This window comes from Vitis riparia, chromosome 9, assembly GCF_004353265.1.
Source record: "Vitis riparia cultivar Riparia Gloire de Montpellier isolate 1030 chromosome 9, EGFV_Vit.rip_1.0, whole genome shotgun sequence".
Taxonomy (NCBI): Eukaryota; Viridiplantae; Streptophyta; class Magnoliopsida; order Vitales; family Vitaceae; genus Vitis; species Vitis riparia.
Genome location: NC_048439.1, coordinates 22,237,161 through 22,307,116, shown reverse-complemented (window position 1 = coordinate 22,307,116; position 69,956 = coordinate 22,237,161). Strand labels below are relative to the sequence as shown.

Here is a 69,956-nt window from a genome sequence, read left to right as displayed (position 1 = left end):
TGGAGTTGGGGTTAAATCCTCTTTACTACCCTCTTGCATGCATGCAGCATATTATAATTCATTCATGCATCCATGCAGCTCTACCAGTATTTATTAATTACTTGCCACCCTTCATGAAAATTAAATCAATTTTGAGATGGTTATTGCTTAATTTGATGCGTGATAATTGATATATGGTTACTTGCTGAGATAATTCATTCGGGTTTGTTGTGTTTAGATTTTTGTTTTTCCGAGTGTTTGAATTCATTTTCTAGCTTTTTATTTTTTATTTTTTTAAATAAAATTTAATGTAAAATATAAAAAAATTTATACAAAAAGTAATATATAGTAAGGTAATAATTTGGGTGGGTTGTTCGGATTGATAATTAATCTGAATTAAAAAATAATTAATCCAAATTCAACCCACTGTGACCTCTAACCCGAAATACTTAATTTAAACTCAACTCAACCTCATTTTTTAAAACTTGGTTTAAATTTGGATTGGTCAAACTAAACTTGGATTGGTCGGGGTAAACTCGAGTTGATCGTGTTAAACTCATATTAGTCTAGTTAATTGGATTACATGATTTAACATCCATTTATAGTAATTTAAAAAAAAAAATTCTACATATTTATACCAAAATTCAAATAGTAAATAACACAAAATTTAATATAACAATGAAAATGTAAAATAAACTTATTTATCTTTTTTGAAAAAATAAAAAAGTATATGTTATAATTTTTTTTCAAATCTAAAAAGAAAATTAATATTATTATGGAGAACAATAAACATTATAAATATCATAAAAACATTAAGTGAGGTGGATGTTATACTCGAGTTGTCCAAATCTTGGCATTAATCCAACCCAAATTGAGTTTAGGTTAAAAATAAAAACTTAATCTAAATTCAACCCGAATATTAAAAATGGTTGTTCAAACCTACCTAAACATTAAATTGGGTCGAACCAACCTACCTAAGTTACACCAGAATACATAATTTGTTACTTGGAAATAGTTTTAAAAAATTTTAAATTTTGAAATGTGTTTTAAGAACACAAGGTAAATGTTCATTTTATATAAAAGTTTCCATTTAAAAAAATAAAAAATAAAAAATCTATATTTAAATATCACCTTATCATATTTTTAATCTTATCCTAATACTAGTGGGGAATATATTTGATAAAAATATTTTACATAGAAAAGTGTTCAAAATTGTTTGGATGAAGCTAGGAAGAATATTCTTTTATTTAAATATGGTAAAGTTGATTTTAAGTATATTTAAATATCACCTTATTATATTTTTTTTTTATCTCATCCTAATACTAATGGGGAATATATTTGAAAAAAAAAAAAAATAATATATATATATATATATATATATATTACATAGAGAAGTGCTTAAAATTGTTTGGATGAAGCTAGGGAAGAATACTCTTTTATTTAAATATGCTAAAGTTGAGAAGGTATTATATCGGATTCAAAATCCAATCCTTTCAATATATGGTTATATTTGGATCGTTGAATAAAAATATAAAAAAAATGAAACCCAAATAAAAATAAAGACGGACATCGATAATTAAATTCAAAGCAATCATTTTATTATAAAAATATAAAAAAATGTTAAGATATCATAGTGGTACCTATCGAAATCTAAATATGAACCATTAAATGTATATGATAAGATTTAAATTATTGAATACTGATACAATTAAACTAATTTTAAATTAAATTATGTATGTACGTGTACTATGTCCTATTTTTTAAAAAAAAATTAATGACTAAAAAGTCAAACAGTTGCATTTAATCTATTGTTATTAATTTTTCAAAATTTTAAAAGCTCTAAGCTTGTAAATGATAATAATTTTAATAATATTAAATGAATAATCAATGTACAAAAAATGTTATCATAAGTTAGCATTAGCCAATAATTAATGAGGTATATGTGTGGCATGGGTGGGTCCGAAAAGATTAAACCTAAACTAGGCATGATGTTGCACAAGAACCCCTTGTTGATTTGGGCAAATTGGAATGCACGTGACTATTCTTAATTCCAATGATAATAAAATCACATAAATAAATGGAGAAATACATAATATTAATTCGATATTATATCCAATTTTTAACTTGAACCGATCATAGATATGATTTAATTTGAATCATTAAATAATAATACAAATATATGATATCGTGGTATAAATAAATGGAATCACAATATAAATTAATATGATAAAGGTACAAAACAACAAAACCACGTATAAGTTATAAAATAATGAAACATGAGATGTAAAGCAATTGGACAGAAATAGGGATCGAAATGCACACATAGTATCCTCTGATTGGTGGTAGATTTTGGTTTGGTATCGAAAAGGTACAATTAAATACCTAATACTAAAAAGGGACCATTCCTATGCCATAGTTTAACTCTAAATAAATACATAACTTAAAATTTTAAGATAGCATAACATTATGTTAATTATTTTAAATTTATAACATAAATTAATTTTTATTTTTAAGGGATAGTTGACTTAAAAGCATAAAAGAAAAATGTATTATTGATAGAGAATAGAGATAAAAATAAAAAAAATAAAAAAAAATGTCACAATGGAATATGTTTCTTTACGGGTAGAATAATTATTTGCACTTATATATTTATGGTAGGTTAAATAAAAAAAAAATTGAAGTAACATGTAAAAATAATTTATTATTTTTATTTTTATTTTTTATTTTCCTTCTATTTTCTTTCTTTCCCTGGATCTTCTGTCATGTTTTTAAGGATTCAAATATAGACTAATGAAATGAAAAAAAACGTATTATATTGCTCATTCTAACTTACCTAAAATGAATGTATTGAAATTTTAAAAAGATAAAAATAAATTGAATAAATAAAGTACTTTTCTTAGACAATCACTTCAAGCTTGATGTGTAAAATATTTTTACTTTTATGAAAAGCCATATATCAAAAATATCATATGTTATGTTTCAAACTAGTAATTTAGATAATCTAGTCGAAAATTACAATGTTTTTCACCTTAAAATTTTACAAGGAAACATATTTATCTTATGTTTTTATGATTTTTACATTGAAGTGCTAGCAATCTACATTCTACAAAATATGACTCTTTTCAAAATTGTAATAGTACAATGTTGGAAAGTGTTCAAAATTCCTAATTAGTAAAAATTCTTTTTTGTAAAGAATATTATATAGAATATTTTCTAAATTAATATGTTATTGTAATACTATATTTCCTTATAAAATAAGGAAAGTTGTTAGAAATATCTCTATAAATATTATAAGTTATAAGAGGAAAAAGTCATTAAATGAAGATGAATATGAGCTTGTAGGGACTATATGAGGTGGATAGAGATGTAAGGAAGAATCAAAGATATCCGGTGAAGTGATAAGCTCGTAGCTCTCGTAGCTCAGGGTATAGGTATAAGGAATGGGGAAGCATAGAATGTTTCAAGAACCCAATAATTATATTTGGTTCTATCATTTGTAATATCTTTTACGGTATAGTGAAAAGATTCTCAATGTAGGCATGATTAGTCGAACTTAGTTAAAACTCTGTATACTATATGCGTGATTGTTTTATCTTTGTGTTCTAAAAGTAATATGTTTACATTGAAGCTTCCGCTATCACAACATATAATATCAAAATATTATCTCTAAGAGGTCTAGTAATCTACTTCCCAAACTAATACATAAAATGAATTCTCATGATCATATAATCAAATACTCTTTAGTCTTATTATCGAGTACTCTTCTAGATTGATCTTAAATGATCATGACATGGAGCATTTTCCTTTCCATGTACCTATATCGCACTCAAAACAACAAAACAATAAGGGAAAAAGAGGAAAATTAACTTAGGTTAAATTCAAACAATAGGTATTCACCTAGCATAGATGTAACACTTGCCACAATGACAACGCAATGTGAAAATCCCCTTCCCATGAATCTATATATAGCCATCATCTCCTTCATTAGAGTTGAGCAAGGCTACAAATATCCACAGGATAGGCATCAAATGGGGACCGAGCATTGTATGATCTTGTTGCAGTGATGATATTGACAGCCTCAGTAGGGTGAAACGCATCCCAAAACACATACTCAGCTCTATTAAGACATGGAGCTTTAAGGGAAAGACATGTCCCCAAGCCATCACTACTTCCTACTTCACAACATGGAGTATCCACAACTCGAAACCCTAATTAAATTAACGAAGACATTAAAAGCAATGCAAAACAAAAGAAATCGTGCGCGCAAGAAATAAATGAAGTACTAACTAGATGAACTGAGTTACCAGCCAATGCAGGATCCGTCGAAAGAATCCCAGAAGTGTTCACATAGATGAAGTTCGCATTAGTAAGATTGCTATTGAGTTCATCTACTAGCAATCTAAGCTTATCATTGAAAATTTGGACTTCATCATTGATGAACTGCACACATGAGGAGCCATTGGTGCCATATGTAGCCAATTCTTTCGGAGTGCAACCGAGTAGGCCTAGTCCATCTAGAGCAACCTTCCTTGCTCCAAGCCTGTACAAAGTCTATCATCAAGAAACCAAAAGGAAACAAAAGCAACATTAAGTTTATATTTCAGTATATAGTACTAGAGGTGAAAAAAGAGAGATAGGAATTGTAGTTTTAAAACCCTTAGTTGCAGAGAAAATTGTTGTATAAGAACTACAGCATATTGCTCTGGGGCGTATTCAAGACTTGTCGTATAAAACTTTGGCATATAGTAATTGTTAACATAGTCGTTGCTGCCCATTCCAACCAAATATATGCACTTGGCTAGGTATGATTTTGTAGCTGAGTCATTTCCTAGCATGTTGGCAATGCGCGAGACTATGGTTTGATGATTTTGTAACTGCCTATCCATGCTCATCCGATCCCCCTACAAGAATAAAGGGAAAAATTATTTTTTTGTAGATGATTTTTATAATATAAAGTTTATATCATAGTCTAATTGAAACCACAATCCAATCCCTTCATTAAATAAATTAATTAAAATCGTGATTTTATACTAATTTGTATTACATTTTTTGAATAAGACTATTCTAATACAATTAGCTTTATTTGCCAACCATAAGAGTCCAAATGTATTGGCATAGTCGGTTTATATTTGAATTACAACTTAACCTAGTTTTAACAATACAAACACCAAAATATACCGAGCTTAGTTAAATCACTTTGGTTTGGTTTAAAAAGATATGTGAGATACATGCTAATTTAGGCATTTTGTCCGATTAGTTTTAGAAGTTATTTAAAACCGGTTTAGGTATAAAATCTAAAATACATTTAAAAATTTTAACTCAAAATACAATAGATACATTAAAAATTTATTTCATCATAACTTGATAGAAATTAAATATTTTAGTAGAATCCATCCAATATAGGTAGTAATGATTAAAACAAACAAACAAACAAATCACAAAAAAAAAAAGTGTAAGGTTTATAATACTAGTTTGATCCGATTTTTATTAATTAGAAAACAAAAACCGGAAAATGGAATCAACTAAGTTGGTTTTTATATTTCAAAATTAATTAAAATACGAGAAACTTCACATGTCATATATATAAAGATTAATATGTACATTTTGTTAGAAAATGTTCCAAGTTAATTAGTAGTGAGTACCCTAATTGAATTGTACTAACTTACGACATTGAGTGCATGCATGCATGTATGCATGTGTATGTATGTCCAAATTTAAGAAGCTAATCAAGCTACATTAGGGTTTGGTCATAATTTAGAAGTTGCAAAACCATGTAAATATACCTGTTGCTGCCCGGTTTCTTCGCGAATTCCAGCTGCACCAGATGCATAGTTTACGCCTTTGAGTATGTCACGGCCATTGGCGATGGCGAAGGGCATAATAGAATCATTGAAACCCAGAAATTCAGCTGTAATAATCATCCTATTAGCATAATAATCTATCATGGAATCAACCTACCAACCCCTCATAAAACTTCATCATCGATTCATCACTAAGAAAACTCACAAAGTAGAAACATGAGTTGGACATGTTTTGAAACTTAAATATAAAAAATAGTTTTCTCGACTTATTTTTTTGTCAATGAAGATACTAAAAAAAGTCTAAAACACCTTAAATTTGTTCTATAAAATCATTTTTTAAAAAACAAATCATACATATATACTAGGTAGATCAAGGTAGGGAAGGAGAGATCAACCGATGATATCGACGATATTTCGACCATTGGAAAACCTTCCTGTGGCTCCTGTTGGAAAATCAATACCATAGGGTTGGTAATTGGCTTTGGCCTTTGTCACAAGGCCATTGTTGTTGCCATTATCAGCCAGTGAGTCTCCAAAGATGAAGATGCATGGAACTTGCTGTTCTCCATAAACCCTAGGTGGCAGATCCAAACCCAACACCATGACAAACACCATGCAACATACTGTAACCACAATGGCCATTCCCAAAATGGAAAAAAATAAAAATAAATTAAAGCAAAGGAAAGGGAAGAAAATGAAGGTAAGGATAAGATGGTGTGAAGAAATAAAGCCCAACAAGGAGGAATATATAATATAATTTAAAAATAAAGTAAAAATAAAAAAGAAGAAGAAGAAGAAAGAATGAAGATGAATGTCATTTATTCTTATGGTGCTAGTAAAAAGGCTGATAAATGTAGTACTATTGTTTTGTCAACTTTTTTGGAATTGAATGTAGTAGTCATAATGGTCACACAAGATTAGCTACAAAATTGTGCTGTTTTATGGATCAATGATTTCAATCAAATTTTTGGTGCATCTTGATGTTCTAAAAGTTTTTTATGATATGCTTGGCATAGTTTTCGAAAACAATTGGGAAAAGATAATCCCAAAATTTAAATATGAAAAAACAAAATCTTCGACTTATTCTTCGTGAAAATACTATGTACTTATACATAATACAAAAAGTTCTTAAAGTATTCTCAATATTTTCAATTGTTTCCCAAAAAACTTCAAATTTGTCGTAAAAAAAAACAATTTATTTTCATATTAAATTCTCAAAAAAAAAAAAAACTATTTTTAGGAAAAATGAGTCTTTAAACTTAATTTGCAGAAGCAAATTCAATCAGGGTCTTAATATAATTAAGAAAAATAATATATATAAAAACCAAATAAATAAATATGTTGTGTCAGATGAGCTGAGAACTTAATGTGCAGTAACTGGGTTTGGAGTTATATCTCCATGAATGCCTTCTTTTATGAGGATTTTATTACCCTATTGCAGCCTTTCATAATTCACACCAGCTAATATTGTCGTCTGCTCTTATTTATGAGCTGCTCCATGCAGTATCACTGCTCTTCCTCAGCAAATGTTATAAATCTTTGAAGCAAGAATTCTGCAGGTAATTCCTTCCATGGAGCTCCACATCCATAACTAACCACCCACATGCACATCATCTAAGAAAAACAACCATTCTTACTCATCTTTTATCTCCTAAGAAAGAATGATATGGTACTTGTAAAAAAATAATAATAATAATAATAATCAATCATATTGAAGTCATCTTTTGAGAAGGTCGGTTCGATATTCAAAAACTACTAAATGATAATCATCTTTTAGATCGTATCGGATCTTAGTGTTAGCTAGTAAATATCAAAACTATTGCATAAGAGAGAATTTTGATAAAAATATCATTTAAAGTGATTGGTAAATCACTTTATGATTTAAAATGATTTAATGACTTAATTTATATTCATTTTAAATTTTTTTACTAAAATAACTTAATATTACAATTTAAAGTTAAAAATAACTGTAAGTATTAAGTTAAAATAATGAACTTATTCTTACTTAAATTTAAAATTGTATTTTAAAAAGAAATTAAGATTGATATAAATTATGTCATTAAATCATTAAGTTACTTTAAGTCATTAAGTGTATATATAATATTATGTATTCAACTTTGTTATACTTTGATTATATGTAAAATGAAACTAAAATTAAATCAATTTTTGTCTTTTTTCTCTGGTGTGAAATATTCAATATTTAGATGAAATGTGTAGAAATCCAATCTTCTCTCGTTTTGCTCCATTTGACTTCACCCATTTCTGAGTTTCACCTCCAAACTTTCCTCAAAGGTGTTTAAGCCCAAACTCCAGCCCGGCCCATCAAAGGCCCATATCCAAAACACCCACAAAACCACGAAAGAACCACCCCACCCACAACCCCAAACCCAAATCCCATCTTCATCTCTGACCTCCTCAAAAACCCTAACCATGAACCACATCCTCCTCCACTCCTCCACCCTCCCACCCAAAATCCACATCATCAGAGCCTCCACCCCACCAACAGACAGAGTCATAGTCTTTGGAAAACACAAGGGCAAAATGCTGGGCACCCTCCCATCAACCTACCTCAAATGGGTCTCCAAAAACCTCAGAGCCGGAGACACTGAGCAGTGGGCCAAGCTTGCGGACCAAGTCCTCCAACACCCACTTTACCAAGACCGCCTAGAGTGGGAACAAGCCGAGAGACTCCTCACAGGCAATGACGCGGCCTCACGTGGGGTCGAGAACCCAGCTGAAGAACTCGCCCACCTCTCTGAAACCTTCGGGTGGGACAACGGCGACAGAGTTGGGTGGAGTAGAGTTGATTTTGGGCTTCTGGGTACCTCAAAAACTGGGAGAATTCCAAGGGTGGGATCTGAGAGAGGCGGAGGAGAGGTGGCGGAGGGGGAGAAAAATGGAGGGTCCGGTGGAGGGACAGCGAGGAGGAGAGAGAGGTCAAGAATGAAGGGTAGGATGGGGATTGTGGAAAAGAGCGGGGATAGTTTTGGAAATACTGGGGGAGATGCGGGTGATGAAGATCGGACGGTGGAGAATCGTCACCGCCCTCACAGCCCTGTCCGCAGCCCTTTTCCTGGCCGTCAAGGGCTCCTCAAGAAAGTGCTTGAGAGGAAAAGATTCTTGTAATTTTATTTTTATTTCTTTGGGAAATTATTTTGTTTTTTCTTATTTTTCTTATTTATTAATGTGAATGAGACAATTCTACTACAATCTTGGAATTATTGACAATTTCAAAACAGAAAATATATGTTAAAAAATTGTTATCTATTTTCTAAAATTTTTAAAAAATAAAAATCTAACTTACAAACAAAATGACACCTTTTTTTTTATAGAAAATAGATTTTTGAAATTTCATTAAAATGTTTTTTAGAACAAATTTGATGGTTTTTGTAATTTATTTTTAATAAAACATTTGAAAAATGGTTAAAAATATGAATAAATATCAATGTCTTGATTATTCATGGAACGCAAAAAACAAATTATTATTCATCTACTCTCCGAAGAAATCGACATTAAGGTCGCAAAGATCAAAACACCAATAAGCATTAAGACAGCAAAGACCAATGTACCAATTGCGATACAATGAAGTCGTAACCGGTTATTCCACATGCTTGTCACATCTAAAACAATTAGAGGTTACATTTTGACCTTTTTTTTACGAGAAAAATGACATATACCAACTTTATTCTTAATTTAGAAAATTTTTATATAAAAAAGACTCGAGTTTTATTTGGTTGACAGAATAAATATCATCGCGAATAAGATAAGATAAATATGTTGTAAATTATGATATGCAATTAAAATTAGTAAAATTTGAAAATTTTCTTAGAAATTTTTTTATTTTTTATTTATTTTTAAAGAATGTGGGATTTTAGACATTTGTTAATCTCTATTAAAATTTGATAATTATATATATGAAAAAAAAGACTTTATATATAATTGAATATTTAAAAAGATAAATGGGAGTCTATTTATTACACATGTTCCATCATTTGATTGGTGACAGCCATCACGGTGACTGTGAGAGTAGCTTCTCTTCTTCGGGAAAACGTACGTTATCAACACTAACACATTGAGCACAGCCGTCTCTTTCTTCACCTTCCACAGCTCTAAGCCTCTATTTTTTCTCTCAGGTAATACCATTAATTTAAAACAAAAATCAATTATTTTAATTTAATTTTATTGCTGAATCATGTTTTTGCTTATTTATTTTGTGGGTTTTTATTTGAATTTTTCCCATTCACTTCATGAGCTTGAATTCATCCGTTAATGAATCAATCTATACTTATATTTGCTCTGGATTTGATTCATGATGTATTGTGTTTCTGGATTCTGGGTTTGTTCCTTTTTTTCTTTCCCTTTGTGTTATTATTCGTTCATTTGTTTTTGGTGAATTTTGTGGTGGGTTTGGTGGAACCTGATGAAAAGTGAATTGATTTGACAGTGATGATTCATAGGTTTGTTTTATTTTAGTTTAATTTCCACAGAAATTTCTGGGTCTGTGTTGTTCTTAGTGAATGAAGTAGAATAAAGGTTTTGAAGCTGTGTGTCTGTGATTGTGTTTGTATGTTTGTTTGTTCTTTCCTTCTTTTTTCTTTTTTTTTTTTGGGTGGAGGAATCTGTTTTTTTCTGGGGTTAGTGCTTGGTTTGAAGAGGAGATTGAATTTTACAAATGGGTTTTTATTTGGATTTTGGGAAAGAAAATTGGAGTTGGTGTAATGGAATGAGTTATGTAGTGTGATATTGAATTCACCTTTTCATCACCATTGCACAGAAGTTGGTGTTGATTCATGTTCTGATCTGTTTTCTTATATCGTCTCCCTTATGATTCTCTTACAAATTGTGTTTTCCTACAATGTCTTTGGAATGGGGAATTTTCGGGGGAGGGGAAATGATTTTCTTAAAAAAAATTATTTGGTTGTTTTCATCCAAATGAATTTATGATGGAAGGGAATTTGAAGGTGATTTAGAAGGTTTCTATGAAAGTTTGAATTGTGCTGAAATTAGTGGAATTTTCCGTTTGGATTGAATTCATGTTAAGACCAAAAAACTTCCTAATATTCCTGTCTTAGTCTCATGAATATTTGTTTATAATTAAAATTTTCCAAGTGCCAAACAAGAGACAGGAAATGAAACCCTTTTCCCTGAATTGAATTTATTTCCCTCGAGGATTTGTTAGACTGTGTTGACATCTTTTACCTTTGGTGTTATTGAGAGAGAGAGACACACACACAGAAAGAAGGATAGGACTGTAGGAAAACTTTTGTTTTAAAATGAATTCTGCCCAAATTCCACCACTTTTGGGCGGAATTCAAACACATTTAAATCCCTCCAACTTGTTTACCAGTTCCTTCTATTACCAACTTTTCTTATTCCGAACATTGAAATTTGCTAAGTTCAATTCAGATCCTTTCCCTTCACCCCAAATTTCCATTTTAACCACAACAATGAGGTTTTCATTTGCGATGTATAAAATCCGAGTGGTGTGAATTTAAACTTATGTAAAGTTTCACTTTTCAGCACAAATAATAACAAAAATTGAAATGACCAAATTCCATGAGATCATAAGATTTAAACCGTATCATTGATTGTTTAGCATGTAATTTCATGTTGATATTGTTTTGATTGCACTCATCCTAGAGCCCTGTTTTCTTTGTCTATGATCCCTTTGTTGGAAATATGACATTGCTTTACAAGTATGTAGCAAATGAATTTGGTTGCAAGTGTAATCAACTTCTGTGGTTTACATGCCTCATGGAGAAAGTGGTTGGAAGCCGGCTCTTAGGAAAAAAAATTCAGTGTAAAAGATTGAAAATTAGACATATTACCTAATATTTTACCTGGAAAATTGCTGCCATTTCACAAGCTAAACACTTTGAAAACTGATTTGTATCCAGAAAATCATTTCCTTGGAAACAGATACACTCGTATTCTATTCCAGAGGGAAGTCTCATTAAACAAACATCTTTGGGAATGTGAACCTTCTTTTGTTGATATTTTTGGTTTCTCTTATTTTATGAGGTTTTTTTCTCTCTTTTTTGACCTATTTGGGAGAGCTTTTGGTAGCAGCACTTTTAATCTATAGCACTTCCTTTAGAAACACTTTTGTAGAAAATCAGTTATTGTTTGGATATAAACAACAAAGTGCTTTCATAGTTATTTTTTAAGTGTGTTACATAATTTTTTTTTTTAAAAATGATTTGTGAAAGAATCAACTATCAAGTGAGAGTTGAAGAATCACTTAAAGTCATTCCCTAGACTTTTAAGATTTTTCCAAACACCTAACTTTTGTAAGGAAAAACAGTTCCCCTCCCTAAATCATGACCAAATGAGCTCTTTGTATGCCTCCACGTGTGCATGGACATTTTCATCCTTTTCTTTTGCTTCTCTAATTAATTCATTTTACCTATAAATGATTTTCTCGAGATGCTGCCGGTAAAATTTTCTGCTTCTTTTTTTATTCACACCAATGAAAAAGTTATTCCTAGTTTGGTTGAAATTGGTTATCTATTTCTTTATCATTATGGAATATTCATCCACATCATGTACAATTTCCTGTTTGGCTAGTACACTTTTCCCTACTTATCTCAATTTGAGGCTCAGTGGTATTTGTGAAAATAAATGTTAGGAATCATAGTGAACAACAGCATATTCAATAACTCTGCACTTCTTTGAAATGGCAAAAAATGTCATCTCTTGCCATTTTGCAAGAAATAGGCTGGACAGACCAGCTTCATTCATTATTTCTTGACAAGTTCCGTTATGTAGCTTAGTTATCTGCGAATTTCAATTATGAGAGGCCTCATTCATCACCATGAACACTTCTTTTGTCTTGATTTTGTTTTCCTGCAACATAATGGAATCAGTTAAAGAACTTTTACTCCCTTTGTTTCTCTTCATTCCGAAACTTGTTTTTGCTATTCTTTCTTCTATTTGATAATGAACTTTTGAAACTTTTGGTACTTATTTTGCAGAGTCCTAATGACAGATGATGCTGATGCTAACACTATAGCAACAGCAGATAGTCCATTTGCAAAGCTTCCTGATCATCTCCTGATAGAAATTTTTGTCCGTGTCCCTCACTCAGAGTGGCCACAAATTTCTTCTGTTTCAAAGCTGTGGGCCAAACAATTTCGGGAAGAAAGCCTGTGGCAAACTGCTCTTGTCAGAGGTTTTCCCTTGGCAAGCCAGGCCAAAAGGTGGCCAGGACCTATCCCTAGAGGGTTGAGCAAAAGGTAATTCTGAATGTCTCTTTGTGACAACATAAGTGTTGAATAAGGAAGCAGATGCAAAACATGATTTAACATCAAATACCTATCAGAAAAAAGGAAACAGATGCAAAACATATGAATCATCTCATTTTCTGATCAAAGAGTTGTTAGGCTACCATTTGACCCAAAATCTTAAGCAAGGTTAAGCTATTAGGTAATGGGCCAACAATGTATGCAAGGCTAACACCTCCTATGTGCAACTGTATGTCCACATAAGGAGTGGCAAATCACAAAGGGAATGAACTGACAGAGACTTGACCTTGAAACCTCTAGTTGACAAGCCCTAATACCATGTTAAACTATAAATTTGACGCAAAAGTTTAAGCTCAACTTAAGCTGTTAGGCAATGGACTAACCATATATACCAGGATAACAACTATGTGGACAGACCAATTATGTGAAATGAAATTCTAATACTTAATTCGACATCAGTACTTACTCTTTTTTTCATCTAGTACACTCAATTCAGCTAAGCTTAAATATATTTCAACACAGCACCTAATATTTTCAGGAGATATGCAGCACTATGTGTCAGCAAGCACATCTTCACACTTGATGGTGAGATGGATGAGATTGTGGGCCACACATACTTGTTTTTGAAAGAGCAGCTTCAGCTTTCAACTATGGCACCTTCTTCTGGAATCCTTCATGGAACCATAATTGGTGTGTCTTGATTTTCACTCGCATCTTTTTGTTTCTTATAGCTCTTGAATGAATCAATTGAACCGTGATTAAAAATTTTACTCTCCATGGTGTGTTACTTAGGGGAAGACATTTCTTTAAGGCCAGCACTTGCTTCTGAATGTGCACCCAATGTTTTTGCTTTATATTGATCTGAATTGCATGTTCCTTATGTAAATAAGTTTAGGAATGTAAAACCATGGTGCCTGTTTGATAATCAAGACAATAGGATTCTCCACATTTTTGTAGAAGCTTACTCCAGTAGTTAGCTTATTGCTTCATACCTGTAGGAGAATATCAACCAAGCCTGCAATTGACTAGAAGAAAAGAGGTGGGGCAGCCACTGGTCTTCCCTTAAATTTCCCTTTTCCTCTGATACATGAAAAAAAATTATAGGCTGGGTTAGGTAATATGGTGTCTACTTATAGTATTGTTCTTGTCTCAGTTGAAAAACTGAGTTAAGCTTCCTACTACTCTATAGCTTGCCTGGAAAATGAAATAAATGTGTTTTCTGTGATGTTCCCTTTTCCAGTATTTTCAACTAAACTCATTGGTGCAAATCTAGAACAACCATTTTCTTGATCTAGTGCCTTGAAATTCTAAATGATTGATTGCATTTGTATGATTGTCTATTGTATTCACCATCATAGCACTTTCTTGATGAGTACATCATGAATTGTATGAATGACTAGTAAGAACAAGAAATCAAAGGTTTAGATATCTAATCTAGATTTATTGTTTTTCATGCATAACAAGTGATTTAGTGAAAAAGAATTTGTATATTCTCTTATCATTGTGTGTCTGTGTGAAAATGTCCTTTTAGAACTTGTTGTGCTTCAATTGGTCGCTTATCATGCAAATGTGTCTCGAGTTTTTCGCATAGTTAGCATAGGTGTAAAATTGGAAAATAATTGGATCTCCAAACCACGGGAACAGGTTTGCATGCTTGGTTAAGATGAGTGCTCTTTTTCTACCTTATTCCATTGTGTGTCTGTGCCTCTCTGTGTGTGTTTTTCCATAACAATTAGTTCTTTGTGGAGAGCTTGAGCAGAAACCTGAATGTCCTTAAGAACTCCTATCTGGGAATGACTTTGTGTTTTAGCAGATCAGTTTATTGCCTGTGGTAAATCAAGGGATGTGGCCCATGAGCTTGCTTCGCAGATCTGGCTGGCTGTTCTTGACAATTTGGAGGAAAATCACAACACATTTCTCTTACTAAAACGATTCGCACAAGAGGGGGATGTAAGCATCTAATCAGAAATCACTCTTTCTATTACTTTATGATTATACTTAATCAGAATAAAATTGATTTACTGAGATAATACTACATGCATACATGTATGTACATGCAGAAGACCATCACAAGGTTTTGAGTTTTCTTTGCCCCCAATTCTCAACTTTACACAATCCTCTAAGCAATGAAGCCAAACTCCTTGGAAGCCAGTTAGTGGGAAGAGACAGCCTGCAACTATTCTTGGCTGAGACTTTTAGTAGGCGGGTAGAAAAATCTACCCGCTTGTTCATGCAATTCAAACAGATGTAACCAAGGAGTGGCCTTCCATACCTTATATGATATATGCTAGAAATGGTCTAGAAGAAAAGGCTAGAACATCCACTTTGATGTAGGGATCTGCATTTGTCTCTTAGGGAGATGGTCACCAGAGAGAGCCAAATCTGATTCTGAAACCTCGATGGGCTCCCCCACAACTCCCATCTAGATATTTGATAAAAGAAAAATGGCTCGATCTTCACAGTTGAAACCCTTACACTTATATTTGTGTATGTGTTTTTTTGTGGGTGTAGTTCATTTAGAAGGGGGGAAATATAAAAATAAAGGTCATTTCCATATTTTGAATCATCTGGGTGGATTTATATTTTGAAATTGACCGTCTCAAAGGAGACCCGTGCCCCAGGAGAGTGAGAGCTCTATCACTTCTGTTAACAACTGAAGTTGAAACGCTTTTTCCTGATAACAAACAATGAAGTCCTAACTAAATAACCTCACACTCTCTTAAATCCCAAACTTTTCAGCAAATGTAATTTGTTCCGTATTCCTTGGATATACTCTCTGCAGGGTTTTCTCCCACATTGATGGTATTTACCCTTTGCCCTATTGGTATTTTCTTCAGGTTTTTCTTCCATATCCGTACTCAAGATCGATTAAAGTCCAGTGGAGGGTGTTTGAGAAGCTCTTCACAGATTTTCGTGACTGCTTGAGCCATGCAGACTACTATGATGTATTAGCAATTGCCAAGACCAAGTTTCAGCCGATACCATCCGCTTGGTTAGGTTACTAGTCCACTTCAACTTAGCGGGCCAGAACCATGTAAGTCTTTGTATAAATCAATATAAACTCTTACTCCAAACTGTTTGGTAGCACATTGATATGAAGATCTCTATACCCTGCTTTACAAAAAAAAAAAAGGCCTGTAAATTTTCTACCCAGAATTGCTGTTCGGCTTTAAGAAGATACCCAAGATTAGTCCTTTAAATGTGATAAAACTTATACATTGTAGATGTTCTTCTTTCCTTTTGTTCAAGGTTTTAGAGTAGAACCTCAAACTCTTGCCATATCTTGGTTGCTTCAGAAATTTAACTATTTGTCAGCTCTTGCTTATGTAACTTTGAAACAGTTTCTTTTGTTTCAACATCTCTCACATTTGTGAAAAACGAGCACATAATAATCAAATCAATTGGTGATTCTATCATGATCTTGGTTGCATGTAGTTGAGACTTCTGTTTACCTTAGAAAGATGCTTTCTGTATATGGCATGTGGCAATGGAAGCCATACCCGACGAAAGATTATGAGTTCATATATGGTCATTTGAGCTATAGATGCAAATGAAATTATGAGTCTGTTCGGTAATTGTTCTTTAAAAATGGTCTTTTTGTGAACAGAAAACTGTTTTTCAGTTAACAAATTTCGGGTGTTTTCACTTGTTGGTAAACTGTTAGGCAACCCTAACTCTATTCTTAAGTCCTCCATCATCTTCTTCTCCTCCATCTTATTAGAATTGAGTTCCCCAACAGAAATTTGTTTCCAAAAACAATAAAAATAAAACTGTCTTAAAAACATTCCCAAACAGGCCTTTGGATTCTGTATCATGTAGCGTTTGAATTGGAGCTATTTTTTTATTTCTATCTTTTGAAACTTATATTCATTCTTATGCTGTGTTGCATTGAGATTTTGCTCTAAATATGATTAGCAGGCCTTTCCAACAGTGAGGAGAATCTTACACTTCTCATTTCTGGTTATACCATGAAAATTTCTTCATGGAGCTTGCATCTTCCTTGACATCTAGGCTATGTTTGATCCTTGGAAAATTTGAAAGAAAATATAAGGAAAATAACTTATTATGAAAACACATACATGTTTAGCTAATTTTAATTTTTTTTTCTACATTCTTTAGTAAAACAAAACACGAGAAAATTATTTAACCTTAAAATTTTCTTTTTCCTTAGCATGTTAGAAAACTTGATATCGAACTCTATTCTGTACCATGTGAATGCAATGAATCATGTGGATATGGTTGGTTTTGGCACCCATCATCCTCATAGGTTAGGACAAAGACAAAGACCCTGTATCAACATGAGAGGATCAATGTGATATCCTAAATTATTTAGGCACCCATGTAGATGAACATGTAGATATCATCGGTTTTGGCATCCATGAACTTGGTCATGACAAAGACTCTGTATTAGTATCCCTAAGTGATTGTGATATAATACATTATTTATCACTAAAAAAAGAGCTCAATATAAAAGTAAAAACTAAGAGATAGAAATCGTATTGCAACTCATACGAGGAACTACTTCATGATTACTTCATATCAAATGAAACTTTTAAATTAACGACATCACTCTCAAATTTCAATTAAAGCAAAAAATAAGAAGTTATACCAAATAGGCGAAGGGCTCTTCAAAAGTGTTTCTTGCCTATAAAAGAGTTTTAACCAATGTTTTAAAAACCAAACCAGATCGATCAGTTCGACCGGTGGCCGATCATCGTTTCGGTCCGGTCCGATCAATTGGACCGGATTGGGATTCAACTGAGGTCGGACCGCTTGAATCGATAGTCCAACTAGTGAATCGAACAAACCGACCGATGAACCGAACAAACCAGCCAATTCCCTGTGAACCGACCAGTTCAATTGATATATATATATATATATATATTTAAACAGCATCAAAACGACGCCATTTTGGAGTCCTAAGCCTGCAACCTCCAAAGTCCAAACCCTCCCTCCTCCCCCCGCAACAGCTACTGCTCCGCCCATCGGTGACCGTTACAAGACAGCAACCCTCCCTGTCGTCGCCTTTTCCGATCTTCCCAGTTCCCCGCCGTGGCATTGGAAGCCGGCGTTGGAAACCCCTCCTTGTTGCTGGAAGCCTGGAAACCACCCCGACCGGCTGGTACCCCCCCTGCCTCCCGACTGGAAACATCCCACACCCCTCGACCGCTTGTAAACCCCCCACCCCCAGCGTTTCAGAGAAAAGAGAGGGAAAGGAAAAGAAATGGAAAAAGAAAAAAAAAATGTCATTATTCATGCAAATGTAGTTTCTTTTTCAAATAAAAAACTTTGCCTTTCTAGTTTGATATTTTTCTTTTTGGGGTTCAATTAATTTGGTAGGTTAACTAGTTTCTTTACTAATTTAGATAGAATTTATTAATTTATTAATTTTAAATAATATATAAAAATAATAAATATATATATTTATTACATCACCGATTCGACCGTCAATCCGACCAATGAATCGTGAATCAATAACTTTTTCGATTCAATAATCATTGAAGTAATAAAAATTTGCTTTTGCATTTAAGTTTTTTTTTTTTGACTCATATTGAAAATTACTTTATGTTGAACGAAACTTTTATGATACTAACATTTTTTTTCTTTAAAATCACGACCATAAAATAAAATAAAATAAATCTTATATAATATAAGCTTTAAAATAAAGCTTAGGGTTTGACGGTGCTTTAAAATGAAACACTTTCAAATTATGATCAAAATCATTTAGGAATAAGCTATTTTAGACCCTCGATTGACTTAAAGGTTCACAAAACCTTCTTATAAATTCGAGAAAATTGTAGAAGAACTATACACATGTTCTTATTTTTTTCATCAGCTTTCAAATTGTGAAAATATTAATAGTGATATTATACCTCATAATTATTAATTTTAATATTCAAACGACATGTCATTTGTGTAAAAAAATACATATTAACTAACGAAATGAAACGTGAATAAATGTTTAAACAAAGTAAAAATTAATAAGTACAAAATTAAAAGGATACCCTACACCCTCTTAACTTTTCACTTTTCGAGTATTAAAGCATCCAAGCTTTTTCTAAGGGTGCACTTGTTATTCTATAGGAAAACAAGGGCTACTTTCGTACTTGTACCTACTTCCCGCCAAAACCAGTTATAATTGTTTCCTAATCTTGGGTTACTAAATGCACCCACCCGGGTTTATTAAGTTAACCCACCTATTTTAATATTTTAATACAAATTTTTTTAGATGAAATGACAAAATTACCCTCATAGTCTAAAGCCAATTTTCTCTTTTTAGTTTTTTCCAAATCCATATTTTTCCTCTTTTCTTTCTCCTTGCCCAAATCTGTAATCTTTTCCATTATTTTTATTTGGTCAAATAAAAAATTTAAAAACAATTGATCAAAGCTTATTCCGATTTAAGAGCCTAATCTAACAGCAAAAATAAGATATTCAACTCAAACTCAATTCAGTCTTATTTTCATAAATTTGAATGAAGTTTGAGCATATGAAAATAACTGTATTAGTCAAGTCGCTATGAATCAAATTCAAGTGGGATAAAATTGGATCGAGTTGACATCATTTTTCTAAATTTGAGTTAAGTTTCGATGAGTCGAGTGGACTTAGATTAGTTGAATTGATATAAGTCAAATTTAAGTTTGGTAAGATGGACGAAATAATACAAATTATAATTATAACTTGATATTTTGTTCATATAAAATATTATAAATATAATAAAAATATTAAAATAATTTTGGCCTTTTCAATAATAGGATAGAAGATATAATTTTAGTAAAATTTGAAATTCAGCATTTTTGTGGAACTAATAAAAATAAATTTTGAATAATTATTTTTCATACACTCATAAGCTATTTTAATAAATAATTCTAAAAACATCTCCACAAAAGTTAAAAGTATGTTTTGATATTGTTTTTGAAAATAATTCTAAAAAATAATTATTGAGAACAATTTTTTAAAATTGTTGTCTAATTTTTGTAGAACAAAAACCTAGAATCATGTTTTTAATATTTTTAAAAAGTTTTAAAAATAATTTTTATATTTATTATTTTATTTTTAATCATTCTACATATTTGTATAATTATTTATTAAAACAACCCTAAAAAAATAAGTGAAAATAATAGAAAACAACTAAAAGATGTTTTCTAAAAACACCTTATTTTATATTTTTAAAAACAAAAAACAAAAAATAATTTGGATTGACATGCTATGTTTAAAATTTTAAAAAATCACTGTTAGTGTGTGGACCCCGCATTTCGGCTCATGCGTTTTCCACTCGATGGCGAGCTCGATTTTAATTTGAAAAATGGTTTTTATTGATTAAGAAAATGACTTGGAGTCGCCACTTATTTTTGTTTTATTTTTTTAAAAGGGTAAACAAAATAAGAAAGAAAACCCTAGGTGCGACTCTTTATTTTAGAAAAGGTGATCTACAAAAAACCGGATCGGGCTCGGGGGTCAGGTTACTTATCGGGAAGGTACGGTAAAGACCATAGCACCCCTCTAAGTCCCTAAAGTCGGGTCTCTACTAATAAAATGAAGTTGACGTGGCAATTGATGAGTAAATCAATGAATATCTTGAATGATCATGCACACATAAGAATCGAGATATGCATATAGAAAGACCAGAAAGGGAGTGGATGCGCACCTGGGCGATAAGCCACAATGTGCTATCAAGAGATAGGGTTAGCGCATAATAATGAACATGAAATATGTCACTCAAAACAAAAATAATTGAATGAACAAGAGAGGCAAAAGACGTACCTAAGTGATGAGCTCATTTATTTCATGGGAAACAAAGGTTAGTGAACAAATTCAGCGCAATCGTGTACATAACATAGAACAGAATGAATCACTCATATATAGCAATCAAAACAACCAATCGATCAATCAATCAGTCATAAAATCACATATGTTGGGCCCCCACCAAAGCCCATTTATTTTTGCATGAATTATTCTCGTAAATTCCATTAATTAGAATCACAAAATTAAATTCATGCTTATTGAAATCAAGTGGAACAAAAGATTGTTCGAAAAATGGAATTAAAACCATTGGAGAGGAAATCGGATTTTTGAAATTCATTTGAAAAATTGGAGTCTCGAAGGTTACTTAAAATTTGGAGTTTTATATTTTATTTGAAGATCAGACTTTCAGAAATTAAATGCGAGAATGAGAATTTTTAGAAATTAAATTTGAACGAGATTGGAAACTTGAAAATGATTTGAGAGTTCGGGATTTTAAATGAGGGGATAAGCGGATGAGTGAATAAGTAAATGAATTGAATAATAACGATGGTGAAATAATAAAGATTAGGTAAATAATTGCGAAAGATGGAATTTTAGAGATTTGAAGATGTGAACTTAGAGTTTGAGAACTTAAGAATTTATTTAGAGATGAGATCTTTGGTATATGAATAACGGAATAAGTAAGTGGATGGGATAACATTAATAACGAGAATAATCATTGAACGACGATATTTGGACGATGGAGTTTTTGAGGTTGGAAATTAGATTTGGAAGTCGGGTTCTGATGAATTAAAACTTAATGATTAGATTAAATAGATAGTGTGGAATAATAATGCTACTTAACGAAAACAATATTTTAAACGAATATAAAATGAGCAGTAGAATTTTAAGATTGAAAATTAAGTTAGGACGTTGAATTTTTGAAGAGTTGAACCTTAAATGAATAAAAAGATAGGGGATAAGAATTTTAGTTAACGAAAATAACATTTAGGCGAATAATAGAATTTCTAAGGTTGAAAGTTAAATTGAGATTTTTGAAAGATTGGACTTTAAATAAATTATAAATATGGGATGATGATTCTAATGGATGAAAATGAATATTTGAAGAATTAAATTAAGACATGGGACTTTTGAAAAATTACTTAAAGACCTAAGTTTTGAAAATGGGATTTAAAGTTTAGAATGTAGAAAATTCTTTGAGTCCAATATAAATTAATTTATACAAAAGATTTTCATATATGGTGATTTAGACATAATTTAAAGATGGGAAGGTGAAATATAAATTATCTTGTGTTTTGAAAGGATATCCAACCTTAATAATTTGTCCTTTAATCGTCTTCAAGTTGAGTTAAATAAATTGGTAGAAATAGAATAAGCTAACAAATAAAAGGGAATGATTGAATTAATTAATTATGGATATTAGAGATTTTTAAGAGAATTATTTAGGATTTGGGTAACCTAATGGGCCAAATTGATGTGGGCATGGGCCAATGAGGGTGGCTAGCATAACATGCTTAGGTTGGGCTCCAACTTAAGCCCAAGGCACCATCACCATCAAAGCTTGGGCCTAGGCTCCAACTTAAGCCCAAGTTCAAGGCCAATATGGGCAAGCCCAAAACGCATTTCTATAACAAACCTGGGCTTGGGCTCAAACCTCCACCTATGGGCAAGCCTAAAAGGCTCCAAACTCCCTCACAGCCCACCACTCCAACCGGATCCTTCCTTCAACCCCACTCCCTGGAGACCCTCTTATGCTGATGAAGAGTGCACTAAAGATGCCTCACGTATAGGGAGAGACACGGTTTTTTCGGGTATGTGAGTAATGGGCATGCATGAGAGAGCATGGAGAGTGGAATGGATGCATGGCGTGGTGTAGAGAGAGAAAAGGTCGTAATGGGTATGTGAAGGTTTAGAGAGAGAAATAGTGGTGATGGTTATGTGGATATTGATTACTACTCAAAAAGTGCTATTTGATAGCTTATAATTAATCCTTTTAAACACTTTTGAGTATTAGTTAGTGCATTTTAGCCCAATTAGCATGTTAAGGCCCCTTTCAATCAATTCTAATCAAATTGTGTAAGTTTTGGTGTTTTTGTTAGTAAATTGATCACCAAAGCATTAGGAGATTGAGGAGAGTTATATGGAATCCTTGGCAAGCAATGGGAAGCTAAGAGGAATGAAGAATCAAAGCCTTGAAGCACTTTTGCCATAAGCAAAGTGGAAATGCAAAGGGGAAGCAAAGAGGAATCAGTCATGGAGCATTCTTGATGACAGTCACTGCAGCCACTTTTGGAGCACTTCTTGATGTCCAATTTATGCATACAATGTGTCATTTGAAAGCTTAGGAAGTCAACAATCCAATGCTTCAAACCGTGTGCAATTTGGATCTGAAATGAGGAAGTTACAACCTTTGGAAGACAACTGCTCCAAGCTGAAAGAAGGCTTCAGAAAAGTGCTGCGAAATCACCATTTTTGTTGCGAAGTGATTTCGCAGCCTTTTTGCACAGTGCTATGGAGTTCCCCTGAAGCTTCACGCCGCGATGGAAGCCAAACACCACATGATGGAAGTCCACTTTGCAAAGGTGTTGAAGCAGCTGGTTGCTATGAAGAAATTTCGCAACCCCTCTTGTACACCTGCGAAATCTCGCAGACCTCACTTGTCACCTGCGAAGTGGTCCTGAGTGCTTCCCGATATTTGTAACCGACACTTGGAGATATTTTTTATTAGATTTTTGTTGCCTAAATGCCCAAATTCTCCTTGTAAACCACCAGTGATAGAATTCCTTAGCTTTTAAGTTAGGAATTTGGCAAAATATCTATGTAATAGCTGTAAGTGTAATTGTGGTATAAAGTGAACCCGAGGAGCCTGTTCTGAGGGGTGTTAGAGGTGTTGGATCCTTTGTACAGTTTTGGGAAGGAAGTAAAATACAGAGCACTTGCTCTGTTTTTCCTATATATTCTTGTCTTCTCTTTCATTTTCATTTTCTTGCTAGCCAAACATTCTCTGAGGATTTTTCCTTAGAGGATGAGAGGCTAGGCTCTTTGTCTCTTGGAGTGAAGAAAGCCGGGTAAGTTTCCACATGCATAAATTGGAAGTTTTGTTGTTTTAGTTTTTAATGAAGAGAAAGTGTGACCCGTGGATGGTTTTTATCTTTTTAGTTAACTTAAAACACCTTTAAATCACCTGGGCCAACACTTGGTAAGGCAAGTGATTTCCATCCATGGAGATTCACTAGTTTACCCCTTGCGAGCCTTTGGTAGGTGACTTGAAGGTAGGATTTTCTAGAATAGCCAACACTTGGTAAGCTTTTGGACTCTTAGGAGACATCCATTAGTTACCTCTTGCGAGCTTTTGACGGGTAATCCAAGGTTAAAGATCACCTTGAATGGCAAGTGCTAGGTGAGAGGCACGAGTCATTGCAAGGTGCATCAGTGAGAGGGATTTAGTGTTTGAACCCATTAATGGGAAGCATCTGTACAACACCGGTTGGAGAATTAACTATATGTTAATTCTCTAATGCGAGGAAAATAAACAAGTGACCGGAACTCCCTTTTTGTATGAGGAATCCGAGCCCAGTGATCTAAACTCCAAGAAACCTTTTCTTTGTAATTTAAATCAGTTACTATTTTTGGTTAGCTTAAAACCAATATTTGTTCAAACGTCTTTATGTTTTCTTTTAAAGCTAATTTTCAAAATGAAAAGGCACCAATTCAGCTTTGAATTGATATCATTTGTGAAGTGAAAACCCATCCCAGTGAACGATCCTAGAGCCACTATGCTATAGTAGCTTTGTCTTTGCTACCCTAGTATATGGTGTAATAGGTTATAAATTTTGTTGATTAATCCCTCAATCAAGGAGCACCAGCTGGACACGAATCAGCTGAGACACCAATTAGGCATGAATCAGATATTTAAAGAAATCATATGCATGGATGGTTAGGATGGGTGGTGTGGTGAGAAAACGGGTATGAAGGGTGAAGGGTTGGAGATGGATGTGGTGTGGTGAACATTTGCATGGGAATGAAGATGAGGGTTATGGGTAGTGGGATGAGTGGTAGGAGGTAGAGAGAGAAAAGGTGGTGGGGGGCATGTAAAGGTTTAGAGAGAGAAATGGTGGTGATGGGTATGTGGATATTCAAAGAAACCATATGCATGGATGGTTAGGATGGGTGGGGTGGTGAGAAAACGAGTATGAAGGGTGGAGGTTTGGAGATGGATGTGGTGTGGTGAACATTTGCATGGGAATGAAGATGAGGGTTATGGGTAATGGGATGAGTGGTAGAAGGTAGAGAGAGAAAAGGTGGTGGGGGCATGTGAAGGTTTAGAGAGAGAAATGGTGGTGATGGGCATGTGGGTATGGTGAGAACCATTGAGGGTGATAGGAAGTGGTGAGGGGAAGTGGATTCAATGGGTATTAAGAGGTAGAAAGGTATATAGGATAATGGGTATGCAGGGTCGTTTTTTTGTAAAAGAAAAAAACTTGTGGGGCCATGCATGGCCATGCAAAAAGAGATGGAGATGGTGGCTTTGGCAGCATGCACTTCACTGCATCATTTTTATTTCACCAAACAACAAACACGCATTCTCTCGGGCGTGGGTCACATTTGGCCATTACAAACACAAGCTTAAAGGCCCTGCTAGTGATCTCTGTCACAGAAAACTACAATGAAGGCTCCATCAAAACAGAGAGATGCAGTTTGATGAAAAAAAAAAAATCTGAGCACCAAACATGTTCAGGTTGGTATAAACGGGTCTCTTCATGTTCAGCGAACCATGGCAGATATCATAGATGACCTCATGGTCTTAGAGCAATGCAACATCAGTGTGCTCAATCACAATCGCCTCTTCCCAAACTCTTCCTTAAGAATTTGTCCACGAGGACCTAAAAACCCTTCTTCTTCCGCTATACTACTACTTCATATAGCAGCCAAACCAGTACCAGAAGCAGGAACAGGGAAATGACGAAACAAAACAGAGCACAAACTAATGAAGCTAAATAAAGCAACCCAAGCCATGCTTTGTGTTTCAAACAACAAGTTTAGCTGTAGGTGAGTAAACTAGAGTGCATCTCATAGAAATGGAAACAAAACAAGACTCCTACACGATGCATGGTAAAGTTAGAATAGAGTTGTATTGCTCTCAAAGCAACCCAAAGAAGTGAAGGAGATATTAACAAATAAACCCTAACTCAAACATGATCCGTGAAACTGAGCATATAATCAAACAATCCATAGAAACTATTGAGAAAAAGAAATGAGACTATATATCGATAAAGTAAATCCAGGGACCCATGGTATTCATACCTCTCCTTTCTCCTTCCCTGAGCTCTTTTCCTCTCTGGATCCCCCCCTGCTTTCAGACGTCTCCCCCCTCCTTCTCCTCAGCTCCTCTTCCCTAACTTTGGCAAGCCACTACTTGCCATGTTGTTCACCCCTCCTTCCACAAATGTCATGAAAAGGAGAAAAAAGTTCTCCCGGCCCCCTCACTTCAAAAGGGGTCTACATAGTGTCTTATAAAAAAATATTAATCATTTTTAAAAAAAAAAAATTTTTAAGTATTTTTTTTATTAAAAATATTTTGAATAAAAAACACAGTGAAAAGTGAAAACATACTCTAAAAATAAAATATTATATATAAAATTATTTTTAAAATATATTTAAAAATATTGAAAATAAGTTAAAAATTAAAGCTGCTAAACAAACTTTTATTTTAAAAAATACAAAATAAAAATAGTTTTCTATATGAATCCATCTAATTCTTCCCGAACCAAGTATTGAAGGGTAAAATGGTAATTCTATAAAAATTATGTTAAATAAAGGGAGAATTATGTTTTAGGGGTAGATGGGCCCCCAAATTAACAAAAGGTTCGTGTAACTCTTCAAATTGAGTTGAAGGATATGAAATAGTAACGGACAAATATACCTTTTAAGAACACATGTAAAATATTTTATAAAATTAAGTTAAATAATTTTTTTTCAATAATTTTTTTTTCAAAAATACTAAATTAAATAAAGGTGGTTTTCAAAAATATTAAATTAAAATTTTTTTTCAAAAATATTAAATTAAATAATTTTTTTTTCAAAAATATTAAATTAAATAATTTTTTTTCAAAAATATTAAATTAAATAAAACTATTTTTAAAAATATTAAATTAAATAAATTTATTTTTTAAAAATATTAAATTAAATAAAAGTATTTTTAAAAAATATTAAATTACATAAAAGTATTTTTAAAAAATATTAAATTAAATCAAAAATATTTTTAAAAAATATTAAATTAAATAAAAGTATTTTTCAAAAATATTAATTTTTTTCTCAAAATCAACAAAGGGCATTTTTGGAAATACTGAAGGATAATATCCTTCAACTCAATTTCCATACTTTCATTGAGTATTGGGCTCAATTTGAAGAGTTATACGGACCTTTTGTTAATTTAGGGGTCCATCTACCCCTAAAACATAATTCTCCCTTAAATAAAAAAGGGAGAATTGTGTTTTGGGTCCTGGGCCCAAAAATTAACATTTGGTCCTCCAACTACCCATATTTAAGCCCAAGACCCAAACAAAGTATGAAAATTAAGATGAAGGATATTATCTTTCATTAATTCCTAAAATACCCTTATCCCTTATATGCCTACAAGAGAGTGTGAATTTTAATTTTTTTTTTTTTCCTTTTCTATTCCCTATTAAATATTACTCATTTCTAACTTTTTTTTTTCCTTTTTATTCCAATATATATTTCTATTTTATGTCAAATAAAAAGCAATAATATTTTTTTATTTTTCATTTTTAAAGATATTGAATTTTTTTGCTCTTATTAAAAGCAATGATAAAAATTTTGGGATTTTTCATTCAAATATTTTTTATCTTTTTGTATTTATCTTTTAGTTTAATTTTAATTTTTTATTTTAAATTTATATTACCCTTTTATCTATAATTTTTCTCTTATTTTTAATTATTTTTTATATTTTCTACATTAACCATATTTTAAAAAAATTTAAAATTAACTATCACTTCACTTTATTATATATATATATATATAGCTTTTTAATTTTTAATGTTTTTATTTTAAAATTTTTAAAAAGATAAATTTGTTGAAAAAAAATAACTAAGATATGAAGTTGTAATATTATATTAATAATTTTTCTTATCCAGATAGATTAATGTAAAGTATTTTGACCCACAACAAGAAAATTGTCAATACAATTTTTTAGTTAAACTTTAAAAATTAAGTTTCAAATAAAATATATTATATAAAATTTTATCTAAAAATTATTGAAAGTGGTATTTAATTTTTTTATTTATTAACTTTCAAACTTATCTAATTTTTTACTTGAAAGGTAATAGAACGTGTTTACAAAAAAAAAAAAGGAAAGTTGTGTTTACAGGCTTCCATACCAAAAATATATGGTTTTGAAACTCATATAACTGAAATATGGGTTTTGGTTGGTAATAAGAAAAATATTATAGGATTCATGCACTATTTACTGTTTATATTTTAATTTCCGAAATTACCCTTAAAGTCTCCTGCCGGAAAATTTTTTTTCTTTCTCTTAGGGGTTAAGGGTCTCCCTACCGGAAATTTTTTTTTTTTCTCTTGGGGGCGCACAGCAGATCCAAAAAACACGGGGAGCAAAAAAAACAATTTTTTTGGTTTTCCTTGGGGGTTTTGCATGAATTTTCTCGGAAAGCAAACGAGGATGAATTTTCCCGGAGAACGAACGGGGGGTGGGGCGGGGCGGCGGCAGAAAACGATTGCAGGGGGGGTGGGGGACGGCGGCGGAAGATCCAGAAAACACGGGAGCAAAAAAAAAAGCAATTTTTTTGGTTTGCAACCATCCCGGAAAACGAATGCCAGGGGGCGGAGGGTGGGGCGGCGGCAGTTGAAAACACGGGAGCAAAAAAAAAGCAAAAAAAAAAAATATAGTTTTTCATTTTGTAAATAAATGAGTATAAATATATTAAAAGAATTAAAGATAATCTAAGGAAAAATTTTGATAAATATGATTATAATTTTAAATATAGATTCATTTGGATAAAATTTCACAAAAAAAAAAAATAGTGAAAAGAAAGAACATTGTTAAAACTACAAAAACAAAATATGCGATTACAAAATTTTGATGATGAAATTTAAAAATAAAATTCAAAACAATTCTTGAGTGAGAGAATTTGAGTGGGGGAAAAATATTTGAGTGGAAAAAAATAGGAAAGTTTTTCAAAATCACTTGAAATCCATAACAAAAAGTAATCTTGTACACCCTTGTACAATTAATAAATTTGTCTTGTATAGTTAGTGTAATACCCTTATACAATAACTCAAATAACTTACAATTTTATTTCTTATGTGTTAATTTTTGTAGGGAATGTCTTAATGAAATAGTTTGGTAAAAAAAAAGAAAAAAAAAACTATCAATAATCATCTTAATATCAAATTCAAGTTGTTTAAAAATTGTACAAAACCTATTAGGAGCCTTATACACCCTTGTACACTTAGCACATTTCCCTTATACAATTAGTATAATACCCTTGTACAATGACACAAATTTCATATTTGTCATAACTTAAACGTATTTTCAAAAAGAGACAATATAGAAAATAAAAATAAAAACTAGAAAAATATTTTAAAACCAAACTCAAATATAATCTATATAATTTTTAGTTATTTGTTTTCATCTAAAACAAGTAAATATACCTTTCAACCCTTTTTATATAAAAATAAATAAATAAATCTCTACTATGTATTGATATAATCCACTTCTAAAATTAGGTCATATGAAAACATTTTAATTGAGTACTTAAAATAAAAACTCTCCATCCATCATCATTTTAATCGAGTACTTAAAATAAAAACTCTCAATCCATCCACTTTCTTTATTTTTCTTTTTCTTATTTTAATAAATTTTCAATTAATTCAAATCATTAAAAAAAATCCTTAATAAACAAATTTGTAACATTTCATATAACTTATTACTAAAAGTCATGTTCAAAAAGTTATTAAAATAAGGAAGGAAGAAGATTAAAAAAAAAAAATTGAACTTTTTATTTTATAATAGTAAAAAAAAACTTTAAAATACTTTTTAGTATAAAAAAATTAAAATGGTGAATATATTTATTTTAAATGGTATTTTAATCATTAAATTATTTACTTCTAAAATGTAAACTATAAAAAGAAGTGTAAAAGATAATTTTTATTTATTTAAATTAATATTTTTTTAGAAAATATTTTCCAAAATAGTCTTTGAATCGTTAATATAATTTTTGTTTATTTATAATTTAAAAATAAAAAATAATGTAATTTTTCAATTATTTATAAAAGAGTTTTAAAAAAATGAAAAATTCAAAAATTGTTAAATAAGAAAGAAGAGTGGCAAATAGTAGAATAAAGACAAAAATGAGTCAAGTGAGTATTTTTGTAATATGAGTACTTGGAGGACCAAATGTTAATTTTTGGGCCCAAAACATAATTCTCCAATAAAAAACAAATAGTTTCGCGGCTTTCTGCGAGAGGAGGGAGTGGAGGTGACTGTTGTTCTGACAATATTCTCTGTAGTCACTTGGGTTTCGTGATCCTATTCCCATTTACGGAAACACCTCAAAAATAAAAATTTATTTAAAATTTTTCTCTTTTGCAATAATTAAAAAAGGTTTCCACTTATTTTTTTCCTAATTATGGGAATTAATGCTCTCATTCTCATTATTATTGCTCAACTCTTTTGCACTCCCAACTTACTCTCCTGCCTCACCACTTCCCCTTCCGAGGCGTTCCATAGAAACACAAATCCTAGAGATTCTTCTCTGCTTCTGGGAACTCTGGGTTTTTTTTTGGGTTTTTGATGATGTTCCTGAATATGGGTTTTGTTTTGTTAAGTGCCCGAGCACAATGCTGATCACCTGATCTGATCTTTTCAGGGTGGTAATGGGTTTTCTGTTTCAGGGTGTTGTTTGGTATGGTTTTTCGGAGAAATGTGGGCTTTTTGAGCACTGAGATGGTGAAGCTTTTGTGAGCTTATAGAGGTTTCTGGGGGGTTTTCATCACCATGGGTGCTGTTTATGAGTTCAGCTAAGATGATCTGATCTATTCGGGTTTGTGAGGGGGTGGTGTTTGGTGTGATGTTGCTGAGAAATGTGGTTTGTTGAGCACTGAGATGGTTAAACTTTTGTAAGCTTGAGAGAGGTTTTTGGGGTTTTGATCAGTGTAAGTGTTGTTTCAGGGTTAAGCAAGACTGATCTGATCTCTGGTTCTTTTTTGGAGTAATGTTGCTGGAAAATGTACTTTTCTGAGACTGAAATGTTGAAACTTTTACTAACTCGTGAGAGGTTTCTGGGTTTTTAATCGCTGTAAGTGTTGTTTCAGAGTTCATCTGACTGCATTTACTTTTCTGCTAAAAAAATGGGGTTTTAGTTTAGGGTTTCGTGTTTCAAAGAAAAATAGATTTCTTTGCTGTTTTTAGCTTGCTTGAATCTCTGGGTAGTCTATCTTTTTTCTTGAAAAGATCTTTGTTGTCTAATAAGTTTGAATCTGGGGCTGTTTTTGGGCCTCATAGGGTTAAGATAGGTGGTTTTGTTCTTATTGGGGTTTGGATTTTGTAGCTTTTTATGTTTTGGTTATAAGAAAAAGCTGCTTTGCCTCAAAAGACATATTTTATAATGGATTTCTTCAAAGTTAAGAAGTTTAGAAAAGCCCACAAACCAAACCCAGAAAAGGATTCAGAGGATAAGCCTGTGCCACAACCTGAGGAACCCAAGAATGAGAATGGTGATAATATGAGTAAACCAGCTAACTCTGATCCCTCTGGTGATATCGAGGATGATGATGATGATTTTATTACAAATGAGGTGAAGAGGAGGTTGAAAGAATTGAGAAGGAGCAGTTTTATGGTGTTAATACCGGAAGAGTCTTGCCCGGAAGAGGAGGAGGAGGAAGAGGAAGGTGAGATGAGCTCTAGCGAGTGGAGGGATGGGGATGCAGAAGGCCGACAACCATGGCACGGGTTTAATGATGTGTTTGACAAATATTGCGAGCGGATGTTGTTCTTTGATCGGATGAGTGCTCAGCAACTGAATGAAGCTGGTATATACATTTTGTTATAATTTGATCTAAGTGTTCGCGTTCATGTATGCTATATAATTTGAGCTGAATTGCCTCTTGACCTATTAGAATTTTCTTTTTTTTTGTTTCAAAAGTGAAATTTGTTACTAACGTCTTCATAGAGACTATGTGTCTGTTGTTTTACTTCCCCTTGATCAAGATGCTATTTAAGAGGTGGCCAGAGGTAAAGGCCGAATCCTCCCTGAGTAAACAGCAACCTCATTTGAGTTTAGGCTTAATTTAGTGGAAAAGCTCAACTGAGAACTAAACCAACTAGTTCATCACCTCAATGCAAGAAACTAGATTGATTATAGAAATTTGAGTATGTTGGAGTTCTGATTTGACCCAGTTTTGGCTTCATGAAGATTGATGAGCCTTGGGTTCAAGATATATATGTTTTTTCTTGTTGAAGTTCTGAAAATCTGTGTATCAGTTTTTGCCATTTCACCCAAGTCATTGAATTTGTGCAATTGTTTACTGAAATCATCAATATTGTATAATTCGAATTTAGGCTATTCCCAAATTTAAACTTTTTTTTCAGAGCATCCTACCTTTGAAGCTCATAAAGTTGCTTTTAGAACATCCTCTGGATGGGCTACCACAAACCTAGAGTTATCTTTTGGAGCATATGTAGGAATACTTGTGGTTACCTCCACTGATGAGAAACTCCATATGATTTTTCAATTAAGTTAGGATTATTTGTTAGTGGAAGATTTTTCAGTTTTATCTAGCGATTTGCCTCTTTCCACCAGATCACACCGAGTCCTGGACTGTGAACAGGGTAGGTTAAGCTCTTTAATGTTGGGGATTGTGGCTTTCAACCCTTCAAAAGTCCTCTTGTTCCTATATTTCCTGATACACCAGGCCCAAAAAATTGGAACACCTCTCCCCACCTTTCTCATTCTTTTCTTGGTGTGGTTACTATTACAGCAGAGAAGCACCTTCTTCAAAGGTCTATGAAGCATCAAAGTAATCTGGAACAAAGCAGTAACCATGGACCAAGCTCCCTATACAATATCCATTTTTCTTGTCCTCCTGAATTTCCCAACTTTTGGCACATTTTTGTTTTCAAATATCCTTCTTTGGGTTGTGTGGGATGCTAGAATCTTTGAATCTGTATGACAAATTAAGGTTCTGTTGTGTTGCAGGTTCTGACGTTCCTTTAACTCCATCACCAAGATCTGCATCTAAAAAGCTTTCATCTCCCTTCCGTTGCCTTTCTTTGAAAAAGATGGAAGAAGCTGAAGATGAAGCCGAACACCTGCAGAAGCCAGATAACAACCCATATCAGGATCTTGAAACGGCATATGTAGCTCATATTTGCTTGACTTGGGAGGCACTTCACTGCCAGTACACACAGTTGAGCCAGAAAATCTCATGCCAACCCGAAAATCCCACTTGTTACAACTACAGTGCCCAGCAGTTTCAACAATTCCAGGTTTTGTTGCAAAGGTTTATTGAAAATGAACCATTTGAGCAGGGCCCCAGAGTAGAAATTTATGCTCGAGCAAGAAATCTGCTCCCTAAACTTCTCCAGGTTCCAAATGTACAAGGTAGGTGCATATTTACATAAAAACACTGGACCATTTTGATTGGAAATTCCATGGTCCCACCTATGAATGGTGTGTTGTTTACATTTTCATTTTGCACCTTGAAACTAAAGAGTATTTTCAATAATATTTGGAGTACTTGGGGTTGAATTTTTTCTGGCTTGTGCTGTAAAGTGTTTTTCTTTGTAAATCTGTTCAGATTCAGATCAAACACGGATGGAAGAGGAATCAGATTTTCTTGTCCTTGCCTCTGATCTAATTAGAATCATTGAGAGCTCAATCCTTACTTTCCACCTTTTCCTGAAGATGGACAAGAAAAAGTCGAGTGGTGTTCTTAATCTGTTTGGTGGACAGAACCAGACTGCTACACCACTTCAACAGATTCAATCTTTTCTTGAGAAGGTAAGGTTTCCATGCTGTATCTCATTTCAATCAAGGCAATGATTCGTGACCTAAAATTTCACGTTCTTTTTCTGATAAATAATAGCATAGCTGTTGTAGAAATCCAGTGCAAGAACTTGTTGCTTGCTTAATAATACTTACCAACCACAAAGTTTTATTCTATTCTTTTCAAAAGCCTAATTCTTGATAGAACCATCTAATTGCTAGATACATATTGTGTGATAGTCAGTGGACTCGTTCCTGACAATCCCTTTCCATTCTCCTCATGTTTTTGCATCTTTCATGGCTTTTACCATGTGGGCATTTCCTCTCTTGAACACAGACATCTGATACATGTTCATCCTGGAAAGTCACATGGCAGCTTGCCTGAGACTGGTCTATATTAGTAGTTGACAAGCTTACCCAGGGACAAGGAAATTGGGGGATCCATATTAGAAAGCCGTTTCATTATTTTGAGTTTCCATCCCTCGTTGCAGTGGCTGGTAGTGGAGGACTCTCATAGACAGTTCAGGCATTTGGACCTTTTGTTTTGTGGGTGATTCAGCCATGCAATGTCGGGTCCCCATGGCTAGTCTTTGAGTCCCCACAGCACCCCCTCTCTCACATTCATAGGGTACTGCAGTAGTCTAGCACTTCAGTAATTGCTCCCACATTTCCTTATCATATTTTGGGTATTACCGTCTTCTGTGGATCCCTGTTCTGATCCTTCTTTTATTAAACTTGTCCTCAGTCAAGTAATTTAGGTATTTTTACGTCCCATGCTCGAGATGATTTGTTTGGGACATACCTTTTACTCAATTTCCTTGTCAGATTCTAATCATACATTTGACACTATCTCCTCAATACGGCCGAATACTCTATATGATGCTTGCAATTTTGTTAGCTTGATTTCTAGAGTGGGCTGGGTAGTAAAATAGTTTTGGGTTGATACATTCTCATAATCGTGAACGTGAAGATTATAACCCTAGCTGACATTCCCAAGTGCATGGACAAGGCATTCCATTGTGCCAGAGCTGGGAACCAAAAGCCTGAACACATCCCTAAACTGTATTTCTATCTTTTATTTTTTTTATTTTTTATTTATGGGAATGGCATATATGCAACAACTCATGTGCCTTCAAACTGCAGAAAGAGATGAAACTGAAGGAGCTGCGCAGAAAGCAGAAAGGCCGGAAAAAGAAATCCTGGCCCGCAACTCATGCAGAAGTGGAGATGCTGTTTGGCCTCATTGACATCAAAGTCCTGTCAAGAGTACTGAGAATGGAAAGGATCACCAAGGAGCAGTTGCTTTGGTGTGAAGGGAAGATGAACAAGCTCGAGTTACTGGATGGAAAGCTCCAGCGAGACCCTTCTCCTACCCTTTTCCCTTGTTAACATCTGTAAGGAAACATGAACAAACCAAGATTTTTCAGGTGGGAAGCTGCAGAAAGACCGTCTTCACCTGTAAGAAATTCTGCTAGGATGATAGAAACATCATTCTCCTATTTTGTCAAGAATTTCTGGGTTCCCTATCACTAATTAGTTTGATCTTTGATGATACATTGGTCTGAATTTCTGTAAGCAAAGTATTCAAGGCTGTTGATCGGTTCAAATGGGTAGAAAACTTACCAGTGTCTACATCAATGAAGGAAATCTGCAGATTAGGCGTCTTGTCTCGTCTCGTTTTGCCTGCAGCTTCTTTGTCTGGTCAGTTCTTTTCAACCAAATCAATGGTGAATTCTATTATGTTGATGTTGTCTTCTTCCTCAATGGAGTTCATGTTTCTGATATTTGTCATGGAATCTTCAATGAAAATGGTGTTTTGAGTTCCATTTTGCTTGGATTATGGAGGATATGTTGTGTTTGGTAGAAGTAGAACGGCAACAGCACAGGAAGAGTTGACTTTTTCTTCTTTTTTTTTCTCAAAATATTTATTCTTTTCTTAACGTTTTGATTATATTAAAAATAAGTATAATTTATTAATAAATGAATATTAATTTTTTTCATAATAAATATTTTTTTAATTTTGTGATAAAAAGGAAAAATGAAAAAAAATGTGTTTTTTTATTTAATTGTAGGATAAAGAAATTCTCATTGTACATTTGTGGAATATTTGGTTTTGGAAATTTAGGAAAAAGAAAATAAAAAGAAAAAGTAGAAGAAATAAAAAGAAAATTAAAAAATAGATTTAAAGTTTATAAATTATTTTTATATATGTTTTTAAAACTTATTTTATTTAATTTCTCTTATTGTATTGGGATTAAATAATTTTAAATAAATACATTTTAATTACATTTGATTTTTTTTATATTTTGTAAAATAAATGTTTGTTTGAAAACGTAAAATACTTTTAATATGTTTTAAAATTAATTTTTATGTATAGTATTTTATATTTAATCATTCTACATGGTATAATTATTTTTTAAACAATTCAAAAAAAATGAATGAAAATAATTAAAAGATGTTTTTTAAAACATCTTGTTTTTTTTTAAGAATGGAAAACAGTTTTTTTTTTTTTTTTTTTGTGAAACGGTTTTTCCTTTTTTTTTTTTTGTGTAAAATAAAAAACTGTTTTAAAAAATGATTACTAGACCTTTAGGCTGTGAAAAGAATTTGGGTTGGTGGGCTTGACATTGGGCTTTGAGATTGGGCTTTTTGAGCCCACGAAGCTAAATGATTGGCCCTTTGGGTAGTTTCTTATTTTTAACTTTTATGATAAGTGAAGGCTAAGGCCAAGTTTGTTATTTTAAATGGCCTTTTTTTTTCTTATTATTATGATTTTTTTTTTGTATGGGCTAAAAAGGGCTTTCACTAATTTTTTTGGTAAAAATTCTCTTCTAGCCAAGAAGTCAAGAATTCTTTTTTAGCTTTAATAAAAGCTTTTGTATCCATTTAGATAGTTTTGTTAAAAGAATTTTTTATTTTAAAAAATAAAAAATAAAAAAAATATTACTTCTTGTAAAAGCTAAATTCCACTTCTTTGATAAATTATTTCAAATTTATTATTATTTTGAAAATTATAACTTTAATTCTAGTTTTTAACTTTCAACTGAAACTAAAATAATTAAACTTGAAGGAGACATGATTTAAAATACGTCTGATACTAGTTTTAGAAAATGTTTATAATTTTTCTAAAAAAAGACTTTATTAAATGATAAAATATCAAATTTTAGCTTTTAATCAATAAAATACCATTACATTTTAATTTATTTTTATGAATTTGTTTTTTATTCAAAAATAATAATACCCTTATGAATCCAAACATAATAGATAATTAAGAGGATTTTTTTTCATTTTTTTATTTTAGAAAAAAAATGCAAAGAGAAAAGGCAATGACGTGGTGACAAGCCAAAGTCCAAAAATGGGAGCCGCCACCCATGCCAAGGTCCTAAGAAGCAAAGACAACTCCAAACCCTCCAAATGGGCCTCTCAATCAACATTTCACTTTTTGGCCTTTTGGGAGAAAAGAAAAGAAAGTGGGGCATCCACTTGTACTTTCATTAAGGTCTCCATCCCTTTCCCTTTGTTTTCTCCCCCATTTTCTCTTGGGTGCTTCAATTTTGGTGGAGGATAAAAATATCACAAATTTATAAAAATTAAATGGTTGGATTTTATGAAAATATAAAATCATAATATATGTTAATTTAAAACAAAATATTTATAAATTTATACTCCTTCTATATTTAATTACTTTAAAAGTATATATAAAATTATTAAAAATTTATTCTTCTGCATTACTTTAAAGTGCGTTAGGTATGTGAGAATACGAATGAAAATAAGATAAGAATGGAATGGAATCATAATACCATTGGAAAGAAATGAATCAAAATCTTAGTAAAAATAGGATTTAGTTTTTATAATAATGAAAGATTTTGATTTTAAAAAACAATTTGAAAACATAAATGAATAAGGGATGAAATTGACTTCTCATTCTATAATCCAGTTCCAAACACGGCCTTAAAGATTATAAGCTTTTAAATTTTAAAACCATAATTATTAAAAATCATATATTTGCAAAATTATTCTTTTATATATAGAAGAAATAAATTAATTTGGAGAAATATATGATAAAATATATGGAATTTAAAGATATATTTTTATTTTCCTTTATTATTATATTTTTTTATAAATTTTTGAATTAAGTTGTTTCTATAATTCGGTAATTATAGAAAAAGAAATAATAAATATCTCTAAAAATAGATTTATAAAATAAAATTAAAAAAGGAAAATGATAAGCACGTGCTTCGAGGGCCATTGACCAAAAGACTCCTTAGCGAATAATCGGACGGCCAGGATCACACCAAGTCAGTTCTTTCTCTTTTGCTTTGTGGGTACGTTTTCTGGCTTTTGGCTGCTGCTCCATGAGCCATCCAAACATGGTACTATTTTTTTATTCGGAATTCCAAACTTACCCCTCTCATAAGCTCTCTTAATTTAATCACTTTCCCTAATCACATTATCCATTCCGAGGGTGTTTCAGTCACTTTACACACATTTTAAAAAATATTTTTTGCTAGTTATTAGGTGACTTGTCATTAGCAACCCAAAGTAGGAAATTTAAAGTAACAAGATTGTGTCACCAAAAAAAAAAAAAGACCTAAAACATACCGGGCCTTGCCGGAGGTACCTTCTTGTTGATCCTATGGTTTGTGATAGATCGACGGCTCAGATTTTGTTGTTATTGTCCAATACGAAACCCACCTTGTTAGCTTAACTCTGCCCCATCACAGCCATCTATAAAATTTTTTATCTTCTCAGGTCAACCAACGTGAATCAAAGCATCACACGTCAACCTAACCCAATCGAACGGCCTAGAATTGCGGCCACATGGTTGACAATGGTAGACCGTGAAGCACCAGAACCACCCCCCAAATCCAAAGGGGACAAAGTCCAGGCTACTCTGCAGTTCCATCAAAGAGCCATGCTCCGCCCTCCAAGAAACCCCTCCAAGTGTACTCTCCACTTTGATAAAAATACCAACATTGTCCTTCCAAAATTGAAGGCTTCCCCAAGATACAACCATGGCAAACCAAAGGGCATTATTGTCATTTAATAATATAATATTAATTTATTTATTTGGAAATTATTATTATTTTTTAAAATAATAAATTTTGGAAACCTTGTCCATATACACTGTGGTGGCTTGGCAAAGTGACATTTGTTTCTTCACACCAAGAACTCTCTCTCTCTCTCTTGAATTTCCTCTCTCTAGAATTCCTTGAAAGCTTCTGCCGACTTTGGGGGGCTCAAACTTCTAGGGTTTATGATGACACTTGTGGGTGAGGCTCACAATCCCTTTGCCGAACATGGGTTGATGTGGAAATGTGCACTAGGGTTTTAAAGTTGGAGTCTTTTGTCTTCAATTGGGTTTCCCATGGTGTTCTTGTTGTGCAAAGCCGTTAAAGCCTCTTGTTTTGTTATTATTTTGTTGCTGGCCATGTGAATTTATTGTGGTTTAAGCGAGTTTGGGGCTTTAGGATTGGTGGGTTCTGTTAAATTTGGATGAATATTGGTTTTAATGGATTCTGTTCAGTGTTATTCGATGATCTTTTGTTGGAAATGGTGCTGAAATTTGGCTTGGGTTGGCGTGTGATCATAACCATATGTGGGGGTTTGTGAATTTGATAATTAAAAAATTGTACATAGAACACAGAGCTAAAAGTTGAATTTGGTTGCAAAAGATATGCTTAGGTAATTGCAACTTTTGTTATTCTGAAAATGTGTACTAGGGTTTGAAGTTGGACTATTTTGTCTCCAATTTCTGATGGTTTGTGTTAAGCCTCTTGCTTTGTTATTATTTCTAGTCATGTATTTGAATTGATTGTGTGAGGGGGGCTTTAGGGCTTTAGGAATGATGGGTTCTATTCAATTTTGATAGGTATTGGTTTCAGTGGATTCCATGAAGTGTTGTTGGTGCTGCTTTGTTGGAAATGTTGCTGAATTTTTACTCTGGTTGGCGTGCGAAACCATAGATATTTGTTTGTGGGAACTATGCTATTCTCACAATTTTGGTTTTAATCGTGCATAAAACATGCAGTTAAGAGAATTTGAATTTGGTTTGAAACATATGCTTAGTAAGTGTATTGGGTGCTTTTCATAAGATTGATTATCGCGGTTGAGAAGATATTTATGAGTGAGCATATTAGATATTTGAAACCGTTCTTATATTGTCTCTGGGGAAGAATGCTCAATTTGTTAACAACAGTGAAAACTATAGTTGTGGTTTTGTTAACCTGCAAATAAGGACAGACTGGGGCAGCTTATACAATTACCTGGTTTGCCTTTTTTTATTATGGTTTTGCAGAATGGATCAATCATGAGTTGGGGTGAAATGATCTTTTAGAGTATTGATTTGTCTCGCATGTATGAAATTAATATGTTCCATCATTAATTAGATACTAAGGGAGTTTTATTTGACTATTCAACCTAATGTGACTTTTTTTTTCTTCATTTATAAAAAGGGAAGATTTATTTTTCCCCATGTTGTTGGTTTGAGTAAAAAACATTTCAAATATTTATGTTCTATACCCATGTGCCCGCTCTTGCCTGGGTCAATTTGCATCACAACCCATTATGCCCTTTCTCGTAGCTCAATCCATGTTTTGGCCTCCATGTCATCCTTATAGAACCTTCAAACTTAAATAACTTTAATTCTTATAATTGCACTCACTGGTCTCAGTGAGACCATTCATGCAAAGACCATCTCAGTTGACTTCTTTTCACCTTATTTCCAGGCAACTCATTTGGTATTAATTATTTCTTACCTTGTCTTGCCAGTTGTTTATCTCGACATCCCCAGTTCATCTATAAGGATGTGTTTCTTGTTTACCTATCATTCTGTACCACAATGCATGCTGATCTTATTCCTTTAATCCGATATGTTGATGTTCATGGTGAACTAGTCTTAGTCACTTTTGTACTCAATTGAGTTTGCCCAAATTCTTTGTAAATTGTCCTCTTTATCCTCCCTCCTCTTATGAATGATTTGATCTCGCTGATAAAAAGGTAGCTCTTGCCTGTTCTTACAGCTGTTGAAATCTGACCCTAACACTTCCATGGCTCTTGAACTGCCTCATGTTAAATGTTTCTGGTTTAATCCAATTATTAATTTCAGTTATGTTGAATGTTATGATATCTTTTTATCCTAGAAGCATTTTGAGGTACTTAATAGAATTATTTTAACATAAAATTTTATTTTTTTCCAAATGGATTATTACTTAGGCCCAGATGCACCTATCAGCATGAACCTAACATTTTGCTGGCTCTAGGTGTACCATAAATGACATGTATTTTAGCTGCCTTTTTTTTTTTTGGTTTGGTTTTTTTCCCTTTCGTCAACAGCCTCATACTAGTAGTCAAATTTGTTGACATTGTTTCTGATGACATCACTTATTTTGGAGTTTGTTGTCTTGATGTATTATGGTGACCTTATTACCTTTGTTGGGTATCAATACTAGTTTTACTGTGTTTGTTAAGCCAATGTCACCGTTTCCCCTGATTGCATTGAGCTGGAAACGGAGCATGGACTTGCCAAAACCACCTACATGAGTTCTACAGCCATTGTAAAAAGAGCAAATGCAAGTATGGAAAATCCTTGAAAAAAAAATGTGATAAATTTTCCCTTTAAATGTGTATTTATATCTTATGATTTAAAGAATTTGTTGGTTGTTTTTGCTTTCAATTAGGTACTTTGATTTTTTGTCATTTTTGTTGTAGGTCTACCTTTTAGAGTACTTTTTCATTGCTTCAACTGTGCCTTTTCCCCCCTTCCATTTCCCCTTTTGCTGTTGGTAACTATTGATTTTACTCTAAATTCTAAACTAACTTGCTTATGTTAACTTTGTCGTCAATTTGCTCATGATTCTTGTATATGGTTAAGAGTAAAATGGCAACACCACATGTCGGCATGTGATGCTAGGTGTCTGCAACCTGTTTCCTTTATTGTTTTTTTGACAGGGTTCCTTTTTCTTTTATGTAAATTTTGAATATAAAGTTAATAATTGACTTAAAATTCGTGAATAGGGGGTTGACATGGCTCCCAGAAGAAAATATGAAAGTCATTGTTGATACAAAGGGTTGCCCATGATTATATTTAATCAGGATGGCAACTGAGAGCCCTATGAGAATGGTGGAAAGCAGTGGATCTACTAAATGGCCCTCTTCCATGGATGCTGCAACATTTGTATCACCATTAAAGAATATGGCAGCGGAGGAGTTGGGATTACTTCTGAATGGTCATAGGTTGCATGGAGATCAGAGTGATATGGTTCCGAATCGAAGTGGTAGTGCACCACCTAGTATGGAGGGTTCTTTTGCTGCTATTGGGAATCTAATGACTCAACAGAACAATCTGGATTCAAGCTTGGCAAGTTTAAGCAGTGCTATTGAGAATTCTGAGTCTGAGGAACAACTGCGGTCTGATCCAGCCTATTTTGCATACTACTGCTCTAACGTCAACCTGAATCCAAGGCTTCCTCCACCTCTTATTTCACGGGAGAATCAACGCCTGGTACGCCATATTGGTGGTTTTGGCACTAATTGGAGATTAACTTCTTTTGACGACAGTGGAAATGGATCTCTGCATTTGTCTCGTAGTTCCCTATCTACTCACAAGGAGGAGTCTGAGGATGATAGGTCACCCCGACAAACCTCAGATGATTGGCCAGAGAGCAGCAGTGCAGTTATGCCTGGACAGAAGACAGCTTCCTCAGCAGGTCGTCATAAAAGTTTGGTTGATCTGATACAGGTCTAAAACTTAATCTGAGTGGTGTATTTTCTGAGTTACATTCTTATCACCAATCTTGATGCTTGGTCATGCTTTATAACATTTCTGATCTTGGTTTTTAAAATTTGGTATATCTAAAAGCATATCAGCATGTGACTCTGTATATATTTATGGATATCTTTTTAACCCCAATGCTTTTTTTGTCCCATTTCTCATTGTTATTTTTATCACTGAGTTACTTATGTTTATGTTGCTAGTTGAGAGTTCCAAGTATCTTGCTATGAGCCATTTGGGCTTCTCCTTTTCTTTGTTTTATGTATTGACATTGCTTATATAAAATATAAGTAATCGTATGACTTTTAACTACAATTTTGTGTCTTTTGACATTTCTTGAAGTCAGTTGAAATGTTTCCTCTTCGATCCTACAGGAAATATTGTGTATAGATGCTCTATTAAAAAATAATTTTGTATTCGTAAAATGACAAAAATGATTTTTAACATACAAAAAGTACCAAAACATCAACATGGCTGCTATATTTTAAATTATTTTTTTGATTTTCTAAGATGATGGATGATTGCTATATGATGTATATTGCCACAGTAATAATTATAATAATTATTTACTTCTTCTTCCAAAGATATCCTGTTTTCCGAATATTATTTACCAGAAATATTGTACGTAAATGTTACATTTGAAATAATTATTCTACAAAAGTAATTATTGATTATTATATTACATGTTCATTGAACATAGTACTTGTTGTACAATCTTTTTTATTTGATAATACTTCTAAGAATTGCTACACAAAAATCCATTATCTGTCTATCAAAAAAATAAAAAATAAAAAGATTTTTTTTTTTTAAAAAAAAAAAACACCCAAAAATTGTACACATTATTAGAAAAATAAGTAATGAGATGACATTCCATTCTGATGTCACATTTTATATGAATAAAGTCTGTCTGATTTTCTCCCTCAAAAGAAGTCCCTCTTCTGAACATTGGTCATAATATTTATTGTAACATATTAATGATTAATTGCTGCTGTGATGTTCTTTAACTAGTCCTCTGGATAGTCGACACAGTAACTAGTGATTCCTTATTTGTATTGCCTGGTACTCATGATATGTTTCATTTTTTGTAGGAAGACTTTCCCCGCACCCCATCTCCTGTATATAATCAGTCTCGTTCCTCAAGCCATGCAGCAACGGAGGAACTACTTGATCTTGATGTTCATGCCATTTCATTAAATGATTCCTCTCTTGAAATTTCAAAATTACCGGAACCAGGTCCAGGCACTGTTGATGTTTCTGCAAGCACATGCACTCTAGATGCACCTGCTATTGGGTTAATGCCCAATAAGGATGATGCGGCTAACTCTTTTCCAAGCTCATCATATTCTGATAGAAAACACAGCTCATTGCCTCTACCTAAAGATGAAGCAAGCGATAAAGGTGGGGCTGGTGCATTAGTTAGTGGGGGCGCTGGATTGGAGGTTTCTAGAGTGGAGTCTAAAACAAAAGCATCTAATGTATCTAGTCTTCTAGTTGCTGAGAATAATGCAAATAAACAAGAACAGAAACCATCGTATGAGAGGAATATGCCGCCACACCATCCATATGCACAACAAAGCTCTCCATACAAAGTTCAGGGAGTTCAGGCTCAAGTGATCTCTCAAGGAATGAGCCACCCTTATAATGGCATGGAAAAACTTCCCCATGCACCCCCTAAGTTCTCTTCAGTTGAGGTACGGCCTATGATGCAGTCTCCTGGACTCACCCCTCCTCTGTATGCAACAGCAGCAGCATATATTGCTTCAGGAAGTCCATTTTACCCTAATATACAGCCATCAGGCCTATTTGCTCCACAGTATGGGATGGGTGGATATGGTCTGAGTTCGGCACTTGTTCCTCAATTTATAGGTGGGTACCCTTCTCCTGCTGCTATTCCTATGCCTTTTGATGCTACTTCTGGTCCAAGCTTTAATGTTCGAACAACCGGTGCATCAATGGGGGAAAGCATTCCACATGAGTTACAAAATCTGAACAAGTTCTATGGGCATCATGGGTTAATGCTGCAACCTTCTTTTCTGGATCCTCTTCACATGCAATACTTTCAGCATCCTTTTGAGGACGCATATGGTGCTGCAGGTCAGTATGGTCGGTTGCCACCAAGAGGTGTTATTGGGGGTCAAGATTCCTCTGTTTCACAGAAAGAGTCCCATGTCAGTGCCTACATGGGTGATCAGAAACTCCAGCCTCCAACAAATGGAAGCCTGAGTGTTCCAAGTCCAAGAAAAGGGGGAATAATGGGCAGTAGTTATTATGGAAGTCCTCCCAACATGGGTGTCATGACACAATTTCCGGCCTCACCTCTCTCTAGTCCGATACTGCCTGGATCTCCAGTAGGTGGGACCAATCATCCAGGACGTAGAAATGAAATGAGGTTTCCTCAAGGTCCAATTAGAAATGTAGGAGTATATTCTGGATGGCAAGGACAAAGAGGAGCAGACAACTTTGAGGATCCCAAAAAACACTCTTTTCTCGAAGAACTCAAATCTAACAATGCCCGGAAATTTGAGCTCTCTGATATTACAGGACGCACAGTTGAATTCAGGCAGGTGTTATGTGCTGTGTTCCTGTTCTTTACATTTTCTTATATGATTAGGTTTCTTTTTTTACAGTTTAAAATTGAATTTCTGTAGCACATCCAATACAAAGAATCATTTTTCTTGCATTTTAATCTCAGTGTTGATCAACATGGGAGTCGGTTTATTCAGCAGAAGTTGGAGAATTGTAGTGGTGAAGAGAAGGCATCTGTTTTCAAAGAGGTTCTTCCACATGCTTCAAGATTAATGACTGATGTCTTTGGGAATTATGTTATTCAAAAGGTATGTTTTCAAACTTCTTAGGCATTAAATTGCATGTTTGTTTTCATGTATTATCTTGCATGACTTCTGAAATTTTATAAATGAGATAGTTTTTGTTGTTCAAATCTGGACTTTATATGTTACAGTTTTTTGAACATGGGACTCCTGAGCAGAGAAGGGAACTTGCATATCAACTTGCTGGCCAGATGATACCTTTAAGTCTGCAAATGTATGGTTGTCGTGTGATCCAGAAGGTATATTGAACTCTTGCAGTAGATCCATGGAGTTCTACAGTTCAAAAAACGATTTTGCCTTCATCTGGTGCATCTTGGATGTGTCACTTTTTGCAATGTAGATTTCTTTAAGGGCACACCTATGAATGAATCTAAGTAGGTGGGTGTCTGCATATCTTATATTGTTGAACAATGTGTTGATAGACAGAATCCAGGTCCTACTAAAATTTTGGAAGAATTCTTGAAGTCATATACATACATACATACATATATATATAATTTATGTGACTAATTAAAAGAGACTTCAAGGATTATGTCTAATTAATCACAGAAGACTTGCAAAAGATCACATCATTTGCAAAACATGGAAGGAACTCCCATGTCCAAAATATGCAAGTCTGATGACATTATTAGGAGATTGACTGTTATTGGATTAGTTTATCTTGCTGATATTATTATGTAGCATTCAATTTATTTTTTGTATTTACCTCTTAGCTAATGGTATTTAGGAAATCTGATCTAATTGCTATTGATAGATTGTCACTGTTAGCCTTCAAGGAGTGACTGAAACACTGTTCATGGGATCCCTGGTCACACAGAGAGAGAGAGAGAGATAATGGAAGATGGCAGAAGAACTATAGCAATGCAAAGACAAGGAGCCCTCTGATATGCCTCCTTCCTGTCTCCTTCTTCCTCCTCCTCAAACCCTAACCGTCCAAGCCCTGCTATAGCAATGCAAAGACAAGGAGCCCTCTGGTATGCCTCCTTCCTGTCTCCTTCTTCCGCCTTCTCAAACCCTAACCGTCCAAGCCCTGGAGGCCTGCCTCCTTCCAAATCAACAATCTACACCTTAAACCTCGATTGTACCTGCACCAGGTCTGTCCTCATCATACCTTCCTCTGGCAAAGGTTGTTAAGGTCACTGTCCTCAAAGACCCACCCATGTGCAGCAGGGTCACATATTCTAAAGAAGCCCTCAACAAAGTAGCACCAACAGAATACATGGATGGCAAGGAAAGGATATGCTCTCTCCCCTTAGCCACTCCTTTTCGTTTCATTTTATTCTGTCATTGTAATCATAAAAGACCAGAGGGCTGTGCCCTCCTAAAATCCGTTATTCAAAATTTGATGTTGGGGAATTAGTGGAGTGTGCTTATAATTCTTATGTCTAAAGGGCCTTGACTTGTTGTCGCACAAAATGAGTTTTCCACTGTATTAAAAATATGTTTCAAAAGATCAATTCTGCTGATTGTATGAACAATAGGCAGCTCCGAGTGGTGGAATACTAAGCCAATTGTGCTAACAAGCAATGGCTCAAAAACTTGGAATGCCACTTACAAATTGAAAAGTGCTTTTACAAGACTGTGTTATAGGTTGGTAGATAAGGCAACTGCTGTAGAACTTACTGATCCCATGACAATTAAGATGTGGAACTCTCTATTCATTGCAAAAAATCTTGAGTACTACTCCTCAATATTGTTTAGTAGCTGGGAGATAGAAGGTATTTTCCTATAAGCATGTCAGTTGGGAGCATGAAAATGATACGCATGTCACTTGTAAGGATTTGCATTTTCCTTTTGTGTGTGTAGACCTGTATGATTTGTTTAAATGAGTTCCTGGAAATAGTTCACTGTGTATTTCTATCTTATATCATTTTGAAATGTGAACTGCATAAGAACTTTTTGATTCTGTGCTGAATGCATGTCCTAGGCCCTTGAGGTTATTGAGCTTGATCAGAAGACACAACTTGTGCACGAGCTTGATGGACATGTTATCAGATGTGTACGCGACCAAAATGGGAATCATGTGATTCAGAAGTGTATTGAATGCATTCCTACAGAGAAAATTGGATTTATTATATCTGCTTTTAAAGGCCAAGTTACCGTGCTTTCTAGTCATCCCTATGGTTGTCGTGTTATTCAGGTAAGACCACATCTTTTTGGTTGTGAGGCACCTTCATGTTTTCCCTCTCATATTATTGGAACATTTTCCTTCTTTGTCATAGAGAGTTTTGGAACATTGTTTGGAGGTGTCACAAAGTCAATTTATAGTGGATGAGATCTTGGAATCTGCTTATGTTCTTGCAGAAGACCAGTATGGCAATTATGTTACTCAGGTTAGTTTTTTATGCCTAGCATAACTGAGTTATTTCCTTCTTTGTTTCACACAAGGTTTTCACTCTGTAAATATTGGGAATTTGATTTATACCTTTTAGGTATTTTATTAATCCCTCAATCATAAAATTGGTGGTTGATTATATCTGCAATGCCTTGTCCTAACTATATTCGAGCAGCAACATAAAATTTCTAGTTGATCATTTTCTGCTGAGTGATACCTTACTCCCCCCTCTTTTGCTTTAGTCAACCATGGACCATATTGATTACTAGCAAAGCTCAGTCATCAAATTAATACCATCACTACCTTCTGTATATTTGTTTGCCTCATGTCATGAAGTATTTGGTCACAATTGAGTGCACTACCATGTGTTATGGATTTGTACATGAGGCAGCTGCTTTAAAAACATAGATAGTTTTTCTGTGTTCAGTATGGGATTCCCTATACCTCTCTTCTGTGGTGTAGTTGTAATTAGCGACTGATTTTTATGTTTCCTGCCTTAATGCTTGATGATAATGTCATAATTGATTGTACTGTTTGCAGCATGTTTTGGAGAGGGGAAATCCCCATGAAAGAAGCCAAATTATCGGCAAGTTGACTGGAAAAATCGTACAAATGAGTCAGCATAAATATGCATCCAATGTTATCGAGAAATGTTTGGAGTATGGTAGTACTTCTGAATGTGAACTCTTGGTCGAGGAGATTATTGGACAATCGGAGGACAATGATAATTTACTGGTAAGTTGATTAAAGTATTAATGCATTTTTCATGTTATATAGCCTTGTGATATTCAGGAAGTTAAGGTATATACAAGCCAATAATATGACTTTGTTACTTAAAAGTCATCTTGTATTTCAGGCATGACCAAACTTTGGTCAGCCAAATCAACCCATCTAAATAGTTCTGGTACTTGTCAAGCTGATCTGGATGGTTTTGGTACTTGCCAAGCTGATCTAGATGGGTTTGGCTCAATCTAGATCCATTCCCAAGTGTAGCCCAAACAAACAGGCTTTCAACTAGCCCATCAGTGATCATTGTGTGGGGGGCCAGGCACTGACCTTCATTGCTTTAAGAGCACAATCCACGTGAGCCTGATTATATCACATAGAATATGTCATGGCCACAGGCCCAGAGTTCAGTGTCATGAGATTGAAACATCATAAAAACTTCTTACTCATGTCATCAATGGGCCTTTTGTGGATGAGGAAAGCAATAGAAGGCCAGTGAAGAACCAGTGGAAGAGAAGCAACATACTTCAAATTGGGGTTTTGTAAAAGCATTGGACCTTAGATGTCAGTGAGTGAGTGAAAGAGAGACTACAAAATGGATGGATGAATCAGCTTTTCCCACTTGCCCAAGTATCATAACTTATGTAGAAACCACTTATTCACTTCATATTGTGCATGCAATGCTAGGCCACTAGTGGAATGGATGAATCAGCTTTTCCCACTTGCCCATGACATCCCCATGCATCTATGAGGGGCATTTAAAATTGGGCTCAATAGTTGTGAGGTAGATCTAAACTCAAAATTTCACAGTTCCTTCAAGAGATTTAGGAAAATAGTCTTAGAGATGAAGATTCGCTTTTCTATAGCCAATATAATCACAAGATAGAAACTTTTGAAATTTTTATCTCAGATTCAATGGAGATGCTCCATCTATTAGTTTATCCAAGTTTTACCTATCAAACGCACTCTTTTACCTTATTTCACTGCATCGTCATTGTTGAATATAATGTATTTATAGTGTATAACCTTTCCTTGTTAATATAGGACACATATATGGTAGGACACATGTATGGTAGTTAGGACTCTTAGCCTTGTATATATATATATATATTTCTCAATTGTAAGTAGATCATTACATTAATGAGAATCAAGGTCTTTCTTCTTTCTCTCTCTCTCAACATGGTATCAGAGCCAAGGAAGAAAACCTAATTCTTTCCTGTTTCCCGTGTCATCAACTCCGGGAAACCTTCCGGTGACCGTGTTTCATTCCAGTCACCTTCCCCATCTCCCAATACTTTCCGAACATTCTGATCGTCGACAGAAACCACTCACCGCCGGCAAACTTTTCCGGCGAACTTTTCCGGCGACGTATTTTTCCGACACCGACCATACCAGAAGGAGCTCCTGGAGGAGATCTCCAACTTTTGTGAAGGCACCAGCACCAAAAGAGCCTCCACGCGCCGCCCACGCGCAATTTTCCGGCCGGCGGCTGCATCTCACGCGCCGGCGCGTGAGGGCGCGTGAGGCTTTTTCCGGCGACGCGCCTCCTCCTCCAGCTTCGCCTGACGCCGACCAGCCTCCCTACCTCCCTGGTTCTCCCATCCGAGCCCTGCACATACCTCTTTTGGGGATTTTTGTCTCCGTCGGCCCTCCAAACAGTCTTTCCGGCGAAGCTCCGACTACTTTTTCTCCACTCCAATCCCTGCACGTGCCTTGGGAAGTGTTCTTCTACCTTTCTGGTGGTACCACGCCGCGATCTGAGGCCGTCTCCCTTTTTCGGTGGTGCCACGCCGCAATCTGAAGCCGTATTAGGGCTCTCTTCGATCCAAACATACTTCATTCTCCAGATAAGTAGATATGACTACTAAAAATTCCATTTTTTCCGCTGTTATATCTGGCTCTCCTATGATTACTTCGGAGAAATTGGTTGGCAGTGACAATTATCTTTCCTGGTCTGCCTCTGTTGAACTTTGGTTTATGGGTCAATGATATGAGGATCACTTGATTACACAGGAGGCAGATATCCCTGAGGTTGACCGCGTACAGTGGAGGAAGATAGATGCACAGTTATGTAGTGTATTATGGCAATCGGTTGATCCCAAGATTCTTCTTCATCTTCGGGCCTACAAAACTTGTTTTAAATTTTGGACTCAGGCCAAAGGATTATATACGAATGATATCCAGCGTCTGTATAAGGTGGCTTCTGCTATTGTCCATCTCAGCCAACAGGACTTGGATCTATCTACTTATATTGGCCAGATTGCCTCTCTTAAGGAGGAGTTTTTGACTGTGATGCCTCTTACTCCTGATGTTGGGGCTCAACAAACACAGCTTGACCAGTTCTTCATGGTTCTTACTCTTATTGGCCTCCGTCCGGATCTTGAGCCTGTCCGCGATCAGATTCTTGGTAGTTCATCAATTCCATCCTTGGATGATGTGTTTGCTCGCCTCCTCCGTATCTCCTCCACTCAGACTTTGCCATCTGATAGTACTTCAGATTCTTCTGTGTTAGTTTCTCAAACTAGCTCTCGAGGAGGCCGCAGTGGTACCTGAGGTAGAGGTCAACGTCCTCATTGCACCTATTGCAATAAACTTGGCCACACTCGCGATCGTTGCTATCAGTTACATGGACGACCTCCTCGCACTGCCCATGTGGCCCAGTCCTCTGATTCTCCGCTGCCTCAGCCTCCGAGCTCTTCCGCATCTCAGGCTTCTGTTGCCTCTGTTGCCCAACCTGGTAATGCCTCTGCCTGCCTTACCCACACATCTTCTCTTGGACCCTGGATTCTAGATTCTGGAGCTTCTGATCACTTATCTGGTAATAAGGATCTTTTCTCCTCTATTACTACTACCTCTGCTTTACCTACTGTTACCTTAGCTAATGGTTCTCAAACTGTGGCTAAAGGTATTGGTTTGGCCCTTCCTCTACCTTCTCTACCTCTCACTTCTGTCCTTTATACTCCTGAATGTCCTTTTAATCTTATTTCCATCAGCAAAATCACTCGTACTCTTAATTGCTCTATTACCTTTTCTGATAAATTTGTGACCTTGCAGGACCGGAGTACGGGGAAGACGATTGGCATAGGATGTGAGTCTCAAGGCCTCTATCACCTCACCTCGGATTCATCTCCTGCAGTTTGCATTTCCACTGATGCTCCTTTCCTCATTCACAATCGTCTGGGCCACCCTAGTCTCTCCAAGTTCCAGAAGATGGTCCCTCGTTTTTCCACTTTATCGTCACTTCCGTGTGAGTCATGTCAGCTTGGGAAACATACTCGTGTCTCGTTCCCAAAGCGTTTGAATAATCGGGCAAAGTCTCCTTTTGAGCTTGTCCACACTGATGTTTGGGGTCCTTGTCGGATTGCGTCTACTTTAGGATTTCAGTATTTTGTCACTTTCATTGATGACTATTCTCGATGTACTTGGTTATTTTTAATGAAAAATCGAGCTGAGTTATTCTCTATTTTCCAGAAATTTTATGCTGAAATCCAAACCCAGTTCAATATTTCTATTCGTGTGTTACGCAGTGACAATGCCAGGGAATATTTTTCAGCACCATTTACTTCGTTTATGTCCCATCATGGGATTCTTCATCAGTCTTCTTGTGCTCATACTCCTCAACAAAATGGGGTAGCTGAACGCAAGAATCGACATCTTGTTGAGACAGCTCGTACTCTCCTCCTCCACAGTAATGTTCCTTTTCGTTTTTGGGGGGACGCTGTTCTTACCGCTTGTTATTTGATTAATCGTATGCCCTCCTCTGTCTTACATGATCAGATTCCTCACTCCCTTCTCTTCCTTGACCAACCACTTTATTTCCTTCCTCCTCGTGTCTTTGGTTGTACTTGCTTTGTTCATATTCTCACTCCTGGACAGGACAAGCTTTCCGCCAAAGCCATGAAGTGTCTCTTCTTGGGATACTCCAGACTTCAGAAGGGTTATCGTTGTTATTCCCTTGAGACTCATCGATACTTTATCTCCGCTGATGTCACCTTCTTTGAGGACTCACCATTCTTTTCCACCACTTCTGAGTCTCTTCCTGTTTCTGAAGTCTTGCCTATTCCCATTGTCTCCCCACCTGATGCTATGCCTCCTCGACCACTTCAGGTTTATCATCGTCGCCCTCGTGTCGTTGCTCCTCTCCCTTTTGCTGAGGCACCTGCTGACTCACTTCCTATCCCTTCGGCTTCACCTACCTCGGCTCTGCCTTCTCCTAATGACTTACCCATTGCTGTTCGGAAAGGTACTCGCTCTACTCGTAATCCTCATCCTATTTACAATTTTTTGAGTTATCATCGATTATCTTCACCCTATTCTGCTTTTGTTTCTGCTATATCCTCTGTTTCTCTTCCAAAGAGCACCCATGAAGCTCTTTCCCATCCAGGCTGGCGACAGGCAATGGTGGATGAAATGGCTGCTCTGCACTCTAATGGCACTTGGGATCTTGTTGTTTTACCCTCGGGTAAATCTACCGTTGGCTGTCGTTGGGTCTACGCAGTTAAGGTTGGTTCTGATGGTCAGGTTGATCGCCTTAAGGCCCGCTTAGTTGCTAAAGGCTATACTCAAGTTTATGGTTCTGATTATGGTGACACATTCTCTCCTGTTGCCAAGATTGCTTCTGTCCGTCTGCTTCTCTCCATGGCTGCCATGTGTTCTTGGCCTCTTTATCAATTGGATATTAAAAATGCCTTCCTTCATGGTGATCTTGCCGAGGAGGTTTATATGGAGCAACCTCCTGGTTTTGTTGCTCAGGGGGAGTCTGGTTTAGTATGCAGGTTACGCCGTTCTCTATATGGCTTGAAACAATCTCCTCGAGCATGGTTTGGCCGTTTTAGTTCTGTTGTTCAAGAGTTTGGCATGCTTCGCAGTATAGCAGACCATTCAGTTTTCTATCATCATAACTCTTTGGGGCAGTGTATTTATCTGGTTGTTTATATGGACGACATCGTCATTACAGGCAGTGATCAGGATGGTATTCAGAAACTAAAGCAACACCTTTTTACCCACTTTCAGACCAAAGACTTGGGGAAACTCAAGTATTTCTTGGGAATTGAGATAGCTCAATCCAGTTCTGCTGTGGTCCTTTCCCAAAGGAAGTATGCTTTAGACATCCTGGAAGAAACCGGTATGTTAGACTGTAAACCGGTAGACACACCTATGGATCCGAATGTCAAACTTGTACCAGGACAGGGGGAGCCTTTAGGAGACCCCGGGAGATATCGACGGCTTGTAGGTAAATTGAACTATCTCACCATTACTCGTCCAGACATTTCTTTTCCTGTGAGTGTTGTTAGTCAATTCCTACAGTCACCATGTGATAGCCATTGGGATGCTGTAATCCGGATTCTTCGATATATCAAAAGTATACCAGGCCAAGGTGTGTTGTACGAGAACAGAGGTCATACTCAGGTTGTTGGTTACACAGATGCAGATTGGGCTGGCTCACCCACAGATAGACGTTCCACTTCAGGGTACTGTGTTTTTATTGGAGGTAATCTAATATCTTGGAAGAGTAAGAAACAAGATGTAGTGGCCAGATCTAGCGCTGAAGCCGAGTATCGAGCTATGGCTTTGGCAACATGTGAACTCATATGGTTGAGACATCTTCTTCGAGAGTTGAGATTTGGAAAGGATGAACAGATGAAACTCATATGTGATAACCAGGCCGCATTACATATTGCATCCAATCCAGTCTTTCATGAAAGGACCAAACATATTGAAGTTGACTGTCATTTCATTAGAGAGAAGATCGCATCAGGATGTGTTGCTACAAGTTTTGTTAATTCAAATGATCAACTAGCTGACATCTTCACTAAATCTCTCAGAGGTCCTAGGATTAAATATATTTGTAACAAGCTTGGTGCATATGACGTATATGCTCCAACTTGAGGGGGAGTGTTGAATATAATGTATTTATAGTGTATAACCTTTCCTTGTTAATATAGGACACATATATGGTAGGACACATGTATGGTAGTTAGGACTCTTAGCCTTGTATATATATATATATATTTCTCAATTGTAAGTAGATCATTACATTAATGAGAATCAAGGTCTTTCTTCTTTCTCTCTCTCTCAACAGTCATGTAAATGTAGGTCAAGCATGTTCTGTACAGTTCTGATCATTTTAAAATGAAAAACCCACTTCATATCTGGTAGTGACAAGAGGTTGGATTATTACCACCCAGCTAGTCCACTCCCGGTTTTTTGGAACGTTGCCTTGGAGGAAGAAATTTATTACAGGTCATCAATTTTTTTCAGTGGATTTCTATTTAACTTTCAGTATAAGCATGTGCTCAGTTGGGTGAGGACCCAACTTCTGGCCTGTTCTACTAATTAAATGAACATTGCTTTCAGATTAGTTTATGGTTGATAATACATTTGATCGTCCTACTTCTGATGTTACATTTCCTTTTTCTCCTCATTGTTATGAACCTTCTCTCGATGATAAGCTTGTGGATTCTTGTCAAGTATATCCTGTTTTCATAGTAGTACCCAACTTTGAATGCACGTACAACGCTATTTGAAGTTAGTACCCTTCTAATTTTCTTGATGTGATTTGATTTTATATCAGGTGATGATGAAGGACCAGTTTGCAAATTACGTGGTACAGAAAATTCTTGAGACGAGCAATGATAAACAAAGAGAGATATTGCTCAACCGGATAAGAGTTCATCTTAATGCTTTGAAGAAATACACTTATGGAAAACACATAGTTGCTCGTTTTGAGCAATTATGTTGTGAAGGTACGTTCTGTTACAATACCTTTGATTGAGCATTTACATGTTTAAGACCACGATTTATATGATAGAAAACTGCTTTTGATACATAAAGGCATCATTTGTGTAGGTTGTCAAGTATGTCTCTTGCTTTTTGAACCCCAAAAGGCAAGGTGAATACGGCCAATAGAATTTGTGTTTGATCATAGAAGGCACATCTTCCATGAGCTGAAAAACCGAAATTCCACCCTCACTCTACTTACACGACAATCAGTATTATGATCACCTAGACCATTATAGTTTTCCTGATGTGTCCTGTTATATGCAACCCACTAACACTGTTGGTACCGGCTTAGAAGCCACTGCCTCCCCCTACTCGTGTCACCACCTCCTCCCCCATTCAGTTACCAACTCTTCCTGTATTGTTTTAAATATCACCCCCACTGTGTCGTGTGCCTCCGATGTTCAGTTTGGCTAGTTGGTTTACAAGATTGGCTTGCAATGTGCTAAGCCTGAGTCCAGCCATAAGGCTTGTGAACCGAGCCCAAGCCTCATGTCAACTAGTGTAGCTAGTGTAAGCTTAGAGCCTGTTTGGAAGTCATTCTTGTAAAAGTGTTTTTAAACTGTTGTGCTTCCATAGGAAACATTTTTATAAAGAATTAGTTGGTGTTTGGATATGAATTAAAAACGTGCTTTTGATAAATAAAAAAAAAAGAGTGAGTTTGGAAGTATCATATACTAACTTCCAGTTTGGGAGTGATTTTGAGAGGGTTAAAAGAGTTTCCTAATGTTTGGAAATGCTTTCCTAAAGAAATTAGGTGTTTGGTAAAGTTTTAAAAACCGGTTTTACAAATCTAGAGAAATCTCTTAAAGTGATTCCTAGACAATTTGGTTCTGTAACTGATTTCAAAAGCAGTTTTTTGTTCTCTAGAACCAAAAGAATAAAAAGAAAAAAACACGTTTGATAATCAGAAAACATTTTTTTAGTTGTTTTTACTTGTTTTGAGTGCTATTTTAAAAAATAATTATATAAATATGAAATATGATTAAAAATGAAGCACTACATATAAAGGCTTTTTTTCATTTAAAAAAAAAAAGGAAGCATGTTTAAAAGCATAAAAAATAAGTTAAAAACGTTTTAGGTTCCCAAACATATTTTTGCTCTGCAAAACATTAGAGAACAATTTTTGAAAACTGTTCTCAAAAACTATTTTAGAAAACGCTTCCCAAACATGGCCTTAGTGGGTGGATATTTCTTTCAAAAATCACTTTTTTGTTATATGAGCCATGACCAAAGATGCTATTAAAGCGCCTTTCTAGTTTATATTAAACGTTAAGTGATTCTCTTTGGAAACATTTCTAACGAAAGTATTATAAAAAAAAAACATTACGAGTCCGTTTGCTAGTGATTTTAGGAAACACTTTTAATATTTCTAATACTTGAAAATTTTTATCATTCAAGTGTAAGAAATGGTAGAAACGCTTTCTAGAATCACTTCCAAACGCACTCTACATATTAGAAGGAACAACTTTGCCATAATCACTCATGTATAAACTCTATGCTAGTCCAAAAACCACTTTATTGATTCTCTAGATTTTTAGAAACAAATTTACAAATTTTGTCGGAACATAGGAAAATGTTTCTAAGCACGGGAAGAATCGGTACTTAACAAACTCTAAATAAATTGATGTATTTACATTAAATAGAATAGTATTGGTCTTTACATATCATGAGCCGGCTTTTAAGAAATAGGATTAGTAGATGGTTGGGCTAGTATTAGCCGTCTACATACCCTTAAAACAAGCGAAACCCTAAACCCTAAATCTTAAATTGTAACTCGTTAACATCCTCATGTAACAACATACTGATACCATTCCTCTTGGTCTGACACTAGTCTTAATCTTTGACATGCAGAAAGCCCAGCCCCGGAATCATAAACACGCTTAAGAACAGCTGCATTTTGCGGATGCTTTGATTACACATCGCTGATGGTAATCGGAAAAATATCACACAAAAGGTCACCTTGGGAGGCCCAAAAATTGGGAGATTGGCAAAAACCCTAAATCATTCTTTGCAGAGATGTGTAACCATGGTGGCTGCTGCTGCTGCTGCTGCATCTAGTTGGCAGTTCAATATGGCCAAGTTACTAAATATATGTATTAGGAAGTGATGTATTTTATATAGATTTAAATATTTATATAGATTCAACTGTATTTATGTATATTTATGTATAAAAAAATAATCAAAAAATGGTGATTGTTCAAGAAAGAAAAGGTCTTATTGCTTGCAAAGTTGTTTATCATGGGAAATAGTTGTTGTTTTGCTACTTGTATGCTGTTTGGTTGCTGAGAAAATGAGGAATTCATATGTTCTCCTGAGATTGTTAAGACTTCCTATTTTTCTTCCACTTTGTTGTAGAATTTCACCACCTAGAAAATTTTATCCATGGTGGTCTGTCATTTGGGTTAGGTCCTTTGCCTGCTCAGTGCTGCACCTCCCTATATCTTACTGATCTTTGGAACTCTGGTTTTGACTGCGGATTTATGCCTTGTTTGGATTGACCTTTTCTGTTTGGTAGTATTTTTCAAAAATACTTTCAAAGTAAAAAGTGTTTTTTTTTATAAAAAAGAAAAAAGAAAAATCAAAGTATTTGGTAAAATTTAGGAAATACTTTTAAAATTTAAAAAAAAAAAATTAGACCCATTTGGCTATGTATTTTGAAACTCGTTTTTAAGTTAAAAGAATAAAAACACTCTTAGATAAGTTGTTTTTAAAAATAATTTTTTAAAATGAAAATGTAACTTATTCGGATAAGTCGTATTTAAAAAATAATTTTTTTGGTTTGTTTTTTTTAAAATATTGCGAATTTAATTTTATGATATAAATTTAATTTTATATATATATATATATATATATATATAATATAATTAAAATTAATTAAAAATTCACATATTTTTATATAACAATTAAAAATGATATAAAGTTTTTTTTTTTTTTTCCACATTTTCTCTATCTTTTTAGAAATTTCCTAACAACCAAACATAGTCTTAAAAGGTATGGGAATTATTTTATCGTTTTACCAAATATTTGCAAGGTGTGGTAGCGACAGCGTTAGTATTGAAAATGATGTAGAGTTGTAATGGTCTTCAATTTTGTCACAATTATTCAGTAGTCAAGTATTTCTGATGATGCGTGACGTAAGATTCGTGGAATTCAAAACGGGAAAGTCAGAATTGGAGGAGGAAGAGAGAAATCGAAGGAATAGGGAGATGGATTACAGAGCTGAGATAGGGAAGCCTGTGATAGTGATGATCTGCGGAACCCTAATCTACTACCACTGTGCTTATCGGAATTCCACGCTTCTCACCCTCGTCTCCGATGTCCTCATCGTCCTTCTCTGCTCTCTCGCCATTCTTGGCCTCCTCTTTCGCCAGATCAACATTTCGTACTCTCTCCCTCTCGGTTTTTATTTATTTATTTTTGCTGTTGGTTTTTGGTTGTTTTGGGTGGTTGAGTGTGGTTTCGTGATTTGTTGTGGGGTTGGGCTCCGTTTGGTTGATGGGAAAATGAAGTAAAAACCAAAAAAAAAAACAAACAAACAAACAAAAAAGGAGATTTTGAGGTGAGTTTTTTTTTCCCCCTGAATAGGAATTCTATTTTGTTGTTGTTTTTGCTTGTTTTAGGCGCTTTTGTGATTTATTGTGGAATTGCGCGTTGTCTGGATGCTGGGAAAATGGGGGAAAAGGTGTGGAAATTGAAGATGAGATTTGGACGTTATCTTGATGCTTTTGCTTTTGGGGAAATAAAATGGGGAAGTTTACACAATTAAGGCAAGTACTGGGTGATTTATTGTGGCATTGGGCTCCGTTTGGTTGCTGCGAGACTTTGGAAAAAGATGTGGGACAAAAGGATGAGGCCTTGACTGGTTTAGAGGAAGGGAAAATTGGAGAAATTTACACAAGGTAAATACTGGGTGATTTATTGTTGGATTTGGCGCCGATTGGTTGCTGAGAAATTGGGAAATATGTGGGAAAAAATGATGAGGTTTTAGCTGTTTTCTGCTTTTTTTGGTTTTGGGAAAGGGAAACTGACTTCATGAGAAGTTTATACAATTGAGGCGAGCCCTGTGTGATTCATTTTGGGATTGTCTTCCGTTTGGTTGCTGAGAAAATTTAGGAAAAGATGTAAAAGGAAGAGAGAGAGAGAGAGAGAGATTTTCACTGTGTTTTCTGCTGTTTTTTGGCTTAGGGAAAGGGAGAAAAAGGGGAAAATGAATGGGACTAGGTTCCGTTTGGTTAGGATGAAGATGTGGGAAAAGATGTGGAATAACTTCTTTTTTTGATGGTCTTCAATTTGTGAAATGTAAAGAGGAAAATTCAGTACAATTGCACAGATAGGTGGATTAAAGAAGTTGTAGTGGAAATTGGCCCCCAGTTTAGTATGATGTCTCTTGTTTGGTGATTTATTGTGGGAAAAGAATCAAAAGATATGGGGAAAAAATGATCAAGTCCTGAATAGGTTTTGTACTCTTTTTGGTTTTGATAGGGAAAAGTTAAAAGTCCGATCCAATTGACGCAAACCCAACTACCAAATTCAGATTCATCCTGTCTGACCTTGATCTATGAAACTACTTTAACTAGTTAGATTTATCAAAATTGAGCTTGATTGAATCATTTCCTGGTTCTTTGAGCTAGTTACCTTGGTGATTATATCTTTTGCACTTAATCTCTATATCTTCTTTCAGCTATTATAACGAACTTCATGTTTGTATCATTTAAGTTTACTCTGATATGATTTTTGCAGGGTTCCTGTGGATCCCCTCGAGTGGCAGATATCTCAGGACACTGCTAATAACATTGTAGCATGCATGGCTAACACGATAGGGGCGGCTGAGTCTGTTTTGAGAGTTGCAGCAACTGGGCATGATAAGAGGCTCTTTGTTAAGGTAATCTTTAACAACTTCATTGTTGTCGTTGTTGTTTAACGAGGTTTTTATACATTCTTGATAAATCATGTTTCTGCGATGTAAGCCTCCATCTGAGATAGAAAAATCAAAGAATTCTAAAGTACCGGCACAATTCAGCAAGCTTTAAAAGCACCATGTTGGAACATAGGATGGACTAGTTCAGAGATCCATCTCATATTACTCTATGTCATGTTGTAATACATCTCTTTACTGTATTTTTAGTGTAAATAAGATTGCTTAAGCTTTTAAGTTTCCAAACTGTTGATTTCATATTTGTCTCTCTTCAGGTGGTTGTCTGTCTTTATGTGCTATCAGCTTTAGGACGGGTGGTCTCAGGTGTTACAGTTGCTTATGCCGGTATGTGAGCCATGTGCTTCTTCTTTTCTTTGCTTTGTCTGACATTAGTTTCAATATGGTGTTTAAAGCAAAATTTACTTCTTGGAATGATTCATGCCAAAACTTCCATTCAATTTTATCAAATTATCTTTCTAGTTGTCACTTTCATGGTTGCTCAAAACTTACGATACAAAATATGATACAATAATATAATTCTTTTTTTTTATATATAGAAATTGATATGAGATATAACGATACAACAATATATGCACTAACTATCACCCTCAAATTTGTTAAAATCTTACGAAACACAGTGTGATACATTTTTTATGGAAATTAATACGTATCGCAATCCATATCTTATCTTAAATGTATCTCACATACATATATGATACATGATATAAGATATGTGATACATACATATATATATATATATATATATATATGCTATGAGATATAACGATACAACAGTATATACACTAGTCATCACCCTCAAAGTTGTTAAAAACTTGTGATACATGATATAAGTTGTTAAAAATCAATCAAAATTTTGTTTATTAAAATAATTATTATATTAATGGTTTAAAACATATAAACCAAATTTATAAATTGATTGAGAGAGAGAAAAAGAGGAGTTTGGGGGGGGGGGGGGTGTGTGTTTAAAATAATCCTACATGAAAAACTATATTTTTGTTATTGAAGGCCAAAGTAATTTTATTCTTACAATAAATATTGAAGAAATTTCATTTGAAGAATATTATTAACATTGGAAGTAATGGTGACTGGTGAACACAAACTTGTACTTAGTATATTAATTTTTATTTATATATTTATTTGGTGGGAAAGGAATGATAACCAATATCAAAAGTTAGAACTTGGAGATGACAGGATATATACAACACCACGTTTAAGCATATATGCTTGGTTAGAATTTGGAATTAAAAATTGCTTTGGGCGGTTTGGAAGGAAAGAAATAGAATTGCTTTTGAAAATGAGGAGCTTTCGATTCATAGGATGAAAAATTCTTTTGTAGATGAAGGGCCTCTTCTTTTAATCAACTTTTTTGATTGGTTGGGTTCCAATTGAAGTCAAGTGATTTTTTGTATCCCCTCTTCTTTTTGTTCTTGCTTTTTGATGCCTCTTGTATACCCCTTGTATGCTTTGGGTCAGCCTTAAGGCGCCCTTTATTCTAATATATTTTCTCTGTACGTTTACTTATCAAAAAAAAAAAAAGAATTTGGAATTGAAAATCATATCTAATAATTTAAAAAATTTATTTTTATAGACTTTGTGATGATCCTATACATTAAATTTATGTGTTGTTAAATTAAACTTTTTAAAACTCTAGGATTCATTGTTTTCACATGTTATGATATAGGTTAATCCTTTAAATCTTACTATTTTTCATGAATTAGTTATATATTACTGTATATATCTTGCTTCCATTATATATACATAGTTTTTATATTTATGTTCACTATATTAAGTAACTTATGATACACAACGATACACAATTTGGTAAAAAAAAAATGGTACATATTAGGTTTTATGAGTTAACAACTATGGTCGTCTTATACCTTGTCACTTTTGTTGTGTTGCTTTTGCTTGATGATATGCAAGTAGAGAGTTTTTCTAAAGCTGCTGAGCTATTTTAATCTCATTCCTTGTGTGAGACAAATCAAAAGGCTTTAGGGGAAGGTCATGAAATTATTCGTTGGAACTGTGCTTAGGTGGACACAAGTATACAGTGACATTTAAATCCAAACTCATCTTGTTTCATTTACGGTTTCTTCTCTTTTCAAATTTTGAGTATACCATCAGCAGTTTAGTAGTTTAAAGGGGTGTCCTCCAATCACAATTCCCATCCTTTATACTTGAACAACAGAAGGAAGAGAAACAATATATAACCCAAGCATCTTGAAAATTCTAGCAACACCGTGCTGCAAACTTCATGTCATCTGCTTGGTTTTATCTCTAGGGCAGAGAAAAATCCACTTGTATGATGTCTGATTGCCTTTTTTCTGTTTCTTGCCTGCTGACCAATAATTTTATGATACCATTATGTACATGCAAATCTATTTCTGGAAAACATTTTTAGGAAACTCATGCAGCTTTCCTCTGCTTACACCTTCGATGTTTTGTTGTTTATAATTTTTAGTACATTTTCTTTTGAATTTTTGGAATCAAGCTTACTATCTACATTGCTTTCATCTCATATTAAGCATTGAGTTAGTTTACATAGAATAATGATATTGTTCTTCTTGTGAAACAATCAATTCGTTATGTTGAATTTTGCTTACGCTGCTACAGAGATCAGCTTGTAAGCACTTGTTTGATGGTGTTAATAACTTAATACAGATACATCTGCCAGTCACAGAATTCAATTAATTTGGAAAATCATTACAAAGCATCTCCTGATGGAACAACAAACTCCATTAGAAACAGTTGAGATGGCTAAATCACCAAAACTCACCCCAGCTGCCCAGCATAAACAAAAGGCATAATGGGTCTTTAAATTGAAAAACAAAATCAGTTCTTAGCATTCCTTAACTTTTTAGGTGCACAAAGTTCTTTGATTTAGCCTTAATCTCTAATTGCGCTTGCTGAAACAGGATTGTGGTTGTTCTGTCTATACATGTTTGCCGAGAACTCACAGACAATCTGTGCATGTATGTCTCGGTTCATGAGGAGAAGAGATAACATATAGGTTTCATCATCCCCTGCATGTATCAAGTATTTTGCTCTCTGGCTCAAGATTACCAGCAGCTACTTATTGTTCCCTTGTAAATACAACTGTCCTGTCTTTTTTCTTTTCTTTTCTTTTCTTTGTTTTTTTTTTTTTGTCTGAGAAATGAACTGTTATTTTTTCCCAGTGTAGAACAAATCCATTGGAGGAATAGAGAAATGAATAGCAAGTTTTGCTTATGTTGTCCTAATAGCAAGAATTATTTTTACAATAATTGGTTATTAGATGTGCAAATCTTGTGTAAGGGCTTTAAAAACCTCGGCCATCACACGATTCAGGATGCTAATGCTAACTCTTAATGCTAGGTGATTTACTAGACTAATGAGCATGGACAGTTTGCTTCGCACGAAAAACTGTTTTTCAGACTACTTGTCTACCTGCTTTCTGAAGATCAACTGCTCGGGTATAGCCAGTCTTGTATGATTCTTGATACAGCTTCACCAGGTTTAGCCTGTTTCTTGTTTTTTTTTTTAGTTGATCATTCTCCTGTCTGGAAGCCTAACAAGGCTTGGGATAAATATTGGTCATAGAGGCTCATATTGCCTGTAGAGTTGGCCGTAATGCAAGGTGTTATTCTGTGATACTGAAGAACCTGACTTGAACAATGGATCGATCAAAAGAAAAATCCAAAACATTGGCCCTGTGATTCAGCTAGGGTTTGAATACTGCCAATGAAGATTTGGATCATCTGACAACCCTCAAACTAGACCACCCAAACCCCATCACCCAAATCCTTCCCACCTAATATGGAAACCGATGAAAACAACATAGCATGGATGTGTGCGTCTCCTTTCCTCCCTGCTACATACCTCATGTGCAACAAACTTTCCAAACCCTGGAGGAATCTTAATTGACTAGTCATTTTTTCCAGTTTCCTGTTCGCAGGCATGTCTCTTTCCTAAGTGTATACAACATTCTAACTCAAAATGGCATCGCAGCCATTGGACGGCGGCTCAGGATCATGCCTATCCTCAAACCCTAAACCTTTCTATAACTGCCTCACCCTCTTATGGTAGATAAGGGTATCCCTTCCCAAACCATACCTTCTAGTTTCAACTGAGCAACACCATGAAGTAGTTTGCAGTAATTTCAACAGAAACTGAAAACTTGTATTAATATTTCCTCCTTAAATTAAAAAACATTTGTCAGTACAAATCATTCGTTATTGATGGGGCTCAAGGGTCAAAGAGCCCACTTTATGATCCCCGTGAAGTCAGCCTCCTTCACATAAGCTTCTTATCTTCCGAATCCGCTCACATAAGCTTCTCGTCTTCAGAATCCTGGCTCGAGCACATCTCCGAGCCCTGGTACTCAGCCTACCAAACAAACTGAGGACCAACCAATGTAGCAGAGTCTTAGAAGAGTCGTTATAGATGTCGTCTCTCTGCAAGTAATATATCTTTCCAAGCCTCATAAAACATCCAGGTGATGCCAGAGGAGGGCATGACTTTCAAACAGCTTGCACCCCACCCTCTGTAGAGACCCATGATTCCCTGCTCCCGAATAACTTCTGACAGTGCTGCCGCCATGTGGGGTGGACACTTGCCCTGTAGAGCTCCAACCATCAGCCGCTTCCTTGCCACCTCCAATGGGAAGCTGATTGTGCTTGCCGTAAAACCTGTCAACAGATTAAAAGCAAATGAAACTCGTACTCCAACTCTAATTCCTATGTCTCCCAAGAGAAAGGGAAATCTATGACACTGTCCCTCACTCCCATGGGAAAGTTAGATTTTCCTGCTAGGCAAACACAGGAAAATGTTAAAGAGATCACAACCCAGATCTTCCTACCATTCTGAAACTGAACCCAAGCTTATTACAGGGGAGAGGGAAGGGGATGTTGCCCAGCAGAAAACAGAAACCAAGGAGCTTTCAAACCAGATAGACGATTGTCACCTGAGAGAGCTCCAATCAAGAGCATCTCGGGACGGTTGAGAGATGTTTTATTCTTTGCTGTGCAGTACGATTTCTTCATTGTTTCATACATGAAATAGTAGCATGTGCTGTATGGGAGCATGCCAATCAGTGTAGGTGAAATGCCGGCATAGAATGCTCCGATCCCACCATCATTGTGAATCTTGCTCACTGCAACACTTATACTAGGGTAAATGTCTGGACTAACAGTCAACCGATCCTGTATGGAATTTAACGAGAGAAAGGAATCAGTTTCCCTAGAATTCTTCCAATTTCCATGCTTCAAAGGTCCTAAAATCCAAACCGACAAAATTATTTTAAATTCTCTAAACAAAAGATTAGAGCATGATATACATTATAAGTTCAAATCTTAATAACTTAAGTTTTTAGGAAGGTTGGTTGCTCAAGGTGGAATCAGAGTTTTGGTTAATCCATGGTCTCGAGTTCTAGCACGCCCTCTATTAACACATGATCTTAGAAACGTTGGTTACTCAACATTAAAAATAACAGAAGATTCACAAGAAATAAAGCTATGAAAATACCTTCAAAACTTCAAGAGGGTGGCAAGCAAGCGTGCTAACAATTCCAGCAGCTGCACCCGCCACGGCAATGGGGGAGATCCATGAGATAGATAAGTTAAGACTGACAGGACCAATCTGCAACTTAGGGCATTCCTTTGTGCTCCATTTCTCCTGGGCTTCTGTCATCGTTCGCTTGACACACTCAAATGTTGCAAACTCTATCGCCTGTGTAGGGATTATGCGCAGCATGTTAATTGTGTTCCCGGCCCACAGCCCTTGCCAACCCTGCTGCTCAATGACCTCTATGAAACTACCCGAAATGTTTTTCGACCCAATGCCCACCACCATTCTTGTCCTGCAATTTCACATACTTCTGATCATCCATTACATTTCTACCTCAGATTCAATCTTTCGAAAACCCGAGCACATGTAGAACTAGAGCAAATGAAAGATTAAATCAATGGTAATGCAATTTTTAGCAATGAGGTCTCAAGATTGGTATCAAATCATGAAAAAACCATAGAATATTAGGTACAAGTACAACTTCATCTTATTCCACAAAATTAGCCAATCCTTCTAACAATAACCATGTCTTTGCATCATTTATTTACAATGTTCATCCTCTTATTATGATAGAAACTGCATATAAGCACACATGTACACGTTACACAAATCAGATAAGCAATTACAAAGAATAACCGTGGATAGATTTATAAAATCACAAACTTAAACTTCTGCCGTCATATTGAGATCACATGCCATATTGCAATACAACTAAAGTGATTCCACCAAATCACAAAAAATTGATTCAATGAAATGAACTTGCACCCCCAACTGGATTTACACCATTTTTCCATAGCGAACTGTTCTAAACCCTTTTTTTATAACCAATGAACCTTCCATGACTGAGCCTTTCAGGCTTTCCATGGGGATCCAATATAAGGGGCATTCAACCAATAACAGGAATTGAATTTGGGGCCATGCACCTCTAGTGACAGGTTCTAAACTAAGGCAATGAAACTTGGTGTCTCACTAAAACGACTAAAGTTTAAACCCAAATCCTATCTTGGGATAATGAACCAAAAGAATGCTCTACCTAACCGGAAAATAATTCAAGCTTTTTTTTTTTTTTTGATAAATAAGCAAGCAATAGATTAAGAAGTGGCAAAAAGTCACAAGGCATACAGGGAGTATACACAGTAGCCTAAACCAAAAAACACAAAAAAAAAAAACAACCTCACCAGCCCTTAAGTGGACGCTAGCCACTCCAAAAAGCCTAAGAGAGACAAGGACTCCTCACCAATGTACACCCGAGCCCAACTCCACATATTACAAACAAAAGAATTTTTGAGCTTCTGAATAGCTAAAGACCCCCCCCCCTAAAAGCTAACCTATTCCTCTCCTTCCAAACCATCCAAAAAATACACAACGGGATGGAATTCCAAATCTTTTTCCTTTTTTCCCTCACAAAAGGGTCCTTCCAACTGAACAACACCTCTTTAACTATCTCTGGGAACACCCACGGAACCCCAAACAAGGCGAGTATGATCTCCTAGAGGACCTTAACCACTGTACAGTGTAAAAGAATATGATTTACAGTTTCTTCTTCACAACCACACAAAAAACAACAATTGGGGAGCTGTCATCCCCGTTTTTTAAGCCTATCCAGGGTGAGAATCTTCCCCCAAGTGGCCTCACAAGCAATGGGCAATGGAAAGATCAAACTACTGAATCAAATGACAAACCTTTGTGTAGAAGTTGGAAATCACAAACAAAAAGATCAAAAGTCAACCTGATGGTCTCAAGAGGAGCAAGAACGGCTTTGGTCATGGCCCCTGCTAAAGCCCCGCTTATAAATTCCCCAACTTCTCGGGTCCTCACAAAATCCTGAATCACATCAATGCATTGCATTCTAATTACCAAAATGCAAGAAAAAGCAAATAAAGATAAATAAAAAATGTAAGAAAAAGAAAATAAAAAGAAAATAACATAAATTTAAAGTTGATAAATTATTTTTACATTTTCTTTGAACTAATCTCACTTATAGTTTCTCTTCTATATAAACTTAAATAATTTAAAAATATACAAGTTTCTAGATTAGTTTAATTATATTTTAAAGAACCAAACATAGCATTGATCAAATTTGCAAAGCTTCCATATAGGAATCAATTCTAGGTGGAAACATTTAGGGTGGTGACAAATCATTTTTCCTAATATTGTTTTTCTTTCCTTAATACTTTCCATGGAACCAAACATAACATTAATCAACATCAATTTTAGGGTTTGTTTGGTATGCAATAATGGAATGGAAGCGGTATTAAGGTGAATCATAATATCACATGGACGATAATAATCAAAATTCTTACTAGAATGAATGAATTTTTCATTCCTATTCTCATTTATAATTGTAATCCAAAAGCCACAATGAATGGGAAATTGAATGGATTTCCCATCCCCTTTCTCTATTCCAGGGTTCCAAACGCACCCTAAGGAAGCCCACCATGACATTCCAAAAATTCCAACAGAAAAAAAAGGCTGAATTTGATCAGCCACAGTAGCTTAACAATAGAGAGAGACAGTCTGATCTGAGAACAAATCCTTGATGTGATGTTTGATTCTCAAGGAATAGGAAAAGAAAATAAATTAGGCAGGCAAAGACTTTTTTTTTACTGTTTGGAAGCTGATAAAAACGAAGCCCCTCAGTCATGCAACCATTCAACTCGGATGCACTGTTCAAAATTCCACGACAATAATCCTCTCATGGCCCACAAAACCTGTTTGGTCATCAAGAAAATGCCCGAAAAACGACAAGCCAAATTTTCAAACCTTACACTTTCCAGTATTTGACTAAACAAGCGCCCACCCATTTTCTCAGAAACCAAACAGAACCCGGGAAAAAATTAGTATTAGCAACTGCGCCTAATCAACAGAACCGAATAAAAATATGAAATGAAAAAGTTGACATCTCAGAAAACTAATAAGTCTTATCCCCACCCGAAAAGAGAGAGATAGAGAGAGAGTCCTATCGTTTTCCTCAGTCTCCTCAGAAATCGGAAACAACCCACTAAAAGTGAAATAGAAAAGTTAAAAAATAAAAAATAAAGAATCCCATGCCCACAGTTTTCTCGACAACCTAACAGAACCCAGTAGAAAAATAAAAGATAAATAAATGACTTTTATTTCCTAAATTTTCTCAGCAACTAAACACGCCCAGTAGTAAACGAAGAGAAAAAAAAAAGGCAAAAAATGAAAATCATTATTTTCCTCAGATTTCTCGGCCAACAAACACAACCCACAAAAAAAGTGAAACGAAAAAATAGAACAAGACTAACTTGGAAAGCTTGCTTGAGATCGGGAAGCTGAAAACGAAACTGATCAATGGAAGCATCCTTTTCGATCTCGAGCTCTTTGGGGACCATCATCACCCCGTACACGTCGCCAAAAACGCCGTAGCTCTTCTTCTGCGATTCCGATTCCAACGCCATTGTCACAAAAGATCAAAACTTTTCAGAAACCCTAGAACCAAAACTCACTTTGCAGCACAACCCACAATTCAAAAAAATAAAAAATGCCTGTGAACTTATAGATAAATCCAAATCTAAAGAGAGGGAGAGAGAGTCTAGAGAGAGAAACAGACATAGAAATAGACTTGCCTGGGACGTGCGTTTTTGGATCATTGTGGACGAAGAGTCGGATATTTCTTCTGAGTTCAGTTTCGCTGAGTTGAGGCGAGTTGAGTTGAGATCTTCAAGAGTTTTTAGTTCCAATTCAAACTTGTTTGGTGTATGTGTAGGGCTTTTGTGGCATTAGGGTTTTGCATATTTTTCACTTTTTGGGGCATGCGTCTGGACCCCACCATTTTTGTGTCCTACCGTTTGGTTGGAGAGAAAGTGCAAGGTGCTTGAAGATTGACTGGTTCCAATGATTCTCTAAGACAACACATTTATCCTATTAAATTTTTTTCCTTATTTGGTAATATAATTATGAAAAAAAATTATATAAAAAACAATAAAATATTGTAAATTTTATTTTCTATCAAATATTTATGTTTTTTAAGAAAAAAAAAAATCTGAAATATTTATTGTGACACTTTTAAAATACTTTTGATAGTGATTTTTTAAAGCATTTTTAATATTTTAAAAAATAAAAAATTCCTAAAATCATCATCAAAATGTATAGGTATTGGCATTATTTGTTTAAAAAAAACCTTTATAAAAAATTAATTAAATAGTTAAATATAAATAATAAAAATAAGATAAAAATAAGTAAATAAATATATTGGAAAAAAGATTATTTGAT

At 34.7% G+C, this 69,956-nt stretch overlaps 7 protein-coding genes across 12 annotated transcripts; 5 read left to right on the top strand and 2 right to left on the bottom strand.

The window, feature by feature from the left end:
• Positions 1–3,824: 3,824 nt before the first annotated feature.
• Positions 3,825–6,450, bottom strand: LOC117922623 (GDSL esterase/lipase At1g29670-like). The gene is made up of 5 exons (XM_034840788.1): positions 6,176–6,450; positions 5,763–5,887; positions 4,635–4,880; positions 4,284–4,530; positions 3,825–4,187 (listed from the first exon to the last, which is right to left on the bottom strand). The coding sequence occupies exons 1-5, from the start codon at positions 6,420–6,422 to the stop codon at positions 3,964–3,966; spliced, it is 1,089 nt and encodes a 362-aa protein (XP_034696679.1). The 5' UTR covers positions 6,423–6,450; the 3' UTR covers positions 3,825–3,963.
• Positions 6,451–8,166: 1,716 nt separating this feature from the next.
• On the top strand, positions 8,167–9,001 carry LOC117922305. The gene has a single exon (XM_034840409.1). It carries the CDS (start codon positions 8,211–8,213, stop codon positions 8,904–8,906), a length of 696 nt encoding a protein of 231 aa, XP_034696300.1. The 5' UTR covers positions 8,167–8,210; the 3' UTR covers positions 8,907–9,001.
• An 846-nt stretch (positions 9,002–9,847) lies between these two features.
• On the top strand, positions 9,848–16,432 carry LOC117921482. Of its 2 annotated transcripts, none has more exons than XM_034839360.1 (5): positions 9,848–9,913; positions 12,755–13,015; positions 13,563–13,714; positions 14,838–14,974; positions 15,862–16,432. In XM_034839360.1, the coding sequence occupies exons 2-5, from the start codon at positions 12,762–12,764 to the stop codon at positions 16,027–16,029; spliced, it is 711 nt and encodes a 236-aa protein (XP_034695251.1). In that variant the 5' UTR covers positions 9,848–9,913; positions 12,755–12,761; the 3' UTR covers positions 16,030–16,432. The 2 variants fall into 2 exon arrangements, with proteins under 2 accessions (XP_034695251.1, XP_034695252.1); XM_034839361.1 differs by lacking the exon at positions 9,848–9,913 and adding an exon at positions 10,036–10,116.
• A 14,034-nt stretch (positions 16,433–30,466) lies between these two features.
• On the top strand, positions 30,467–35,621 carry LOC117921487. Of its 3 annotated transcripts, none has more exons than XR_004652358.1 (5): positions 30,467–31,840; positions 33,007–33,411; positions 33,608–33,810; positions 34,939–35,253; positions 35,377–35,621. XR_004652358.1 is itself a non-coding variant. In XM_034839368.1 (4 exons), exons 1-4 carry the CDS (start codon positions 31,417–31,419, stop codon positions 35,182–35,184), a joined length of 1,278 nt encoding a protein of 425 aa, XP_034695259.1. In that variant the 5' UTR covers positions 30,467–31,416; the 3' UTR covers positions 35,185–35,621. The 3 variants fall into 3 exon arrangements, 1 of the variants encoding a protein (XP_034695259.1); XR_004652359.1 differs by having other exon boundaries at positions 35,372–35,621; XM_034839368.1 differs by having other exon boundaries at positions 34,939–35,621.
• Positions 35,622–38,947: 3,326 nt separating this feature from the next.
• Positions 38,948–57,234, top strand: LOC117922105 (pumilio homolog 5). The gene is made up of 10 exons (XM_034840126.1): positions 38,948–39,068; positions 41,812–42,535; positions 43,657–45,128; positions 45,261–45,402; positions 45,528–45,635; positions 47,324–47,536; positions 47,619–47,729; positions 48,272–48,466; positions 55,032–55,203; positions 57,092–57,234. Exons 2-10 carry the CDS (start codon positions 41,891–41,893, stop codon positions 57,112–57,114), a joined length of 3,081 nt encoding a protein of 1,026 aa, XP_034696017.1. The 5' UTR covers positions 38,948–39,068; positions 41,812–41,890; the 3' UTR covers positions 57,115–57,234.
• Positions 57,235–58,283: 1,049 nt separating this feature from the next.
• Positions 58,284–63,415, top strand: LOC117922107 (reticulon-like protein B23). 2 transcript variants are annotated; one of them, XM_034840129.1, is made up of 4 exons: positions 58,284–58,622; positions 59,981–60,122; positions 60,431–60,500; positions 63,092–63,415. In XM_034840129.1, the coding sequence occupies exons 1-4, from the start codon at positions 58,363–58,365 to the stop codon at positions 63,184–63,186; spliced, it is 567 nt and encodes a 188-aa protein (XP_034696020.1). In that variant the 5' UTR covers positions 58,284–58,362; the 3' UTR covers positions 63,187–63,415. The 2 variants fall into 2 exon arrangements, with proteins under 2 accessions (XP_034696020.1, XP_034696021.1); XM_034840130.1 differs by lacking the exon at positions 58,284–58,622 and adding an exon at positions 58,707–59,139.
• Positions 63,416–64,312: 897 nt separating this feature from the next.
• On the bottom strand, positions 64,313–69,516 carry LOC117922106 (probable mitochondrial adenine nucleotide transporter BTL1). 2 transcript variants are annotated; one of them, XM_034840127.1, is made up of 6 exons: positions 69,311–69,516; positions 68,990–69,118; positions 67,450–67,544; positions 65,679–66,012; positions 65,119–65,356; positions 64,313–64,843 (listed from the first exon to the last, which is right to left on the bottom strand). In XM_034840127.1, the coding sequence occupies exons 1-6, from the start codon at positions 69,332–69,334 to the stop codon at positions 64,593–64,595; spliced, it is 1,071 nt and encodes a 356-aa protein (XP_034696018.1). In that variant the 5' UTR covers positions 69,335–69,516; the 3' UTR covers positions 64,313–64,592. The 2 variants fall into 2 exon arrangements, with proteins under 2 accessions (XP_034696018.1, XP_034696019.1); XM_034840128.1 differs by lacking the exon at positions 69,311–69,516 and having other exon boundaries at positions 68,990–69,296.
• Positions 69,517–69,956: the final 440 nt, after the last annotated feature.

Coding starts and splice junctions, on each gene's coding strand:
- LOC117922623 (XM_034840788.1), bottom strand. CDS start 6,422: ATGGCCATTGTGGTTACAGTATGTTGCATGGTGTTTGTCATGGTGTTG. Junction 4,881..5,762: donor AAGAAACCGGGCAGCAACAG/GTATATTTACAT, acceptor TTATTCTTGTAG/GGGGATCGGATGAGCATGGA. Junction 4,188..4,283: donor GACGGATCCTGCATTGGCTG/GTAACTCAGTTC, acceptor TAATTTAATTAG/GGTTTCGAGTTGTGGATACT.
- LOC117922105 (XM_034840126.1), top strand. CDS start 41,891: ATGGCAACTGAGAGCCCTATGAGAATGGTGGAAAGCAGTGGATCTACT. Junction 47,537..47,618: donor ATGGTTGTCGTGTTATTCAG/GTAAGACCACAT, acceptor TCTTTGTCATAG/AGAGTTTTGGAACATTGTTT. Junction 47,730..48,271: donor ATGGCAATTATGTTACTCAG/GTTAGTTTTTTA, acceptor TACTGTTTGCAG/CATGTTTTGGAGAGGGGAAA.
- LOC117922106 (XM_034840127.1), bottom strand. CDS start 69,334: ATGATCCAAAAACGCACGTCCCAG. Junction 67,545..68,989: donor ATCTCAAGCAAGCTTTCCAA/GTTAGTCTTGTT, acceptor GATGTGATTCAG/GATTTTGTGAGGACCCGAGA. Junction 66,013..67,449: donor GCTCCTCTTGAGACCATCAG/GTTGACTTTTGA, acceptor GTGAAATTGCAG/GACAAGAATGGTGGTGGGCA.
- LOC117922305 (XM_034840409.1), top strand. CDS start 8,211: ATGAACCACATCCTCCTCCACTCCTCCACCCTCCCACCCAAAATCCAC.
- LOC117921487 (XM_034839368.1), top strand. CDS start 31,417: ATGGATTTCTTCAAAGTTAAGAAGTTTAGAAAAGCCCACAAACCAAAC. Junction 33,412..33,607: donor CCAGGTTCCAAATGTACAAG/GTAGGTGCATAT, acceptor AAATCTGTTCAG/ATTCAGATCAAACACGGATG. Junction 33,811..34,938: donor TTCAATCTTTTCTTGAGAAG/GTAAGGTTTCCA, acceptor TTCAAACTGCAG/AAAGAGATGAAACTGAAGGA.
- LOC117921482 (XM_034839360.1), top strand. CDS start 12,762: ATGACAGATGATGCTGATGCTAACACTATAGCAACAGCAGATAGTCCA. Junction 13,715..14,837: donor CCTTCATGGAACCATAATTG/GTGTGTCTTGAT, acceptor GTGTTTTAGCAG/ATCAGTTTATTGCCTGTGGT. Junction 14,975..15,861: donor GATTCGCACAAGAGGGGGAT/GTAAGCATCTAA, acceptor TATTTTCTTCAG/GTTTTTCTTCCATATCCGTA.
- LOC117922107 (XM_034840129.1), top strand. CDS start 58,363: ATGATGCGTGACGTAAGATTCGTGGAATTCAAAACGGGAAAGTCAGAA. Junction 58,623..59,980: donor TTTCGCCAGATCAACATTTC/GTACTCTCTCCC, acceptor TGATTTTTGCAG/GGTTCCTGTGGATCCCCTCG. Junction 60,501..63,091: donor TGTTACAGTTGCTTATGCCG/GTATGTGAGCCA, acceptor TTGCTGAAACAG/GATTGTGGTTGTTCTGTCTA.